The 72,089-nt window shown below is 35.0% G+C and overlaps 4 protein-coding genes and 1 long non-coding RNA gene across 23 annotated transcripts; 2 read left to right on the top strand and 3 right to left on the bottom strand.

Annotated features, from left to right (window-relative positions):
• Positions 1 to 17,074: 17,074 nt before the first annotated feature.
• Positions 17,075 to 18,487, bottom strand: LOC131656013 (uncharacterized; the record flags this gene model as incomplete). Its single annotated transcript, XM_058925797.1, has 2 exons — positions 17,722 to 18,487; positions 17,075 to 17,643 (listed from the first exon to the last, which is right to left on the bottom strand). Coding segments are annotated over exons 1-2 (1,335 nt in total), but the record flags the coding sequence as incomplete, so codon positions are not given.
• An 8,438-nt stretch (positions 18,488 to 26,925) lies between these two features.
• Positions 26,926 to 32,034, bottom strand: LOC131661751 (uncharacterized). Of its 19 annotated transcripts, none has more exons than XR_009301241.1 (12): positions 31,640 to 32,034; positions 31,315 to 31,521; positions 31,083 to 31,187; positions 30,748 to 30,833; positions 30,367 to 30,660; positions 29,695 to 30,170; positions 29,364 to 29,602; positions 29,120 to 29,210; positions 28,639 to 29,001; positions 28,361 to 28,526; positions 27,354 to 28,267; positions 26,926 to 27,259 (listed from the first exon to the last, which is right to left on the bottom strand). It is a non-coding gene; the product is annotated as an uncharacterized LOC131661751 (long non-coding RNA). The 19 variants fall into 19 exon arrangements; XR_009301239.1 differs by having other exon boundaries at positions 28,639 to 29,210; positions 29,695 to 29,890; positions 30,072 to 30,170; positions 31,640 to 32,033; XR_009301240.1 differs by having other exon boundaries at positions 28,639 to 28,865; positions 31,640 to 32,033.
• Positions 32,035 to 32,079: 45 nt separating this feature from the next.
• Positions 32,080 to 33,021, top strand: LOC131658247 (AT-hook motif nuclear-localized protein 16-like). Its single transcript, XM_058927561.1, has one exon. It carries the CDS (start codon positions 32,080 to 32,082, stop codon positions 33,019 to 33,021), a length of 942 nt encoding a protein of 313 aa, XP_058783544.1.
• Positions 33,022 to 57,585: 24,564 nt separating this feature from the next.
• Positions 57,586 to 60,149, top strand: LOC131656014 (probable inactive receptor kinase At2g26730). Its single transcript, XM_058925798.1, has 2 exons — positions 57,586 to 59,048; positions 59,173 to 60,149. The coding sequence occupies exons 1-2, from the start codon at positions 57,680 to 57,682 to the stop codon at positions 59,736 to 59,738; spliced, it is 1,935 nt and encodes a 644-aa protein (XP_058781781.1). The 5' UTR covers positions 57,586 to 57,679; the 3' UTR covers positions 59,739 to 60,149.
• Positions 60,150 to 69,420: 9,271 nt separating this feature from the next.
• LOC131656015 (uncharacterized) lies at positions 69,421 to 70,451 on the bottom strand. The gene has a single exon (XM_058925799.1). It carries the CDS (start codon positions 70,223 to 70,225, stop codon positions 69,767 to 69,769), a length of 459 nt encoding a protein of 152 aa, XP_058781782.1. The 5' UTR covers positions 70,226 to 70,451; the 3' UTR covers positions 69,421 to 69,766.
• Positions 70,452 to 72,089: the final 1,638 nt, after the last annotated feature.

A 72,089-nucleotide genomic window follows, 5' to 3' on the forward strand; every position in this document is an offset into this window, starting at 1 on the left:
TGTAATTCCTTGTGTCGAGGCAGGTTGTTACTCGAACACAAGGTGTATCGAAGTGTGTAACAGTTTGTTACACATAAGTTTGTTTTAAATCTAGATAGATTTGATTTAGATTTAAAATAGATTAGATTTGATTTAGCTCCAAAATAGGTATTTTGGGCTTTTATAGTTTTGGGCTTTGGCTTAGGGAGAAGACTAACCTAAATCTATAAATAGGGAGTAACCCTCATTATTTGTAATCAAGTCATTAATCTTGTATTCACAGAAGTTGCAGTTGCAAGTGAATAACAGAATTTCCACAGTTTGTGGGCAGAGAGAAACTCTGCAGAAAATACTTCCTTCTTCTCTTTTAATTTCCGCAAACCCTAATCCTAGTTTTGTTCCTATTTTCTTCATTGTCATCTTTAACGATAAGGAATTACTCAAAGGTTTGAGAGTCTAATTCCAACATCTGGTATCTAGAGCTCCGGTTAATCGATTCAAGGCAAGAAGAATGGCGATGGCAATGAATCATCCGAATGGGCATTTTCCAGCAACACTACCAATTCTGAAAGGAGATAACTATGAGAATTGGTGCAAGCAGATGAAGGTTGTATTCTGTTGTCAAGATCTTTGGGATCTTGTAAAAGAAGGGGTAGAACCGCTTGCAGAAGGTGCGAAGGAGGAAGAAAAGGCTGCTTATAAAGAATTGAAGAAGAAAGATTATAAAGCTCTCTTTATAATCCATCAATGTCTGAGTCCAGATAATTTTGAAAAGGTTAGTGATATAGAATCTTCAAAAGAAGCTTGGGAGATTCTTGAAAAATCTTTTGGAGGTGCAGAAAAGGTGAAAGAGGTGAGGTTACAAACTCACAAGAGAACATATGAATTGCTTCAGATGGAAGATAGCGAAAGCATAACTGATTTCTTCACTAGGATTACGAAACTAGTGAATCAAATCAAGATATGTGGAGAAGTATTAACAACAAGAGCTGTTGTCTCAAAGATTTTGAGATCTTTGGCTCCTAAGTTCGACCACATCGTGGTAGCCATAGAAGAGTCGAAGGACTTGTCGAAATTGACAAAAGAAGAGCTTCAAGGGACACTTGAATCTCATGAACAAAGAATGGCTGAAAGAGCTGCAGGCAAGTCGAAGAGCGAAGTGGCTCTGCAGGCTCAGTCAGCAAACGAAAAGAAAGGCAAAGGAAGCTGGACTGGAAATAAAGGTAGAGGTGGCTACAACAATTCGACTGGTCGAAATCAGCAAGAAGGAAATTGGTCGAATCAGAGAAAACCTTCTTACCAAGGATACCAAAGAGGTGGTGCTGCAGGTAGAGGAAGAGGTGGTGGTCGAAAGCCTGACAAGAGTCACATTCAATGTTTCAACTGTCAGAAGTATGGTCACTATTCGACAGTTTGTCCAGAAAAGAATAAAAGTCAAGAAAGTGATGCAAAGTTTGCAAAACAAGAAGAAGAAGAGATGTTGTTGATGGTCACAACAAAAGATGAACATAAATTCAAGGACCAATGGTACTTGGATTCAGGATGCTCATCACACATGTCTGGAAGAAAAGATTGGTTTGTCAACATAAGACCCTCGATGAAAAATATGGTGAAATTTGCAAATGACAATACTCTAGCAGCTGAAGGTATTGGTGATGTAATGATTACGAGGAAAGACGGAAAGAGGTCAGTAATTTCCAATGTGTTGTACATACCAGGCATGAAGAGCAACTTACTCAGCATTGGGCAGTTGGTCGAAAAGAATTACAAAGTTTCGATCGAAGACAAGATGATGAGAGTTGTCGATGCAAGTGGGAGGTTAATCTTGAAGGCTCCTATGTCACAGAATAGAACCTTCAAGATCGAACTCAATGTGATGGAGCACGAGTGCCTTGCAACTGCAGCTAGCAGAGATGAATGGATATGGCACTATCGACTAGGGCATCTCAACTTCAATGACATCAGAGACTTGAAAAGAAAGAATATGGTTTCAGGACTGCCAGAAATCGACATTCCAAACGAGGTATGTGAGGAATGTGTGCAGGCGAAGCAGCACAAGAATAGCTTCAGCAAGGATGCAGGAAGTAAGTCGAAGGCTATTCTCGAAATCATATACTCTGATGTATGTGGACCAATCCAGGTGGATTCGAATGGAGGTAACAAATACTTTGTTACATTCATAGATGATTTCAGTCGAAAACTATGGACTTACCTGATCAAGAAGAAAAGTGAAGTGATCGAGGTATTTGTCAAGTTCAAATCTATGGTCGAAAGACAAAGTGGTCGAAAGCTCAAGGTTTTGAGAACTGATGGTGGTGGAGAATATGTGTCGAAAGACTTCGACATGTTATGTGAGAAAGAAGGGATTATGCATGAGGTGGTGCCACCCTACACTCCACAGCAAAATGGAACTGCAGAAAGGAAGAATAGAACCATCATGAATATGGTGAGAAGTATGTTGAAAGGAAAGCATTTACCTAAGGAATTTTGGGGAGAAGCAGTGTCGACTGCAACATACATTCTAAACAGATGTCCGACAAAGAAGCTAGAAGGAATTACTCCAGAAGAATGTTGGTCTGGTGTGAAGCCTAGCTTGAGCCATCTGAAGGTATTTGGATCTATAGCACATAGACATGTGCCAGATCAGTTGAGAAGAAAACTTGATGACAAGTCGAGTCAAATGATACTTATAGGATATCATTCGACTGGAGGATACAAGTTGTTCGACCCAGTGAACAAGCAAGTAGTGATCAGCAGGGACGTGATCATAGATGAGCTTAAAGAATGGGATTGGACTGAAAATGTCAAGAAGGATTCAGTGAGAATTCTTTATGACGAACCAGCTACTGAAGTCGAAAGAGAAGAAGTTCGACAAGAAGAAGTCAGAGGTGATGCAGGCTCAGGCAGACCTCAGAGAACAAGACACATGCCTGCAAGGTTGCAAGAATGTGTGATTACATCAGATGATGTAGTCAATGATGAAGGTGAGCTGGTACATTACGCTTTCTACGCAGATGTCGAACCTGTCAATGCAACTGAGGCATTGAAGGATTCGAAGTGGGTGAAAGCTATGAATGAAGAATTGAAGTCCATCGAAGACAACAATACTTGGTCACTTGTCGAATTGCCTCAAGGCAAGAAGGCAATTGATGTGAAGTGGGTATACAAGGTGAAGTGTAATCCAAAAGGTGAAGTGACTCGATACAAGGCGAGGCTTGTGGCAAAAGGATTTCTTCAGAAGGAAGGAATTGACTTCGATGAGGTCTTTGCACCTGTTGCCAGGATCGAAACGATCAGGTTGGTTGTTGGTCTAGCGAACATGAACAATTGGCACATGTGTCAGATGGACGTTAAATGTGCATTCCTGAATGGACCCTTGGACGAAGAAGTCTATGTTACACAACCAGTTGGGTTTGTGAAACACGGCAAAGAGAGAAAAGTGTACAGACTGCATAAAGCCCTGTATGGACTGAAGCAAGCTCCAAGAGCTTGGAATAAGAAGATCGACAGTTTCCTAAGGGAGAAAGAATTTGTGAAGTGCACAACTGAACATGGGGTATATGTAAGAAGAAGCAAGAGTGAATTGCTTATACTATGTCTCTATGTCGATGACTTGTTGATAACAGGTAGCTGCAAGAAAGAAATCGAAGGCTTTAAAGGTGATCTCAGCAAGGAATTTGAAATGTCAGATTTGGGCGAAATTTCATACTTCCTTGGCATTGAATTCCACAAGAGTAGTAGAGGATTGATGATGCATCAAAGAAGATATGCAAGTGAAATTCTCAAGAGATTTGAGATGGAAGAATGCAATTCGACTTCGACACCTGCTGAAACAAGATTGCAACTGTCGAAGAACCCGGATGAAGAAGATGTCGACCCAACCCAATACAGAAGACTTATTGGGTCATTGAGATACCTTTGTCACACAAGGCCTGACTTAGCATACAGTGTAGGTATGATAAGTAGATTCATGCAGAAGCCAAAGGTATCACACCTAGCAGCGGCGAAGAGGATACTGAGGTATCTGAAAGGAACTCTCGACTATGGCATTCTGTTTCCTGCAGCTGATAAGGGAAAAGAATGCAAATTAGTGGGTTACACCGACTCGAGTTGGTGTAGTGATGCTGAGGATCGAAAATCCACAGCAGGATATGTGTTTATGCTAGGTGGTGCACCAGTTGCTTGGAGTTCGAGAAAGGAACCAGTAGTGGCACTATCATCGTGCGAAGCAGAGTACATAGCTGCTTCTCTTTGTGCATGTCAAGCAACATGGATGGTGAACTTGGTCGAAGAGATAACAGGTAAAGATCATGGAGCAATTACCATGAAGATCGACAGCATGTCAGCTATCAATCTGGCGAAGAACCCGATAGCACATGGTCGAAGCAAGCACATCGAAATGAGGTTCCATTATCTTCGAGAGCAGGTAGCTAAAGGGAAGATGAATTTGGAACACTGCAGAACTGAGAATCAGATTGCAGATATCATGACGAAGGGAGTGCTGGTCGAAATATTCAGAAGACTAAGAGCTATGATGAATGTTGATAGCTTAGACACAATGAATTAGGTGGTGTGTTAATTTGTAATTCCTTGTGTCGAGGCAGGTTGTTACTCGAACACAAGGTGTATCGAAGTGTGTAACAGTTTGTTACACATAAGTTTGTTTTAAATCTAGATAGATTTGATTTAGATTTAAAATAGATTAGATTTGATTTAGCTCCAAAATAGGTATTTTGGGCTTTTATAGTTTTGGGCTTTGGCTTAGGGAGAAGACTAACCTAAATCTATAAATAGGGAGTAACCCTCATTATTTGTAATCAAGTCATTAATCTTGTATTCACAGAAGTTGCAGTTGCAAGTGAATAACAGAATTTCCACAGTTTGTGGGCAGAGAGAAACTCTGCAGAAAATACTTCCTTCTTCTCTTTTAATTTCCGCAAACCCTAATCCTAGTTTTGTTCCTATTTTCTTCATTGTCATCTTTAACGATAAGGAATTACTCAAAGGTTTGAGAGTCTAATTCCAACAAAATCATGTACAAGTAAAAGAACAAATACAGAATAATTGTCTAAAAAACTGTGCAGTGAATTTTGTAAGAGTCAAAATATTATAATATTTAGTGATAAACTTTATTAGTAAATTATTAAAATATAATACTAAATAATTATTTTTTTCAAAATATTTAGTCAAAAAACATAAATACATAAATAGTAATAATTATTACTCAAAACATTATATTACTAAATTAGTAAATTATTATACTTAATGATAAATATTTTAATGTTATATTTACTAAAGTAAACGTCATCTTATAAATCTTTATATAATAATAAATTTGTCATGACATTTTATGAATAATTGGATATTTATTTTTCAATGATTTTATTCCTTATTTATAACCATTTGTATTTATTATATTGTCTAGATATTGTTTTATAAATATGATCAATCTCTTTGTAGAAATACATCGATGAAATAAACATAGAATCATTCTATCTTTCTTTTTTTTTTATTTTTTATCTTATTTCTCTTTATTTTATAAGACGTTATCAACACGAATTAGAAGGTACTATTATTTATTTTATTTTTTCTTTTATATTATATATTTTATGTGTTATATATATATATATATATATATATATATATATATATATATATATATATATATATATATAGATTAGAAAATAAAAAATAAAATCAATGATGATTTTCATGCATCTATGATAGTTTGTCGAGGATAGCAAAAGAAATTATTTATATAATTTCTGAAGAACTTATCAAATATCGATGAAGGAGAGTAATAAGGTTTTATATAGTTTCTGAAGAACTTATTAAATATCCCTAAAGGATAATATTGAGATTTTATATAAAAAAATTGTGATTGAGTTTCCGAATAGAAAAAAAAATTATATTTTAATTGAGATCCTGAAGAATTTCAAAAAAAAAATTTTGTCGTGATATATTGATGAAATTATTTATAGTTTCAAAAGAACTTAAAATTAATATTATTATTAATAAGATATTTTGTCTCAATTGATCAGAAAAATATCAATGATGATTTTTATGCATCCTAAAAGAAGTGCATCAATAATGTTAAATAATTAAAAAATATATCGTTTGTGATATTGTTTCCAAATAATTAAAATAAAAATTTGCATATTTTGCATTTATATTTATTTAAACAATATTTAATCAATGTTTATGAGACAATCGTTTTTATAGTTTTTGAATTATTGATAAATAACTATGATTAAAAACTTATATGTTTTGTTTAAAAGAGATGTGAGAGAAAGGAAATTTTTTAATTAAATAATAATTTTATTATATTTGATAGTATTTAGAATTTAATAATATTTCATTCTCCCAAATACGATAATTTATTCTATTTGATAATTTTATTTTTGGTTTTTATTCTCATATTGGGTATTATATTTTTATGACATGTCCAAGTAAAAAAAATTGATTTTTAATTTATTAAGATTGACAAATACTTATTTTATAATTAAATGTTATTAATTTATCAAGATTGCAAAATTAATGTGATTAATTTAATATTTATTTTATAAAAGAATATTATAATTTTGTGACTAATTTGTTAATATTGACATTTATTTATTTAATAACTAGATATTATCAATTTGTGTTATTATAATTTATGTGTTTTATTTTCTATGTAATTATTAGCAAAATTTAGAAACAGTTGATTTAAATGTCAAAAATGTAATTAAATTTTATGTTATCAATTTATATGAATATATTTTATACAAATAATTTTATTATTTACTATGGATTGACACAAATTAGAAGAATAGAATCATACGATTATAAACCAAAAGTTTACGAATCACACTTTAGATATTAATTGTTTTATCAACTAAAATATCATGACATATGTTTGTTGTCTACTCACAACCAGAAGTTTGTGAAATTGTTTTCCCAACTAAAAGATCATGAATATGTATTATAATGTGAAGAACTAGAAGTTTATTCAATCCAATACATTTTGCGTGTTTTTAAAGGAAAATAAAATTTTAATAAATTGAGTTTTTCATAACATTAATTATTGCATCGACTAAAATATCATGCAAATATTTATTGTCTACTCACAACCAGAAGTTTATGAAGTTGTTTTCTTAGACTAAGATCTCAATTTTTGATTTTTTCAAAATTTTATTGATAAGTATCACATATATTATTAAATTTGATATTGAATATCTTGTAGCATACTTTCATAAAAAGAAAGTGGACCTGAAGATCCATTTTTTAGACGTCTAAAGTTAATTATATGGTTGAAACTTATGAGATCGTCAATTCTAAATTATATATTTGAAATACCCAAATTATGATATTACGATATTTATTCGCATTAAGCCAACAAATTATTATATGTTAATTCTCCCCTTAACTTTTAAATTATTTTAGGTTAATAACCTGATACTTCTCATCTAAGTAAACTTTTGGATGTGTCGTGTATACTTCGATTACTCTAATATATTACACTAAGAAGAGTCTTGAAAGAATATTAGAGAAAATATATTTTTATATGAATCTCACATTTGATGATATATCTTGATCCAATAATTGGATAGTTGATATGAACAATTTAAAATAAATTGTTGTCTTGATCCTCTTACAAACCAATATGAACAAAAAGTTCAAAATATTATTCATTTGTAAAGTTTATGAAATAAATTATCAGCTGTCAATACTCCACTCAAAGTGGATTCTCCTATTGGATAATCTAATATTATAAATGAGTTGTAGCCGCGCCTGAAGCGTGGTATGAAAGTCGGTTCCAATGTTAAAAGTCCTCTACCTAGAAAAGAAACTAAAGTTAAAGATGACCCACGTGAGGATATAAAAATTTTATAAATACTTTGATATAATTTATTTTTAGTTCCAGAAGAACTAATCAAGTACTTGAAATATGAAATAAAGAGATCTCGATAAATTATGTCATGGATGAAATGAAATGGAACCAAAATTAAGATAACCAAATAAAGTCGACATTGACAATGTATTTGTATCAACATAGCGCTAAATATGATAAAATGAAAACGAGGATCATGAAAGAAAGTCTACCAAAGATTATAGACAAAGTGGAAATTGGTCAAAATGAACAAATCATGAATCAAAGTCTATTAAATATTATAAGACAAAGTGAAAATTGGCCAAAATATTATAGACAAAGTCAATTGAATAAGATTTAAATTCACTTTACAAGTGACTTGATTTTGGACCTGTAGTCCGAACACCTCAAGGTGTGAAACCAATTGAATATAAATGAGTTTATATGAAAAAGGAAAATAAGAATGGTATAAAGTTTGATTTGTGTCCTAATGTTTCACACCTCAATTAATTTTTTGATATTTTATTATCCTTGTAGTACATGAAGGGCTTAATATGAACATGATGGATGTTGTAACATCTTATTTATGTAGCTCACTTGATAGTGACATTTACATAAAACTCCCTAAAGGGTTTTATATATCAAAGACACATAGTTCCGAATCTCGAGAAAACTACTCCATAAAATTGAATAAATCTCTATATGAGCTGAAACAATTTGAACGCATGTGGTATAACCGTCTTAGTAAATATTTGCTTAGAGATTAATATACAATTAACTCCATATGTCCTTATATTTTATAAAAAGATCAGGAAAATAATTACCAATAATAGTTATCTATGTGTTTACCCAGAAAAATGGTAAACAAGCGCTAGTTTCCTTTTTAAAGGTTACTTTGCGGAGTCAACTAGAATACTCCAGGACTGATTGCTTTATTTTGTTATGTTATGTGTATCTGATTTGTGTTAAATGTAAAATAGTAACTTTAAACGTAAAAGTAACACTGAAATTAAAGGCTTTAAAGTAAATCAAAGCAATAAAAAAGAAGGCAGTAAATGTGCACTGAAAGATAAAATGTAATGTAAAATGATTGCATTTAATTAAACTGGTACGCATACGTACATTCCAAGGTTGCACTCGTTACTCATTGCGCAGAGATTTGAGTTTTACTTGTGTTTATGTAGAAAATGCGGACCTCTAACTATTCCTATAAAACTTGCTTAAATAGAAAAATAAAATAACTACTACTAACGGTCGACTGTCTATCAGTCAACACGTGTCTTCGACATGCAAGATCTTCAATTGTGAGACTTCCACGCGTCCTGTGAGAACTGCCAGAAAAACTGCCTGGAACTGCCTCTTAACTTCTACTGCCTCTCGACCTCCACTTCAGTTTCTGCAGCCAAAAATCCTTACGTCTTCGCATCCTTTTGGTTTGGTCGAACGCTGGAGCCTCTGATCATCTTTCTAGTCGAACAGCTTCGACTACTAAGTGTTATTTGGTCGAACCACTTCGACCCAAATGGCAATGTAATTATTCAATTGAGGCCCAATTACCAATTTAGGGCCTTCTCACCAAATTGAGGCCCAATTGCCAATTTTGGACCTTAGTTGCCCATTTATTTAGCAAGTCAAAATCCTAGGGTAACAAATTGCCCCTCCAAGCGACTTCTTTCGACTGGCTTTAGGAAAGAGAAAGATGTCGTTTCAATTCTTTCTTGGGTTTCGACTTTTGTTAATTCCCATTACGCCATGATTACGTTTCATTTTCCCAGGCACTAATTATTACCTAAACGCTAGGTAATGGGCTATTAACTGCTCCCACTTTCTGAACCCAGCTTTCAAAGCATTTCCTTGACGTGACTTTTGATTTTACAACTTCCTCTTTACACGATTTCTAATGACGTCATCAACAGCTTGCATATATATATATATATACAGCTTCTTTCTCCTTTTTCTTTCTTCCTCCTCGTTCTATTTCTCCTCTCAAACGTTTCAGAAAGAACCATCTCTTTTCCTCTAACCTTTACCCATTTTCTTTTCCTCCTTTTATACACAACAATGGCAGCTACGACCACCAACACCACTGTGTACGATACGGGTGCGAACCCTTTAGGGTTTATTATGTCTCGTGAGGAAGAAGAACAAGGCTTAGATTTCATTCCTCAACCCAACCTTACTGAGGCCAAAGCCATCATTTGGCAAAACCAGATGTTAATCCCTTTTCAGATTACTGATAAATTAATGGCTTTTTCAAGGCCATTACCAGACCACCGTTACCACCCAGAGCAAACCACTGGTTTCTTTCCTTGCTTCCAAACCACCATGCCTATAGCTTTCGACAAACCACGTGTCCTCAATCTGAAGTTTATGGATCCTTCGCTTAGGGTTTTCCGTTCGACTCCAGCTCCTGGCAACAAGGAATACTTGGCTTGGCTTAACAAAGTTCAAGCGAAAAAACAACAAAGATGGGAGGAATTGGGCATCTTCGACGCCATACAACTATCTCGGACTGGTCATAGAGTTTGTCCCCCCATGCTACTTGCTTCAATCTTCTTCTGGGAAGGTTCGACTAACACCTTCCACCTTCCTTGTGGAATGATGACTCCCACTCTCTTCGACGTGGCTGCCATCACAGGGCTTTCGCCATTGGGTGAAATCTTCGACCCAACTCTCCCCACAGAAATGAATTTCAATTTCACCAACGCTACCATCACCAAGTATATGCAAGATCATTATGACAAGTCGACAGAAGAAGTTTCTGACGAAGAGCATGTTGCTTTCCTCACCTACTGGCTCTCATATTATCTGTTTTGTCCAGGATCAGTTCAGATTGCTAAAGCTTACATACCTCTGGCTATTCAGATTCATGAAGGTCGAAAGATCTCTTTAAGTAAGTTGCTCCTAGCTTATCTTTATCATACCTTAGGTATAGCATCTTTAAGGATCAAACGCCTGCATGAGACTCCAAAACAACTCTCTCTGTTGGGACCTTATTGGCTCTTACAACATTGGTTGAATGCCACCTTCGAGTCATATATAGGTTATACTGTTTCCAGATCCATTTTAGAGGTCATGTATGACCGGAGGGTCGAAGGCATCAAGCTTGCCTTTCAAACTCCTCAAGATGAGTCTAACAAACCCAACCTCCTTAAATATGTGAGGTTATTTTCTGAATGTAAAACATTTATTGCTTCCATGGCCCCTTTCTCCAACCGATGCTTTGGGCCAACTTGGTTCAAAGCTATTTTTCCTGGGAATACTCCTACTCTTCGAGCTCAATTAAATGCTATTTGGGCTGCCTTTCTTACCCCAACATTACTTTCTCATCGTATTGAGTCGACTGGTAAGTGCTATGGGTTTGTGGGTTATCAACCAAACTTGGTCTCTCGACAGTTTGGTTTGAGCCAGATGCTGCCCAAGAGCTTATATTCCCATGATGGTGATATTTGCTACTCTGGTCGACCGTTCACAGCCCGTCAACACCTCGACTGCTTGAAGTTTCACAACAAACAATCCTTGGAACATCCCACGTTCACTTTCCAAAACTCCTATTTTACAACCAAAGAATTCAAGGAATGGTGGTCTGAATATTATCAACTGTTTGATGGGGATTCTTTCGTCAAGAAGCTGAACACTGCATTCAAAGTACTGGAGGATCAGCTTACTACAAGTAAGTTTTTTATGTTTACTTTCGTTTTTTTTATTACCAATGGCACTATTCTAATCTCAATTTTAGACCTTTCAGGACCTGATCCTACCAATCAAAACGAAGCTTCTACTCCTAAACCAGGTCGAAAGCGCCCCAGCACATCGAGCAACACCACCATCAAGAAAAACAAAACTGTTAGAAAGGTACTTAACTTGATCTTTAATCTTGTCAAATCTACCTTAACATTCATTGATTGTTATTCCTTTTCAGTTGGCAATTCCCACTGAATCAGACGAAACCACATCTCCACCAAATCAGGAAAGTGAGATCTTTTCACGACCCCCGCCTCTGACTCCACCAAAAAGACGAAAAGTTGTAAAGGACACTCCCAAAGTGGTTGTCAAACCTCAAACAACTCCAACAATTTCTTCATCCCAAATTCCTACTGAGGTAGCTTAGCATTTTTTCCCACATATCTCTTTCAATATCTCTGTTTTCTAACGTGTTTCTTGAATAGAATGCACCAATTGTCGACCACACTCAGGAGAAAGTTGTCGAAGTTGCTGAGAAAACTGCTGAAGCCACTCTTGACTCCAATCCTTTTAGCCCTCAAAGGACTAACGCTTTTGGAAGCAACACTGATTCGGCTAACACTCCAGGTCGAAGTCGAGCAGATCTTCAGGACAAACCCATCGTTGAACAATCATCTGCCATAAAAAATACTGAAAATGTTCCTCGACCAGAACCCAATGCAGCTTCTCAGTCGAGACCACATTCTATTGCTGATGATACTAATTCCAACAGTTCTCTCAGTCAGGAAGAAATTCTGGACTTGAAGAAGACTAATCCTGTGGAAGCTCTCTTTCGACTTCAAAAGTTGCGACCAAGTTCTTTTGAGATTCCCGCTTAATCGACCAATCCTGATGCTGAGATTGATGCCTCCCTTGTCGAAGCTATATGCCGACTGAAAGCCCATCTGGATGAACCTGAATTTCTCGTTGTTCTTGAGAGTTCTGAACATCTTGGTGGAGAAATTCGCAAAATCCTAGATTTATTGATCAAAGGTTCTCTTCTACCAGTTGTTGTTCAATTTTTCTTTGATTTTGAGGCGTACTTCGACCAACTTTGGAGGGACCTGATGAAGAAGAAGAACATTACCTTTCAGGCAAAGAACAAAGAGCGTGAACTGGAGAGAGAATGGGACGCCAGTGCAGCTTCGACCAAAAAGGTTGAAGAATTTCAGGAGAAAACTTTAAAGTTTTCTGATAAGCAGGGAGAGATCGACAATAAGATTGCTGACTACAAAGCTCAAATTGATGAACTCAACAAAAAGATTCAACATCTTGAGCAAAAGAAAGTCAGTTTGGCTCAAACTAAAGAAGTCCCTTCGCCTGAAACTATTAACCAAGAAGTCTTGAAAGGACTTGGTCATGGTGAGAATGCACTCAAGTTGGAAAGTAACATTCGCCAGCTTAAACAAAACCTGTCTCGACTTGACTCTAAAATTGATTTTGAGTCAACCAAGTTAGCCTATTTTAGGAACAATTTCCCTGCTTTGTAATTTCGTTTTCGACTGACTGGCTATATTTTGTAATGTTTGCCAATGCTTTTTATTAAGAACCTTTTGTAATGATTGGCTCGATTTAGCCATTTTAACATAGTCTCTTGGTCTTTTATTTTCTTATGTGAATTTTCAACAATACACCCTCAGCATTAGTCATATTGTCGATGGCAAAAATTTCCAATGCATACAAATTTTTAATTTCAACATCATCATCTACCCCCTCGAATTTTGACGTCGACAATTGACCCCATTTATTTAATACTTCATGAGTTTCTTTATTCTTGATCTCGACCATATCTTCCAACTTGTCTTTAGAAACTCTATACCCAGAAGCAATTTGTGCCAATTCATTGGCAATGTAATTGTTGGATCTTGGTACATGCAAAATCTCAACATGCTCGAAGCTTTCTAATAAGTGTATCACGATTGCATAATACATTATTAGATTTTCTTTAATGCACTTATACTCTTTTTTGATTTGTCGAATCACTAATTCGGAATCACCTCGAATCTCAACCCGGGTTGCCCCCAAATCTATTAGGGCTTTCAAACCAGTAATCAAGGCTTCATATTCGACTTCATTATTAGAGCATACTTCTTTCATTTTGTAATGGAACTTAGTTGGAAGTCCCTTAGGGGAAATAATTAGGACTCCAATGCCTGAACCATTTTTGTGACTAGAGCCATCGAAAAACAGTTTCCAATTAGTTTGCTCGACTTGATTTACAGGCAATTCGACTAACCCATGGTCGACTATGAAATCAGCCACAACTTGTCCTTTCATAGCTTTTAAAGGAACATATGTTAAGGAGAATTCAGTTAGCGCTAAGGCCCACTTACCAATTCGACTATGCAAAATTGGTTTAGACAACATATGTTTAATAATATCAAAATGAGAGGACACATACACATCAACAGGCTTTATATATTGCTTAAGTTTGTTACATGAGAAATACAAGCATAAGCATAATTTTTCAATATCATTATACCTAGTTTCAGCATCTACTAGGGTTCGACTTAGATAATATATGGCTCTTTCGACGCCATTATCATCTTCTTGGGCCAACATACTCCCAATTGTCGAGCCTGATGCAGCTATGTATAATTTCATACTCTTTGTCCTATTGGGGGGTAACAAAATAGGAGGCTTAGTTAAATAAGCTTTTATTTGGTCGAACGCCTGTTGATGTTCTTGTTCCCATTTGAATTGATCTTGGTTCTTGAGTTTCACAAGTGGTGAAAATATCTTCGTTTTGCCACTTAGATTTGAGATGAATCTCCTCAAGAAATTGATCTTCCCCAACAATGACTGGAGTTGTTTCTTTGTTTCTGGCGCCTTTAGCTCCAAGATGGCTTTCGTCTTATTTTGGTTTATCTCAATGCCTTTCTTGTGAACCACGAAGCCTAGGAAATCTCCTGCATGTACACCAAAAGCACATTTTAAAGGGTTCATTTTGAGTCCATATTTCCTCATACGTTCAAAAGATTGTCGAAGATGGTCTAAGTGACCATTTTCAGAGTTAGATTTTATTACAATATCATCAATATAAACCTGCATAAACTTGTCAATAAAATCATGAAACATGGAATTCATGGCTCGTTGGTATGTAGCTCCAGCATTTTTTAAACCAAAAGGCATTACCACCCATTCATAAAATCCCAAAGCACCTGGGCATCGAAACGCCGTCTTAGGTACATCTTCGTCAGCTATAAAAATTTGGTTATAGCCTGAATATCCATCCAATAAACTGAGATATTCAAATCCGGCTGCAGAGTCGACTAACATTTCAGCAACTGGCATGGGATATTCATCTTTAGGAGTAGCCTTATTTAAATCTCTGAAATCTATGCATACACGAAGGCTACCATTTTTCTTTATGACAGGCACTATATTAGCTAACCATTCGACATACCTCGCAGTTCGAATAAACTTGCTTTTCAGCAATCTTTCAATTTCTATTTTGATTTTTTCCATAACCTCTGGCGCAAATCTTCTAGGAAGCTGCTTGATAGGTTTCTTCCCTGGGTTTAATGGTAGTCGATGCTCCACCACCTGTCGACTTAAACCAGGCATTTCATTGTAATCCCATGCAAAACAATCTTTGTATTCTTTCAAAAGTCGAGTCAACTTGGTCTTTAGGTCACTTGTAAGCCTTGTACTTACATAAGTAGGCCTTTTAATGACTCCATCACCTAAGTCAATTTCCTCAAGAGGATCTTGAGCTCGCATCCTTTTTACCGATCCTGATGGATCCATTTCGAAACCTAAAGGTTCGTCATCGTATATCCCGTCGAGTCGTTCGACTTGGTGATCGACTTCTTGATCGTTTTCATTTTTTACTATCATGGCCTCAATCGTCATATTTTTCTCTAGTTCGGCTTCCAAAGCCGCTTTTTCTTTGTTCTCGGCCAAATAGGCCGTTATTCGAGCCAGGTATTCTGACTCAGTGGTCATCGTCTTTGATTGTCGTCCTCTGCTCTGGAGGACTTTCATGGTTCAATGGCTCATTAGGATCTTCTTTATTCCAAATGAAACCATAATTTGGGTCTAAGTTCAGATACTTAGACACACTTTCATCAGAAGGATATACATCTTCTGCTTTGTAGCAAGGAGCTACATTTGCTAAATGCTGGTCGAAGTGTTTGCGACCACTTTCAGTTTTGTAATAACTTTGGTCAGCTTCAATATTCTCCACTATACCATCTGACCTCCAAATGGCCACACGCTGATGTAAGGTGGAAGGAACTGCCCCAATACCATGGATCCATTCTCGACCCAACAGCAGTTTAAAATTTGCCTGCGATGCAATCACCATGAAGACGGTTGACCTGACAGACGAACCAACAGCTAGTTTTACTTGAATTACTCCAAGTATTCCACTTGTCTTGCCCTCATAATTTGACAGTACCATATTATGGGGTCTTAAGTCCTTATCCGACTTTCCCACTTTCTGAAGTGAAGAATAAGGCATTAAGTTTACAGCAGCCCCACCATCGACAAACACTTTGTTTATTGGAACATCATCCACTTTCGCCCTTATGAATAAAGGCTTCAAATGATACATCATTCCTCGACCTGGCCTCTCAAACACAGCCTTTTGCTCTTCTACCACTCCTTTTCCCATCACGTAGTAACAAACAGGTGTTTCTTCCACATTCTCGTCAGGAAGAAAGTCATCTTCATTTTCAGATACCTCAGAGATTCTGTCGAACTCAGCCGGGAGTACAGAAACAATCCCACAGTCGATTAGCAATTCATCTGACTCTATGTCAAAGTTATCATCGACTTCTTCGTCTGACAATGGAGAATACTCAGGCTCTTTTTCTGTATTTGGGATTGGAGCATCATCGTCGACCAATTCTTTGATCAATTTCTTTCCTAGGATCATCCCAGCAGCTAATCTTTCATTTGCTATTTTAGCCTGCTCCTCAGTCAACTTCCTATGAAAGGGTTTTGCCTGATAGTGAGAAAATCCTGCCTGCACCATTTTTGAACCCTCTTGTCCATTCTTGTGGCTTCTTTGGTAACGCCTCCATTGCGTTCGAGTCATGGGGTTCTTTCCTTTGTAGTTTGGAGATATGTAATCTTTTCTTTTAGATCCACTATCAGTCCAAGAACCTTCAGCATTGGTTCCATCGCCTGCCATTCTGGACGTTTACCTCTGAAGTTATTGGGTTTCACCCATTTGTCTTCAGGGACATCCGTCTTGGGGCGGAAAGTCCTTGGTTTTTCAAACATCTTCCTGTATTCTCCAGCCTTTCGACCACTGTTTTCTCCTGTATGCATGAATTGACGATTCTTGCCTCGACGAGGGTCGAACCTCACTTTGTTTGCAGCATCGACATTAAAAACAGCATCACACCTTGGACATAATCCAACTTGAGAGTTGTTATTGTGGCATCTCTCGAGGAATTTCAAAAGACTCTCTTTTGGTTCAAGATAAACCATGTTCAAAACTTTGCCATCAGTAGCGCCGCTTTGCTTTCTAACGAAACCATCAGTAGTTTCGACCATCATCACATCAGCAAGCTCAGTATAGTGAGCCTCTTCGACTTGCAAAGGATCAGTATCAACTTGCATTGATGACTTTGGCTTTTCTCCAAACTGTAACCTTCCTTCTTTCAAAGCTTTTTGCACTAAATCCCTGAAAAGGACACATTGAGAAGTTTTATGACCCAAGAAATTATGAAATTTACAAAATCCTCTTTTTTTCTTTTGTTCAAGAGGAGGATTTTTAAGTCCCGGGGGTACTATGATTTGCCCATCAGAAACCAACAAATCAAATATTTCATCACATTTCGTTATATCAAATGAATACGTTTTATTAGAGAATTTCTCATTTTTACTTTCAACCAGATTTTTATCTTTTGAAGGTCTAAGCAATTTACAAATATAAGGTGGTCCTAGCTTTAATTCAGCCACGTTAACCTCTCCCTCTTCGTATTCATCGTCGCTATTAGAGTCGAACTCACCTGTAGTAACATAAGCTATTTTCTCTTTCTTATGATACTTATTAGCCCTAGCCTTTTCAGCCTTTAGCCTTTCGACCTGGCGTACTCTATCTGCCAGTTGTGCCATGTCTCTCAAATGTTGGGTGTCTAATTTCTTCCTTATGGAATAATCTAACCCACCTGCAGCCATTTCGACTAACTCATGTTCAGGAATTTGTGTAAAACATCTAGCTTTCAGTAACCTAAAACGGTTTAGATAGTCATCGACTGGTTCTGTACCCTTTCGTCTAACCCCTGCTAATTCTTTCAAGCTAATTTTCGACTGTCCCATATAAAATTGTTCATGAAACAATCGTTCTAATTGGTTCCATGAGAACAAAGATTGGGGAGATAAGGTCGTGAACCAAGTAAATGCATTTTTCGTTAAAGAACTTGGAAAATATTTCATCTTTAGATTTTCATTGTTTGCTATTTCTCCAGCCTCTGTCTGGAACCTAGCAATATGTTCGACCGTCGACTCGCCAGTCTCACCAGCAAATTTGGTGAATTTTGGGACTTTCCACCCCCTAGGCAATTCTGTTTGCCTTACATATTCTGACAACGGGGAAACGAAATTTGGTCTATGCAAACCTACATTTATCCCATTTTGGACTAAAATTTGTTCGACTACATTAGAGATATTATTGTGTCCAACATTGACATCTTGCTGGATGTTCCTAAGAACCTGGTCAGCATCTTGATGCCTTTGTACTATTCTAGGGATCTCTTGCTCAATTTGATCTCCTTGTCCTATAGGTTCGACCCCTCTCACATTCGACCCTTGAGTAGTCGAAAGGTTTGGTTGTGGGGGCGCTCCAAAGAAATCTGCAATTCTGGCCATTTGTCCCGCCAATATTTCATAACTTTGATTCGTGTTATTTATCATGGGAGTAAAAACAGTTCCCATTTGTTGAGTAAGGGCATTCACCATTTCATGATTACTTTCGTCCATTTGTTGTCGAATTGACAACATTGACGTAGTACTTAAAGATGGCAAAACCTGGTGATTATATCCCATACTTATGGGTCGACCCCCCAGACTTGATGTGCTTGTAGCCATCATGCTGTCAGAATATAATGAAGGATTGGTGTGCAAACCTTGCATCATAGACGTGGGCATTCCAAATTGAGGGTTAAAACCTGGTGGAGGCATCATTCCATGAAACGGCAGTCGTAATGGATTTAACGGTGACCGTACATTCGTTGGTGATGATACCATTATTGCTGTCGTCGATCCACCAGTATTTGTTATTCCAACTGGGGACGAATCTGCGGCATTTTGTGGTGTTCCTCCGTTCAGAACACCTCCTTGATTTCCAGAAAGATCAGAATTATTTGTATTAACTTCAGCCATGTTAGTTAATTTCCGACCACTTCTTAATATCATTCATAACTAAAGAAAAATAAAGAACAATCGACGGGTCCCACTGGGCGTGCCAATTTGTTTACCCAGAAAAATGGTAAACAAGCGCTAGTTTCCTTTTTAAAGGTTACTTTGCGGAGTCAACTAGAATACTCCAGGACTGATTGCTTTATTTTGTTATGTTATGTGTATCTGATTTGTGTTAAATGTAAAATAGTAACTTTAAACGTAAAAGTAACACTGAAATTAAAGGCTTTAAAGTAAATCAAAGCAATAAAAAAGAAGGCAGTAAATGTGCACTGAAAGATAAAATGTAATGTAAAATGATTGCATTTAATTAAACTGGTACGCATACGTACATTCCAAGGTTGCACTCGTTACTCATTGCACAGAGATTTGAGTTTTACTTGTGTTTATGTAGAAAATGCGGACCTCTAACTATTCCTATAAAACTTGCTTAAATAGAAAAATAAAATAACTACTACTAACGGTCGACTGTCTTTCAGTCAACACGTGTCTTCGACATGCAAGATCTTCAATTGTGAGACTTCCACGCGTCCTATGAGAACTGCCAGAAAAACTGCCTGGAACTGCCTCTTAACTTCTACTGTCTCTCGACCTCCACTTCAGTTTCTGCAGCCAAAAATCCTTAAGTCTTCGCATCCTTTTGGTTTGGTCGAACGCTGGAGCCTCTGATCATCTTTCTAGTCGAACAGCTTTGACTACTAAGCGTTATTTGGTCGAACCACTTCGACCCAAATGGCAATGTAATTATTCAATTGAGGCCCAATTACCAATTTAGGGCCTTCTCACCAAATTGAGGCCCAATTGCCAATTTTGGACCTTAGTTGCCCATTTATTTAGTAAGTCGAAATCCTAGGGTAACACTATGTTGATGACATAAATATTATTGGAACTCCTGAAGAGATTCCAAAAGCTATAAATTGTTTAAAGAAATTATTCGAGGTGAAAGACTTGGGAAAGAAAAAGTCCTTACTAAATGAACATTTAGAAAATGAAACTTTTATATACCAAGGAGGTTATATAGAAAAAAGTTAAAACATTTCTATATGAGAAAATCTCGTATATAGAAAAATGTTAAAATGTTCTTATATGATGGACAAATCTCGTATGTTGTCTACCTCTATGATGTTAGATCATGGGATTTGAAGACTATTTTTTTTATACCTCGAGAAGAGGATGAAAAAGAAATTGGTCCCGAAGTACCATATCCTAGTGTAATTTAAGCACTAATCTATCTTGCTAATTATTCACGCCCTGATATATCATTTGCGATCAATCTATTAGCAAGACACAATTCTTCACCTACACGGAGATATTGGAACAAAATCAAACATATACTTCATTATCTTAGAGGTACAATAAACATTGGTCTGTTTTATACCAAAGTATCCAAACTCGAATTAACAGGTTATGCAGATGCAATTTACTTGTCAGATCCGCACAATGGTAGATCACAAACAGGTTCTTTATTTATTTACATGTGGTGGTACAACTATTTCATGAAGATCGGTGAAACATACAATCGCAACAAGTTCATCTAATCATGCAGAAACTTTTAGCACTACATGAGACCTTTCAGTGCAAAAGGATTGGTCTTCATCGTCGAAGAAATAATTGTTCAGCTGAGGGGGAGAAATAAACGTTCATCTAAGGGGTAGAAATAAATATTTTTTAAGAGGATATTGTACTCTTTTTCCTTCACTAGATTTTTTTCCACTGGTTTTTTTCTAGTAAATGTTTTAACGAAGCATATCCAAAACAAACATCTAAGGGGGAGTGTTATGAATAATTGGATATTTATTTCCCAATGATTTTATTCCTTGTTTATAACCATTTGTATTTATTACATTGTCTAGATATTGTCCTATAAATATGATCAATCTCTTTGTAGAAATACACGGATGAAATAATACAGAATCATTTTATCTTCCTCTCTTCTCTTTTATCTTATTTCACTTTATTTTATAACAGACATAAATTATTATACTAAATAGTTTATTATTAACAATGACTTTTATTGACCAAATATTTATTATAATCAAACTATTGATTATTGTTATAATATATTAATAATCAAACACATAAAATTTTATATAGATTGGAATTTCTAACTCTTAGAATTTGAAATCACTTAGTTGGTGAAAAAAACGGTTTTGAACATGGAGAGTGAGAGATAAAGGAGAATTAAAGAGAGATAATTGATGATGAGAATGTATTTTTATCAATATTGATGAGAATGTCTCCAAGACATTTATATAAACAATACAAGTTGATTGGAACACAAGCAACATCATCCAAATAATAGAAAAAAAAATTCTCAGACTTGTAACCGGTTACACTAAACTTGTAACCAGTTATAAGTTGTTACAAAAATTAAATTCATTCAGTGGTAATTAGTTACGTTAACCGGTTACACCCATGATAGCTTTCCCAAAAGAGAATTTCACTCAACTGTAACCGGTTACACCTCAGTGTCAACCAATTACAACACTTGAATTATCAAAAAAAAAAAATTAACACACCACTTTAATTCAAGTGCTCTAAGTCTTTCATGCTCATCTTCATCTTCAACCTAATGAACACTTCAATTGTGACTCCCCTTGTCAGCAAACCAGCCACTTGGTCTTCACTTCTACAATATCCAAATCTCAACTTTCATTCACTAACAAGTTCTTTCAAGCCGTGAAATCTCATCTCAATATACTTTCTTCTCCCATGTGCAATTGAGTTCTTAGCAAGATTAATAGCGGAAACTTTATCTACCAAGAGCGTTACAGTGTCATCCTCATTGCTGCCCAGCTCATGTAATAGATTCATCAATCACACGGCTTGACATGCGCATAACAAAGCAGAAATATACTCGACCTCACAAGATGAGTGTGCCATTACCGGTTCCTTCTCCGAGCACCATGGGATTGGTGTTCCACTGAACATAAATATGTATCCAGCTGTCAACTTTCGATCATCTTTATCTCCACACCAATTGGAATCGGTAAAACCGAGTGAATTGCGTTTTCTGCCCATGTCCACTGCGGGAAATAGAATTTCGTAGCCAATAGATCCTTTGACATACCTTAGGATCCTCTTGAATGCTTCCAAGTGAGACACCTTTGGTCTCTCCATGGATCTACTCATAATCTTGACACTAAACGCCAAGTCTGGTCGCGTATTGCACAAGTAACGCAAGGATCCAATCTGCCTCCTATACTGAGTTGGATTCACCTCTTGCTCATCCTCACTCTTAGACAATTGTAAACATTGATTCACCTGGATTAATGAAAGTATTATGCTCCATTTCAAACTTCTTCAATATCTCAAGAGCATATCTAATTCGGTGTATGAGCAATCCCTTTTTGAACTTGTAAACTCAATATCAAGGAAGTATTAATTGATGTTGCTCACTAGGTATTTGGTTGATCAAAACTAGGCTCTTGATGCCAAATGTTAGAACTTGGAATCACTTGGTTGATGAAAATGGAAGGTTTGAATGTGGGGAGAGAGAAAGATAAAGGAGAATTGGAGAGAGATAATTGAGGGTGAGAATTTATTTTCATTAACATTGATGAGGATGCCTCCAAGGCATTTATACAAACAATACAAGTTTATTGGGACACATGCAACATCATCCAAATAACATAAAACTAAATTCTCAAACCTGTAACCAGTTACACTAAACCTGTAATCGATTACAAAAACTAAATTCATTCAGAGGCAACCGATTATATCAACCGGTTACGTTAATAGTTATGTGCCCGATAACTGCCCAGAAGTGAACTTCACTCAATTGTAATTGGTTACACCCCGTATTAACCTGTTACAACACTTGAATTGTAAAAAAACTCTTAACACTAGCTATATAATCTAATCATGGACATTTACTTATATTTTTGATAATTTATTATATGTTTATTTGAAATTATTTTACGTTAATAATGAGTTACTAAACAATGTGAATAATGTAACAGTTATTCGTAGAATTAATATATCCTTACTCTCGTGTGTGTGCGATATGATAAAATTTTACTGCAATGTCAAACTTAATATATGATATATTTGAATATTTTTTAACGTATATTTTAATTATATAATTTACCTTGAATCGAAAACTATTACCATAGACGTTAGGTTTATTCACTATCCCAATATAAAATTTAACTTTAACATTAATTTCAACTCATTTGATATATCAATGAGATATACTTTAATATATCTTTGGTCTTGGCCATTTGTTTAATATATATTAGACTCTCCTCCTTAAATGAACCCATTAACTGTATTTAGAGTGTAATGAACTAGTCATATCTCCTAGGTCGCTGGACTTCTAGGCCAATTTGTTGTTTGAGTCCTGAAACCACCTCTAGTCTGCTTAGAGCCTCCTTTTATGTATTCCTTCAAATAAATCTCTTGGATAATCTTCTTAATCCCCCTTTTAAACTGGAAGCATTTATTAGTGTGATGACCCTTTACCTTGTGGTACTTGCACCATCTATTAAATTCAGGCCCCATTGTATCTGATTTGGGGGCTGCAGAGGTAATATATCAAGAGTGTGGAGCACTCCACTCCATATTTTATCTTGACGTGTGTTGAGGGTTGTGAAGTTGTCATTGGATCTCACACTTTGCTTGAAAGTTGTTTTGTCTCTTACTGGCATGGTATAGTTACTCTTGTGCTGCTTTTTACGATGATTCGAATATGCTAGGGGCGGTCTTCTTGACGTCCTTGACCTTCTTTTAAATGTTTCTCTCATGACCTTTGATCTAATATTTAGCATATGCCATGATTACATTTATGAAGGCAATTGGTTTTTAGGCGACTGACTCGTTAAAATGCCTGGCATAAACCTTTCTGGAATTTTCCCACAAACATTTTCTAGTTTGGATGAATTACCTTGATGGTCGGTTCATTGAAGAGGGAGGGGTAATCTCTCAATGATTTGTAGTGTCATTGAAGGACATTAAACAGACTTGTGGTTGATACGTTCTGGTGTTTACTCGATGAAAATTGGTTGACCAATTTTCTAGAGAAGCCTTGATAACTGGTTATCGAAATGACCGAGAGGTTCATGATCCACCTCAAGATCACGTCTTCTACTTGGAAGTCTTCATGGTATCTCTCATGGAGGGTTAGGACATTCTCCTCTAAATACTAGTTGGAGCGGAATATCTACTTCATGGAAAACCATATATTTTCCAGGGTTTCTTGGTCGATGTTGATAGTTATGGGAGCGCCTTGTCATGTAATCATGTTGAAGAAGGTGGTTGAGACGGTTATAAACTGGATGTGAGTGTGGTCTTGGTTAGTCTTGCCGAGGCCCCTAGAGTGTGTCCCAATTGTACATGTGAAATGCAATAAGAGGGAGTTTGCTCACGTATTTAATTACAAGAGAATATATTCGATTTTGAGGAATTAGTGAATGAATCTACCAAGTCTTGAGCAAGAATACATATAAGAGATCTATCAGGATGGATAATGGAAAGAGAGAAACGACTTTTCTTACTTTTCCTAAAAATTCTTTGGAGTAAAGGTGATCAGTTCTTCCTCCATTATAATGGGAACAATTTCCTCCTGTCATGCTGCATTTGATTGAGTATCAAGTATGCCACATGTTGGCTAAATGGATAGGACAATGAACATGAGTCCGGGTAAGGCATCCTTGAGTGACACGCACCTAGTTCTTCCATGGCCCCTTGGGTTGTTTCTCTCCAAGTCCTTTTGAATACTTCTTCCTAAGCCAGTAAATTATCTCAATGGAATATATCAAAATAATTTTGATGTATGTCAATGGAAGATTTATCTATGTTGTAATTAATCAATATTATTATAAAAACTAAACAAATCTCTAAATCGATGTAGATAAGACTTTAATATTATATTATTGGAGTTGAATCGGTTCTAATGTAATATATTTTAAAATATTTTTTTATATATTTTTAAAATAAATATTATTATTTGTTTTACTATTTTATGTTAATTAATTTGAAATAATTAATTATTCATTTGTCAAATAAGAAAGTAATATTATATATGATATTAAAATTTTAAAACGAAATATAAATTAAAATCACCTTCATCATTTACACAAGACTCTTAAATTCTATAAGATCATAAAACAAATTATTTAAGAAAAGCTTATTATCTCTATTCTAAATTATAAGACGTTTTTGCGAAAAATATTTTTATATTATTAGTCATTTATAAAAAAATAATAATAATAATAATTATTATTATTTTTGTCTAATAAATTATTGGTCAAAATTCTCTCCTTATATTTCATATTCATTTTACACCTCTTCTCATTTCTTTATGACATTACCTCTCTATTTTTTTTGGTATGACATGTTTAAACCATAGGTATACAAAAAAATCAAATTTACTATTATTTAAAAAATACTATGAAGTATTTGTTTATAGAAAATATAAATTATTAGGTAAATATAAGACTTTTTTATTTTAAAACTAATTAAATAGGATTGAAAAATAAGTAATTTGAGGTTTGAAAAAAAAACTCTGATTTTAAATACATATCATCTCTAAAATATCTTCTTTCTCTCTCATTGTTTAATTATGGTATAAAAGTATATGGGCCAATTTGTTTTGGCTTTTTTTAAAAATGATTTTTATAGTGTTACAAAATTTTGTGAATTTTTTTTTTATAAAAAAACTTTTTATAAAAGCTTCGAATGAAAATTTTGTTTGAATAGTTATTCTTAAAATGTTATTTTAGGTATATCATCTATTTGTAGAAAAAAAATTTGGATATCAAAATTTCAAAAAATCACTTAATTTTGAAGCTATTTCAAATAGATTTTCATAAAAATCATTTTTGAAAGACAACTTTTTGAAAAAATTGCAATTTTGACTAAGTTTTGGTCTTCAATAATCTATGTTTATGTTTTAGGATGTCAAAATTAGTGTTTCATTTTAGAAAAAACAAATATAAAAAAACTTGTAATATTTTTAAAAACGGTTTTAAAAAATCTATTTTCAAAAATACAAAGAAAAAATCCATTTTTTTAAAGCTGAAACATACCGGCCCTATTTCTCATTAGAATGAAAAGTACTTTTCTCTCCTTTAAGATTAGTTTGTACACGTCATAGTTAATCTAGAAGGAAAATTACAATCTAATTTGAAGACCTAATTCCTGGAATCTATGTCTCTCAAACTCGAAACAACTATAAATACCCTACCACATTGTTAGTCTCTTACACACCTCTACTAACTAGTAAGTAACCCGTGCGTACGCACGGGTTCTGGTCTGGTATGCGCATTTGCTCACATAATATATTTATTTTAAATTAAAAAAATATTTAAATCAATAATATATTTTTTCCCGTATATAAATATTATTTATGTTTAGGTATCATTTACAAAATATATGGATCAATAGTAAATTTTCGTATATAAAAATATTTAAAGTAATGATAGATTTTTTTCCATATAAAATTTTTGAATCATAAATACCAATTTTCGTATATAAAAATATTTAGATTAATAATAAATTCTTTCCCGTATACAAACAAGGAATTCAAATGCCAGTCAGCCAAATCTTCCACGTCCAGTCAGCCAAACAAGGGATATGGGCTTCTGAAAACAGAATCTTTATTTTATAGGGGACGGTTTACAAAAAAAAAAAACTTCAGGGGCCAAAATCGAAACTCGCCCTAGTGGCAGGGGGCATCGTATATTTAACCCAAAATATTTTGATCATAAATTTCATCGTTTTTATATAAAAATATTTAGATCAATAATAAAATTGTTTCTCATATATAAATATTATTTTTTGTTTAAATATCACTTTTATATTTTTTCGTATGTAAATATTAATTTTGTTTTGACATTATTTATAAAAGTATTTATCCAACCATTTAATTTTATAAACATACAGTAAAACATAATATTTATTAAATATTATTTTAATTTGTAAAATATCATGATTAAATCTATTAAGTCACTTATCATTAACTAAATTTAATTACAATAGGAATAGTTTTTACATCAAAATTCCGAGAGAGAGAAAATATGATAACATGGACAATGTTACAGTTATAGATATGATAACATGGAACTACTTGCAAGTCCATGAGGGTTGAATTTTCAAAGCATCGCATTATGAAAGCCAACTAAAGACACTGAATCAAAGAATTAATTTTTTTCTAGTATGATTCTAAAATAACAGCTTGCTTATATCACCATAGGATAGGTTTCTAGAAGTTGGTTCATCCATGAAGATGATTGAAGGGTTGTTCGTTGACAAACCATTCACACCTGGAAGCCCCACAAGAGCATCTCTAAGGGGTTTAAGCTCTACCAACTCCATAACTTCTTCCACAAACATCTAAATCAACAATAGAAATATAAAACAAAATCAAATTTGTATTGAAAAATAACTTCATCTTAGACTTAAGATGGAAAAGCTTGTACCAACACACCTTTCGAGTTTGTGTCTTTAAATCTGAAGGAAGACGAAGTCACACCAAAAACAGTAGTGATTCATAGATAGTAACATGTGGAGAATGAATATCATTATGTTCACAACTTATTCGAGTGAATGTTGTTTGGTTCTTTTGGTAACATGATATGCTGATATTTCCTTCAATATATATCCACCTGTTTTTTCTTCCAGCTAATACATCCATGAGCGTTGTCTTTTCTAGCACCGCTAAACCTACAAGTGCTGTTAATATTCCTGGTCTAAAAGCACCACTAACATCTTGTAGTACTTGAAGTTTATTCTTATTCACTCCTTGACTCTTCATTTCCTGATGTCATGAAAGTCATAAAATATAACTCGTAAGGTTAAATAATCCAACAACATAGAAAAATGCAATGCTTAGAATTGAGAGACTTACTGCTGGCATGTCTACATAGTAGTTTATATGATTGAATGTTATAGAAAGTGGTTGAAATGGTAGAGCCATTCCTCTTTTTGGTTCATGGTTTGATGAATTCATACCATCAGAAGAATTTCTTATTGCCATGTCGGTACTTGTTTTTAATCAGAAACACATAGCAGTGTTAAATAACATGTTTCCATTGAATTCATGAGAACTATTTGCAACTATTGATAAAAAAAAGATAACTTTGAATAACTAAAATTTCCTGAAAATATTGCTGCAACTAACTAACAAAAACTTGTTATAAAAAAATTAATGCTGCTAAGTATTAAGTTATACACACACTTCTATAAATGATAATGAGATACACTTAGAATCACCAATATATTATTAAGGAGGAAGTATACAAATATGTAGGTTCAAACGTTCAAGTTGATGATGTCTAGCGGATGAACTTTCATTCTTCTTGTGGTTTTCATCCGCAGTGACTGCTTTCAAATCACCGAACGCTGAAATTTCGAGGTAATATTGCAACTGTTTAACAACCGTAAAAAACTGTTGAATAATAGGCGTTAAAAATCAAAAGAATAGTTATAACTTACTACTCAAATAAGTTAATGCGAGAATGAAGAAAAGGTTGAAGAGAAGAAAAAACCCAACCAAGGCTTCAATGGATATCCAATACCAATAATCTTCTGCATACAGGCCTCTGGATTTGAGAAGTACTTCTCCAACTGTTGATGCATCAATTCTTGTGTTCGTATTTGGCTGCAAAAGATAAAAAGAGAGGATATATAATAGCAGTAACAAACACACAATTGTGTTTGTTGCTTGGAAGTATTAAGGAAGTCACAAACAAAATGGGAATAATGATTCTTACCTCACTCCATCTTTTGTCTAAGGTTCATCTCTTCTAGACCAGTATTGTTCTTGATCTTTCTTGGATGTTACTTCTTGTAAGAAATCAACGACACCTTTTCTATCTGGACACCTAAAACCCGTGTTTTCAAAGAACTCTAGCACGTGTTTGCGTGGACCTTGGTAGAAAATTTGACCTTCTGAAAGTAGAATAATATCGTCAAACAATTCAAATGTCTCAGGCGCTGGCTGTAAAAGAGAAATGACTACAGTCAGTTCCACTACTTGTCTCATGAACTTGCATATCTGAAAAGTGGTCGAACTATCCAATTCTGTTGAAATTTCATCCATAAAAATGCTTTTGCTGGTCCTACCAACATTTCCCCTATAAGTTCCAACAAAAGCAATATGTACAGATTCATAAATAGCTACAAAATGCCTGTGAGATAAATGTTTAATAAGCTCAGATTGTTTATTAAGAATGTAATAGAAAAGAATAGAACTTGTTGTTATTGGCTTCTTTTGTCCTCCAGAGATACCCCTTCTCATTTCATCACCAACCATGGTGTCAGCACATATATCCAATCCAAGCATCTGTTAACATGATAAAATTCAGCTTTTACAAAAATTTGACATGTGATAATCTATTTCAATATTTGTCCCAACAATTTGACAATTTCTTATGTAAACAATTAACCTGAAATAAGTCGATCCAAATATGTCCAAGATAGAATTAGAGGCACAAACCTTGAGAACATAATCAGTTACAAAACTGGTTTTTTGGCCATATAATGCAGCAGCCTTCATGAAAGCATCAATCTCGGGGTCTGGTTTGATTCCAGCTTCTCTCTCCCTTCTTGAGAGTTCCATCAAAGTTTCATAGCTATTGCCAACACCTAAACAACGTGATGAAAAATCCAATGTCTCTCTCACAGTAACTTCTCCATGTCATAATGACTAATATAAGCACAAGTTTTCCCAGAAGCCTATTCACACCCAAAAACAACACAGGTTAAAGTACTGAAAAGCCACTATTTAACTAAACTGATTTGGAAAAGTACTAAAAAAAGAAACAAACCCTTAAATTAGGATCAAGTTTTCTAGCAAGTGCAAGAAGCAATGTTGTTTTCCCAGAACCCGGTGGACCCAAAAGGTTCTCTGTTGTTTACAGGAAAATCATAAATTAAATTTCAACTTAGGAATTAAAATTGGAGAAGCAAAATGAGAGTTATCTGAGTTCAAACGCGGATGTTGGAGACTTATCACACTTCAACCTACATCAATGGTCAAGGCACATTAGTGAATATGAATGAGAAAAAGGTTTCTTAATGTACCTTCTCAATGTTCTCCCTTATAACCATTAAAAAAACAGGAAGCTAGACATTTAATCCATAAATAAAATAGAATTTGAATAATGTCAGTAGTAGCAACCATGTTTGAAAGAGTAGTACATACTCGTGTGCACGCATAAGAGGATGCTCGGAGAAAGCATCGGGAGCATAGATTTCAAAATCACGAGCAGTGGAAGTTGATCCATATCCGAAACACCACATACTGGCCAAAACAGAAACACGGAATAAAACAATAAGCTAAAACTGGTGAGTGAATGTAAAGACTGGTTATAAATGGGTCTATTCAAAATATTATTTATGTTGAATCATAAAAAGCTTGAAAAATCATCAATAGACTATTGATTGATGAACTAATTTGTTCAAACAATAAATTGAAAAATAGAAATAAAGTTTCTTACCTCAGAACAATTAACCATTCTCTGTCAGCTTCCAAACCGTTGCCCTCACATGGTCTCTAAGGAATCCCACAGTAGCAACTTTTTAAACTATGTCATCAACAGAAACCCTGTTACCAGTTCCAGCAGAACCTGAGCCACCACTTACTGATGATGCAGTAGGTATTGCTTGTGGGAGAGGGCGGGCAGTTGGGAGACGATGAAGCTTGCTGCACAGGATTTGATACTGCACCAGTTTGAGGTTGTTTCTATGTTTTGGACACTTAGAGTTTTGCATCATAAATCCAAAGCGTCCAGCTACGAAATCGAAACAGGTAATTTTCAGATCTTAGATAGAGTTCATCATTGAAGAAAAGGAACATCGATTTTCAAAAGATTTCATACCTTATTCCTAGAATGCCATGAAATTCGTCTTCCATGCTTTGAACCATATATTTATGAAAATCGTACGATAATGGCAATTTATGTTCCTGCAAAGTGGTATAGAATATCATATCGGCGAGGAAGATTAAATCGAAAGAAGAAAGACTAAACAAATTAAAAAATTAAAGTAATGAAACCGAGACGGAGTGCAAGGTAATCCGATTTTTGTATAGAACTTCTAAACTGACGCAGAAAACATAATTGCGATATCAGATCACACATTGTCATCATTCTAAACATGCATTAGGCCAACTCTAAGAAATTTAAGAAAAGAATTAATATCGATGATACTTCACCATCCAGGTTAGTATTTGATCCCTGCTCCACGGATGAGACGTGTGATGGAAAACAAACGTTGTTTACCGCCTCATCACCTTGTTTTTGTTTCCTGCAGAATAAAACTATGCAAAAAATCATTATTATATTCAAAAGAAATATATTTTCAAACATATCTATAGAATTAAATGTGGAAGAAAAAAATAAAGAAAACAAAAGAGCAGAAGAAATAAAGGATTAGAGATAAAATACCAAGGGTTTCATCCGCTAAAGCAAACACAGAAGCAACCATTACCTGATTCAAAACCACAAAACCAGTCACCAAGGCTTCCATGAGCTAAAGAAAATAAAGTTCAAAACAGTATTCAGAAAAATAGGAAAAAAATCCCAATAACCTCAACATCAACATATGTGTTGTATCTTTGATGGTGGGAAGTTCATACACACGGATTTCATCGGCTACATCACCCATAACCATAACAAAACATATAAGAAAACCCCAATCAATAAAATATATAAACCCTAAATCAAAAAAACATATAAGAATGTTATAGAAAGAAAACTGTTGGATACAAACAGCAGGTTTCCAAAGCTCCTTCGAATCATTAATGTTGGATACCTGTTCTAGGTTTTTTGTGTTGGGTTTGATCCGGACAGAGGAGGTAGATGGGAAATGTGAAGAAAGAGAAGAGGAAAGAAAGAAAGACAAGGAAAGAAAGAAAGAGAACCTGCAAACAGTGCATCTCATTGGGAAGACCATGAGTGAGCAGTTGTTTTGCAGAGAGAACTTTCCAAGTTTTTCTGGTTCGTGTGCAACTGGAACGTTGCAGAAAAATATTAAATAATGGCGGCAACCAATGAATGGCACAAAAGGTACCAATTATGTAACTAATACCATCTAATTGTCTGACAAATGGTTACTTTGGACCTAATTTGCCCCCATAAGTGATATTTGTCACCTAATAAAGCTAGGGTTAACTTGTCTTAACCAGAACAGTTTTCTTTCTTATATTATAGATGGTGGATAATAACCTCTCCCCCTCGTCTTTCTCTTCAAACTTCAAAAATGAGTACTTAGAAAACATAGTCTCTCATACCACCACCACCAACAACAATGAAACATTGTTGATGCCACCGACATCATCTGCACAAACCTTCTCTAATGGGTATACGGATCTCCCTCAAGATCCAAGGGAGGAAACTACCAAATCCTCTTCCAAAAAACGTAAGGGTAGACCCCAGGGTTCTAGGAATAAACCTAAATCACGCATCATTATCAAGGAAAACAGAGAAGCTCTCACAGAAGTGGTTACGATTAAGATCTCTGTCGGAGAAGATATTATGGAGGCTCTAATTAACTATGCTATACGTCGTCAAACTGACATAGTAGTGTCGAGGGGTTTCGGTCTTGTCTGTAATGTTACACTTCTTGACCCGGTATCTTGTGTCCCATTATTACCCATCGAAGGACCATTACATATGACATCTTTATTTGGAACATATGTAAATCCTAATTTTGATTGCATTCCTCCTCAATTCATAGCTAATCCACCATGTTCATCTTTTACCATATATTTCTCTGGTATTAATGGACATGTGTTTGGCGGAGTTGTTGGTGGAAAAATTATTGCTGCTGGGGTTATTTTTATTAATGCCACTCTTGTCAAGAAAACTGCATTCCATAGAGCGGTTTCCATCAAGAGAAATGATCGAGAAATCGAAGAGGGTGGATCAATATTTGAAGATGGTGTCATCATGAATGTGGACCATGTAGCACACGAGTCTCACAACAACAACAACAATAACAATAACAACAATATTGTTTTTCACATGTTTACGAGCTTCAATAATGAGAGCGCTAATTCAACTCAACCAAATCATCAAATGTCCCATAACTATCTTCATACAGAAGAGAGTTCCATGCCGTGGAACCACTCCGCTCACAGTGAAAATTTCTAGATAGGCAAAAACTCTCGTGTGCCCTTATGTTGTTTTTAAAGTCATTTCAAAATTAGAATAAAATATGCTTAATTTCTTGTTTTTATGTTTTTTCTTTCAGGAGTATGTTGTAGTAATTCATTTAGAGTATTAAATTATTAAATATTAATCAATTAAAGTGTGTGAGAGAGAGATAAAAATATTGAAAAAAGAGAAATATTTATCAATTAAAATAATAATAATAATAATAATAATAATAATAATAATAATAATAATAATAATAATAATAATAATAATGATCATTTAAAAAAAATTCACAAGGATATGTTTTTTTTTTGTGTAAGCAAGATGGAATATATAGGAGAACAAAGGGTTCTCAAACCTGATTACACAGAAGACGAAAACAAAACAAAAATCCGCCTAAAAGAAATTACAAACCAAAATAGCTATGAGAGAAAAAACAATGGGTCTTTAGTAAACTCATAGAAACTATATATTGGATGCGTAATTTCTCCAAAAAACGACCACTTCCAAAACAAAGACTTGATTTTCCACACCGTATTATCGACATCCCAACCTTCATTGCGGAAGCAAAAGCCGTTTCTAGATAACCACAAAATCCACACAATGGCTAACCATAGCACCCCACATTTACCTTCCTTAATTTTCTTTTGTTTACAAAAGAGGAACCAATCCATAAAGCTTTGATGGCAATCTTCTTCCAAACCACCAATCGGTTTTCCAACCCAAACCGCTATCTCTCTCCACACCACCCCCACCTCTTTACACTTGAAAAAAGAATGCTCACAACTTTCCGGTATGGAGCCACAAAAAGCACACAAAGAATTCTCTATTGACAAAAGAATACCCCTTCCCATCAATAAGTCCTTTGTTGGTAATCTATTAATTAAAATTCTCCAACCAAAGGCCTTAATATTAAACGGCACATGCACCTTCCAAATTAAATCCTTCACACCATCAAGTCTATTCGGAGGACCGAAAGGATAAGTTAAGCCGGCCAAAAACTCATAACAAGAAGCAACCGAAAAAGAATCACCACCCGAACCGCTCCACTCAACCTTATCTCTCCCCTCCGTACGGATAGAATGTAAACTATATATCTTGAGATTGCATGACTAATTTTTTGTACGAAAGAATTAAAATTTTAAGACTTATATACAACCTTAATTTATAATTTATTTATATTTATGTATTGTTGTAATATGCTAGTTTAGGTTGACAACAACATTTATTTATATTTATGTATTATTGTAAATTTCTTGATATTTATAAATCAACAATTAAAAAAATTATATTAGTCATACAAAGATTTCTTTTATTTAGACAGACAAGTCCAACATTTATTTTTTAGTAAAAATAATAAAGGATAATACTATAATTTAATGACTTATTTTTTTAAAGACAATTTGCTAAAAAAACTATGCACCCTTCTTCTTATCCTAATTCAAGCGTGTTTGTCCTTATCTCCTTTTACCATGTTATTTTAGATGATCGGTGAAATGATAAGGTAATGTCTTGTTACGACGGATTTGTGCTTCTGGTGCGGTGGAGAGAGGCTGACCTGTAAGGTTAACACTTCAATACTCAAGTCATTGAGAGAATAAGGAGTAATGTGAGAGTGTTAATGCATGTGAACCATACCTATTTCTTCATGTGGGGTACCTTATATATGAAATTTGGATGAGGCGTCCAAGGCTTGGATCAAACGTGGGGCCTTTTCTTATTGGGCCTTTAGCCGACCCATAGCATTTTTCCCCAAACCTTCTCGTGTTATAGCAGTGAGAAACCTTTCAAATAAATGTGCCAAGTTCCACGTATCAGGGTCGTGGCTTGGAAAACTGGAAGAGGTTTGGAAGCCGTATCAAATAATCTAGGGAACAATTGTATTAAATTCTAGTCTCATCATTGATACGTTTCACATGATCTTTTTGACGTGCGGCCTTAGGTTTCTAGACTAGGGTGTGACACATCTTCCTAGGATGCTCAAGTGCATTCAAATACCATTGTATTCCCTAGGTGATATCCAACCTTTGTTTTTTGCCTCCCCATTTTTTATTTTGGGTCACTGATTAGCCTGTCTTATTCCCCTATATTAAGGACATTTAGCTTTTCAAACACTTTTTAACCCTTTTGTGCAAACAATTTCTTCTCTGATCTCCGGCGACACCCATTCATCAACCTCTTCCCTATTTTGGGTCTTTCATTTCTCGGTTCATTACAACCTATGAGTCACCTTTCTTTAACAGTTAGCTCTATTTTGGACTCATTCAGGTACCATCTTTCTCTTGTTTATAATTCATTATTCTCCTTTCATCATTTTAGATATAAACAACATAGGAGATGTACTTGAAAATATAAAAAATATACCTAGTAGCAATGATTCTTCTTCCGATACTAGGATAGTGATCTTAGGAATGCCAAACATTGACCCTCTAAAGGTTAACAAAACAACTACAAACCTCGTCGTGCCTAGTGATAGTTCCGGGTCTGGAGGGAGTTTTGTTTAAGATGGCAGTGAACCTTTTAGTTCTTATCCTATCAGATGTACAAAAGTTTCCTTCGAAGGAGATAAAGGGATGAATTATGGTGGTTTCTTTGTTATGGTGTGGAAGTCTATCCCTTCCCTCCTATATGGTCTTATGTAGATCTGGAACTTACAAAGGGTTCCCAGAATGGACGAATGACTCATTATTTTATTAATTATTTTAGGAATGTGAATGATTAGGATCCCAATGATATGGAGGTTTTAGATAACATTGACTTCTAAGGCAATTCCCGAATTTATGACCAACATTATATTTTTCATGATAGCTGGGAAGACATGGTCTGAAAGGAGTGCAAAGGTTTGGTGTCGCCTGTTAATGTTGCTCGGTACCATTGGGTGGAGGTAGAGTCGATGGGGATGGTATTATATTTCAATAGTGATGCCTATCTGGAAGGCCCCTACACAAATGTGGGACCATCTTATGATTGGTTGGTCTCACACGTTGATACGTCCAAGAGAATCTAGAGCTTCTTTGACATGTGTCCATTCCATTCAATGAATTCTTATTCTTCAGGTTGAAGTTTAGGTTACTCTTCAATGATTTTGAAGAGGGGTGTTAAAGCATCTCTGAATCATCCAGTCTCAAATACACCCAATTACTTGGGACTTTTTCAATATGTTCCAGTACTGGTGCAAGCATTGGGAAAATAGTCTTCCTTGAATTTATTTTTCAAGATTTTCACCGTGACGTATAACTTTTCCAACAAGGATCATGGGCTGAGGCTGCTCTCACTTCATCATCCGATCAAAGTGTTTGATGTTTACCTTGAGATTTGAAAAAACTTAAGGGTTGTTATTTTTTTTTATGACCTTTATAACCCCGAAGGCAAATCTCCATCTTCTGCAAAGTCCTAGAAGGTGACACTTTATTTTTAGACCCCTCGGGCTTAGAGTGAGTCAAATGCAAGGATAAGATCTTTAAATGCTAGGTCTAGAACCATTGAAACCGGGGATCTAGGACTTATGCTAATCATCAGACTCTTTGACCTCTGTGGAAGAGTCACTAAAGGTTGAAGTTAAAGTTTCCTTTCAATGATTTTGAATATGGGTGTTGAAGTATCTCCTAATCATTCAATCTCAACTACACCTTGAGCCTTTGTCAATATTTTTCAGTACTAGTGCGAGTGTTGGGAAAAACAATCTTCCTTGAATCTATTTTTCAATATTTTCACAGTGATGCAGACCTCTTTGAATGGGGACCAAGAAGAGGGGTTATTCTCACTTCATTAGTCAATCAGAATGTATGATTTTTACTTTGAAGTTGGAAAAACTTAAAGGAACATTATTTTTGGATGACCCATCTAACCCCGAAGGCTCACTCCATCTTCTACAAAGTCTTAGAAGGTGGCGCTTCCTTGTCAGTACCCTCAGGCTTGAAGCTGGTAAAATGAAAGGATAAGATATTTAAAAGTTAGGTTCGGAAACATTTCAATCGGGGATCGAGGACTTACGCCTATTCATCTAAATATTTGAACCCTGAGAAAGGGTCACTGAAGGTTGAAGTTCAAGTTGCCTTTCAATGATTTTAAATAGGGGGTGTTGAAAGATCTCTAACTAGTTTAGTAGAAACAACACCTAGTAGCTTGGGCCTTTGCCAATATGTTCCATTACTAGTGTGAGTACTGAGAAAATAGTCTTCCTTGAATCTATTTTTCAACATTTTCATTTTGACGTAGTCCTCTTCCATCGAGGATTAAGGATAGGGGCTGTTATCATTTCATCATTTGATTAACGTGTTTGATTTTTACCTGAAAGTTGGAAAAGCTTCAAGGATCGTTATTTTTTGATAGCCCCTATAACCTTAAAGGCTCACTCCATCTTCTGCAAAGTCCTAGAAGGTGGCACATCCTTGTTAGTCCCCTCAGGCATGGAGCCAGTGAAATGCAAGGATAAGATCTTTAAATGTTGTGTCCATAACCATTTCAATTGGTAACCGAGAGTTCTTACACCTACTCATCCGACTCTTTGACCCTTGAGGAAGAGTCATTGAAGGAAGATTTTTGGTGAAATTTTCGAAATATTGATTTGATGAATGATATTGATTTATTTCATTTAATAAAACTTTTGGAACATAAATGTTTGTGTTGGTCTAGTGGTTGTCATTTTGAACAAAGATTCAAATGTCATAAGTTTTAAACTTGGTGTGGATATTTTTTGGAATTTATTTATTACTTTAAAAATAAGTGGTAAAAGTAAAAACCAAATATTGTACCTATCCTGAATCACTAAGGACTTGTTGGCTGAAAGGGCGTGCAAAACCAATAAGTGTGTCACTGAACCATTGCATTATTTGATAAAAAATTTGAACGAAAACATATATAATAGTTGTAAATGACCAATTATTCAAAGGATATTCTCTCCACCAAGTGGCACAAATTTCTCTATAAATAGAGATATTGTGTAGACTGAAAATACACAAAAATTAACATTTTGGAATCGATAAAAATTATAAATAGTCATTCTTTTATTTTTCTAGTGCACAAGAAGAAATGAGGTAAATTTATTTTATAAATTATCATTGATCAATATGTTTGATGTGAATGCATGATTTATGTTAAGCTTTCTAAAGTGTCTTGAAAAGGATTCGTCAAATTACCCACTTGCATCCAATTTTCCAAAATTGATGGGGACGAATCAAAGATAAAGCTTATCATATACACACGCTTTAAAATTTATTTTATTCAACTTTCATCATACCTTTTTTAACTTCTTTTAAGTATCCCCAGGTCTTCTTATCCCAGGGGACTCACACTTCCCAAGAGGTACGGTCTTTCATCTTTTAGGGAGATTGTGTCTATGTTCAAAATCCTCGCCGACATGACTAAGTTGGAGTTAATGACGGAAATGGCTTATCACATGCACCAGGGTGTTACCCTGATGTCTCTAGCGTCGAGCGGCCGTGGTGAGGTAATGACTTCTGATAACCCTTTAAAGGAGAAGGATCATTGTAAGGGTCAATATGACCATATTTCCTATGAGTTCAACCAACTCTTGGAAAGGCTAATTGTCTTCCAAAAGGATGTGGATGCGAATGGTGCTCTTTATGAGCTAATTCATAGGTTCCTGCTTTGAAGGCATCTCTGGATGAGAAGGAGAAATCCCTCAAATACGTGATGATTTTATTGAGCAACTACAAAACAAAAAAGGTAACACTAACTTCTCAAGTAACATAAGTTGAGGGTGCTTTGAAAGAGTAGAAGGAGAAGGTTTAGGAATAAAATGAGAAGGTGAAGGTAAGAAAGGACAACTTGGAGGTGGTGAGGAAGGAATTTAAATATTCTATTGATAGTAATGTCCAAACTGATTTTTAAGCTTTCCAAAACAGCTTTAACTAGGTGGAGGTACTTTGCTTGAGAAATCAGATTCCCCAGGGATAAATGGATCCTAAGAAAGAAGTAGTGGGGGGAAGATAGTTTTTGTTTATGAGTATGCTTCGTCAATTTTGTAATGAATGTTTGTAATTTATTGTAGATTATGGCACTTGTAATAGATTTGTACTAAACTAATTATGACTTTTATGATAATTTATCCTTTCCCTTTCTTAAGTGCTTTGACATGCCTCTTAATATTGTTATATTGTCTTGCGTGATGTTGTTTCAACATTTGGTTACCTACAATTTTTTTTGTCGTATCAATCTTCATGATTTTATTTCATCATTTAGTCTTCCACGATTTTGTTCCACTGTATCATCCTTCATGATTTTATTTAATCGTCGATATTTTTTTTCGTCATTTCATCTTTCAAGATTTTATTTAATCATTTAGTCGCCACAATTTTGTTTCATCGTTTTGTCTTTCATGATTTTATTTCATCATTTAGCTGACAATAATTTTATTTCATTGTTTTGTCCTTTATGATTTTATTTCATCATTTGGTAGTCTTGGATTATGGACTAGAGTTTACTTAGAGGTCTCTGAGAATCGTGCTTCGCCAAAGGTTGGTTCCCCTTTCTTTCCCCCAAGTGAAGACCCGGTTTATGGTCTATCGACTTCATTGACTGTGCTCTAGAAGTGCTAACTACCAAGAAGGGGTGTACCAGTTGTAACTTTGTGTGCCTAATTTGTCTTTGATAATATTTTATTCGGGGAGAAAATCATATAAATTTTAACAAAAAAGGAATTGTATTATTTATCTCAAAAGCGTTACATCAAACAATGATTAGTCACTCGTGTTTAGGCATCATGGGAAGTATTCAACTAAAGTATCATTTGAGCTTGGTTGCATTCCACATCTTAGGGATTGGTTCCTCGACCAGGTTTTCTAGAGTGTACGCTCCAATAATGTGCATCACCCACTTTCGTAGCGTGCGCGACTAAACATTTTATAGGCATGTCTAATTTGCAATCAAGAGTATACGCCTTGTCATGTGACACCGTATTCTTGATTGTTTCTCAATTGAGATCAATTTGTCTTGTTAGTGGTGCCTCGAACTCAATTGTTTAGCAACTCACTTTTGAATGCCAATTCATTACCTTTCGATACATGAACAACATCCCTATTGATCTTGCGTTTGCAACAATCATAAGCATGCAATTAGAACTCGAGTTCTAAAATAAAACATTTCCTTTAAACATTCTCATTATTACAAAAACATCAACTAGTAGAAGTTCATCATAAGATGAACTTACATAACCCCATACTCCCTATTAGTTTACTCACTCATGGTAAGGTAAATTACAACAAAATTATAAAGGATTATAAGTAACATAGATTAGAAAAATAACAAGGTAGTAACAAAATGAAAGTAGTACACTTGCAATATATAGAACAAAAGCTTTGACAAGAGCTTAAGAAATCACAAGGTACGAATTATTCTAGTAAGAAGTGATATTGATATTTCAATCTTGATTGGATTGCAGCTGTTTGAAATCACTTTCCAAGTTATTGATACCAGGCCAGCCTACAATTTTCTCTTTGGGTTGAACAAAACCTAGCATATAACCATATAGCATACAAAAACTGAAGAAGCGGAAATGACATAAAGAAGGAGTAGAATTCGATGTATAAAGGAATACATTAAAGTAGATAGAAAAAGAGTTTCACCCGAGGGGATCCGTCACTCCGGTAACTTCCAGACGGTAACCTCATTTTCCTTTTATTTCCAATTGTAGTGTACCGTGCTTATCGTTATGTTTGTCTTGCTTGAGCTTGAATCGGACTGAGGATTTCATTTTTGACTTAGGGTTTATGTTTAATCTCCGTGTATAGGCTTGAATATGTGTTATCTGTGGATTATTGTTTGTATTTTTTGTTGATTGTTAACTTAATTGAGGTTTTAAGGCCGAATTTGGCTTGTTTCTAAGGGTATAGAAATTAGGGTTTCAATTTGGGATTGAGTTCTTTTAGTGGGTTTTTGAAGATTTAGATTTTATATTAGGGCTTAGGGAAGAAATTGAGTGAGGGTTTGTGTTGGGGAGTTTAGGGTTTTAAGTGTTTTGATCGGAGCTTAGGCGAAGGTTTTTTTTTGTTTGGATTCGATTCGGTAAGGTGAAGAAGTTTTTGGTTGCTATGGTTAGCTATTTAAGTTTAGAAGTTGATTTCGAGTGGGTTTTGTAAGAACAAGAATGATTCTGCATCTGGCCTTAGGTTTTGATGATAACTTTACATGTTATCTTAAGGAACAATTATATACACTAATGGTTTTCTTTCTAGTGTGTGGCTTTTTCCTTGCAGGTTGTGACTTTTGTAAGAAGGCGCGTGATGTCATCAGGTTCTGAACTCAACACTCTGGAATAACACTAATGTTGTGTTACAATGGAAGTCAAGATTCTGAAATGCTACTTATGTAACGGTTCCAAGGAATGTTAGTACAAGAGCATCTCATCGTGACTTTGTAAGGAAGCTTTGGAGGCCTTGTAAAGCTTTACTTTTGTGCCCTATGTTTTAAAGATGCTGAAGACGAGGTTCTACTGAACAAGTTCTAAAGATCAAAAGACATCGCTTCTGAAGACCAAGTGCTGAAGACTCTGAAGACAAAGTTTTGTTGAACAAGCTCTAAAGACTCAAAGACTTAAGGACTGAAGATTCTAGTTCTGATCATCTACAACATGCTTCAATAAACATACAATCAGAAGCCTATGAAGATTTAGAAGATCAAGGACGGCTTGCGTATGATGGTGAGAATAAAATTACTAACGTCAACTATGATCTCTAATCTTATAGGGTGGTGTAAGGATAGTCTAACCTATACTTGTTATGTACCATTCCCACCATGACCGTTTGGGAATTTACAACTGTACTTTAAATTTCCTATTTTACTCTCCAAGAGATCTATCCTTCTCTATAAAGTAAGCCATTGGCAGAATTTGAAATCAACGAATCAGTTCTACAAAACTATACCAAAGCGCTGCACAAATTCTGTTTGAGAAATCTTTGTATAGTTTTGTATTTTAAGCAAGGAGCTTTTATTCGTATCTTGCTTATCAACACTTTTATGTTGTTGTTCTTAAACATTGTGTAATCTTCTTATTAGAAGCATCTTGTAATACGCACTTGTAATCAACTTGGTTGATTGTTTCCTTGGGGGACTAGGTGCTAGTCAGAAGCCCTGAGAATACAACTTTGGCTAATATGCATAAGGATTTTACTTATGCACCATGCTTAAGCCTACATAAGCCATTGGATCATGTTTTTAATCTAGTATTGAGTATTGAATATTGAGTATTGAATGGTGAGTATTGAGTAATAACAATTGATGTCTAGAATTTGATCCAATAATCCAAGGGTCCATAATAATCTATGCATGGTGCATAGATTTTTATCTATGCACGGAAACTGCACCCCTGAGAATACTATAGTTGCAGTCATAGTGGTTTGATGATAAGGATCAGCTGAACTTGTTGAGATTGTCAGCAAGGTTGATCATTAGCTTATTATGGAGGTTTCCTTGAAAAGACTAGGTGCTAGTCAGGAGTCTCAAGAAGGCAATGGTTGCGGTCAATGTGCTTGTCTGTAATAAGTTTGGTTATAGTGGATCAAGTCCTTATTGAGAGGGAGAAATCACCTTGGCGGGTGGGCTGAAGTAGCTTCGTTAAAAGTGAACCAGGATAAAAATAATTGTGTTCATATATTTTTATTCACTTGTTAACCTTGTGTTTTGAGTTACAAAAAGATTATATTTTGTGCAACCCAATTCAAACACCTATTTCTTGTGTTTCTCGCAGCTTCAATTGGAATCAGAGCTCCGGTTCTGGTTCTATACACTTAACCGTGTCAGATAAAGATCCAGTCGAGGTTCAAAAACACTATGGTTGATCCCACTCCACCACCTTCTGCTCCAGTTTCATATGAAAGTTACAATTCTAAACCTCTCATATTTAATGGTGAAAAAGTTGAATATTGGAAAGACAGACTAGAAAGTTTCTTTCTAGGTATTGATTCTGATATTTGGGATATGGTAGTAGAAGGTGTAACACCCTTCTAAACCCCCGCGGAAAATAGAATAATATTCAGAGTAAACATGAAATACAAGGATGTCACAACTTCTTTAACATAAAAATACCATAGTCATTTGTCATGCTACACGAGGAACCACTTAACATAATTACAATTCATGTTCAACACAGCGGACAATAATCCATAACATTGCATATTCATTATCCATGCAAGTTATTCTAAAACGATCATAAAACAACAAGACCGACATAATAATTCGTCTCTAAACTATCGTTCCCCAGTGTTACAATCAGAGCATGACTCGACACGAACTACGGGCTAGCTTACAAGTTATCTTCACCCAATCAAGACGCCGCTACATCCTTAATCTGAAATCATCAAAGTAAGGGTGAGTTTCATTCGAATTAATAAGCATTATGCAATCATAAGCAATAAAATCTCATAGTAATTATCATCCACTCAATCATACATATAATCGGAATTATTACAACAAGCAAGCATCATCCAACAATATTGGCCATCGGCCCACAACTCATCAATTTCATCAAGGATCAAGTCATATTAACAACATCTTCTCAACACATCAATCAAGTAAACACACCAAGGCATAACACTGGATCTCATCCAATCATGTTATCACCAATGCATATGATGCAACTGACACTATGCATGTGGTACCAAAATTCGTGAATCATATCACAGGACTTCTCTCTTTGATACTGCCCTCTAGTCGCTCACACCCCACATGGGCACACGACTACTGCCTCATCGCTCACACCCCACATGGGCACACGATGACTTCCCGCTAATCTCCACACAATGGGAATTAGCCTTCCAATGCAAATGATTTATGAATAATGCACACATGACACATACTTACATCTTCATACATCATCATCATTCCGATGCTTAACATCGCTTAACACCTCTTACCAATAAGGTCACAACAAGTATGTACATGTATAAGCATCATTCAATCATTCACATTCATACATCACATCATCACAATTAACATACACATCATATTAATGTTAATTGCCACCATAGCCAACATATTAATATTAACAACTTATTAATATTCACAATCATCAATCATCATCATCATACATATACAATCATTCACATATGTACACTACATCCTCACAATTAACATACACATCATATTTATGTTAATTGCTACCATAACCAACATATTAATATTAACAATATATTAATATTCACAATCACCAATCATCACCACGATCAAACATCGTTATATCCATCATCATTGCACACAATGTAACAAATTGTCAAAGCAACCCAACAACATAATCACAAAACATATATCATCTACGACATGTTATATACTAACATCACTCAATGGATATCACAATCTCATCACCAACACAAATACATGCATCAATAGTCATATATATAAGCACATATACATATACTATCTTTCAATTCATTAATAATTAAATCGAGTTTAAAAAGTAAAGTTGGCTATTGCCCATTTTATCAATTCATCAGATAAAGCATCTCATTAGCTTCGCAACGCCCAGAACGGCACATAAATCGGATACTCAGATCAAAAGTTATGAGTTTTCAAAGATAAAACATTTTTAGAAAAATGCTGCAGGAACGGGGTTGTCCCTACGTGGGAACCGGTTCCTGGCTGTATCCAAAATCACGTCTCTGATTTTTACTATGGGGAACCGGGTTGTCCCTACATGGGAACCGGTTCCCAGCTGCCCAGAATCCATACTTCTCTGTTTTTACAAGGGGGAACCGGTTCGTCCCACATGGGAACCGGTTCCTACGTACCTGCACAGCCAAATTCACCATTTTGACAGCATTTACCTTATCCCATTCCCCCAATTTCAGGTACATACGAACATAGCACACAAATACCATCAATTTGCACATCATCACATAATTCAGACAAGTTTTATACAAGTATTAACAACATATAACATGAGTATTAACAGAACCATGTAATTCACACAATTTCATCAAAACCTAACAAAATCCCAAACCCGACACGTACGATTGAACTAGACAACAATCCTAATCAATCATACTACCTACAATCACATAAGGAATACTAACCCGAAGAATCCCCCCTTACCTCAGAGTCGAAACTTCGAAGGTTCTCTTCCCCTTTGGCTCCTCTCACTTTCACGTGTTCTCCTTTCTTCAGACTCAGTTCCTGCTTCTGCTTCCTCTTTTTCCCAAATTCCTTATTTTATGAAAAATAAAATAAAATATTATAATGGGCTTGCTTAGTCAACACCCCCTCTTCTGCTAATCACCACTCTAGGCCCAAATGCCAATATCTCATCATTTTCCATATAATTCAACCAAATACCAAAATAATTCTAATTAATAATTTAATTTACGATTAAATTAAACTTAGAAAATATGGGGTGTTACAGAAGGCTACGAACATCCCATAGATGTAAATAGAAATCATCTTGAAGTAAAAGCTATGACTGATCAACAAAAGAAGGATCGTAAGAATCATCATAAGGCAATAACCATCTTGCTGAATGCTATCTCTTACACAGAGTACGATAAGATCTTAAATAAAGACTCAACTAAGTCTATATTTGATTTTCTTAGAATGACTCATGAAGGAAATGATCAAGTCAAGTAAACCAAGGCGCATGCCTTGATACACAAATATGAAGCCTTCAAAATGGAGGACGATGAAACAGTTGAGACGATGTTCTCAAGGTTTCAAACCTTAGTTGTAAGACAGAGAGTTTTCAACAAAGAATATTTAACTTCAGATAATGTGAATAAAATTATCAGAAGCTTGCCATCTAAATGGAGGGTTATGGTAACTGCACTCAAGCTTGCAAAGGATCTAAACAACACTTCTCCAGAGGAACTGGCGAGTTCTTTAAGAAGTCATGATATTGAGCTAGAATAAGATGAACATCAGAAGAAAGGAAAATATATTGCGCTCAAATGTGTCAGAAGTTCTGAGAAGTCAAATCTCTTCAATTCGAAGAGATCAAGGATTCAGAAGAAGATTCTGACAGAATCGAAGATGAGTTATCTCTGCTGTCCAGAAGGGTTAACCATCTCTGGAAGAGAAATCAAGGAAACAAGTTCAGAGGTACTAGAAGGACTGATGGTCGCTTCGAGTCTACTTCTGGCCAAAGGAAGTCTAGTGGCAAAGAAGTCATTTGTTATGAATTCAAAGAGCCAGGACACCTCAAGTACGACTATCCTGAACTACAAAAGGAAAAGCCCAAGAAGAAAGCTCTCAAAAGCAAGAAGAAAGGGCTGATGGCAACTTGAGAAAATTCTGACTCCTCAGAAGATGAGTCTCAAGAAGTACAGGCCAATGTAGCTCTAATGGCTTGCGTAGAGATTTCAGAAGTAGAGGTATCCTTAGAAAGAAAAGCAGGCTCAGAATCAGGAGAAAAAGAGGTAATCTTCAAGGAGGTATTTTATGAATTTTCTCATTTAGAATTATCTACTTCCTCAACTGAAATTCTAGAAAGACATGAGTTACTCAAGATTGAATTCAAGGAACTTAAAAAATCCCATGAATTTGTATCTTATGAAAACAACATGCTCAAGGAAGATCTCCTCATTCTAAATGAATATATTTTCTTTTTAAAAGATGAGAACCCTGGCCTCAAAAGCCCAAGTGCTCTTCCAAAAGCTTCTGAGAGTACTGATGATGTCATTAAGAAATATGTCAAAGCTTTTCAGAAGTTCCTATCTAGAAGCATAGGGAGAAGCTCAATGGCTTCTATGATCTATGGGGTAAGTAGAAATGGGAAAGATAGTATTGGCTATAACTCCTATGACAAATCTAATTCTGATAAGGAAAACAAACCTAATATTCTTCATTCTTATTTTGTCTTTGCACGATCAGTGCCAAAAGACAAAGGAAAAGAAAAAGAGAAATCTGATTCTAGTCCTAAGGCAAAACCTTTGGTTAAACCTTTTTGTTTTAAATCCTGTAAATATGATTATTCTGGTGTTAAATCCAAGATTGTTAAAAACTCTGGGAAGTCTAACGTAAAAGGACCCAAGAAACTATGGGTACCCAAGAAACAAATAATTTATGTTGTAGACATTCTAAGTAGAGAAATTGAGACACCTGTCATTGCTCAGGGACTCTGGCTGCTTGCATCACATGGAGGGAAAAAAGTATATGTTCCAAATCCTGGAACTTAAGCCTGAAACATAATCTTCATGTGTTCCAGCTGGTTCTAAGCATATATAAAAATCACCATATATTGGAGATCTTTGGCCAACGCATACACTTCAACATGAATAAGTTGGGCAGAAATCTAGAGCACTTAAATGGTAATCTCTATTTGTTTCCACAACAACCAGATTTTTCCATTGTCATGATCCCTGTAGTTATCCTCATATCTCCAACTCCCCAATTTACTTCTAATTCTATATGCATTTATTATTTTGACTCTTGTCTTCAATAAAGCAATAATAGGAACTTTAAAATCATATAGTGAGGAGCTGATATCTCTATGTCTTGCCTCCTTACATTATATGTAACAATTATGGGACATGAGAGGGGTCCCCTAATAGTCAGGTTCTAATCTTTAGGGGTTTGAAGCTATTCATGAAAAGCAAGTCTTGAACACTTGGTGTGTTATTTTCCTCCACCATTTTCCTTTTCCCTCTATCTCTTTTACCTGTTGATACCAAAGTTCATGTTTCAGCAGGTTTCTCGTTAGTATCTTGATCTTTAGTTTCCATCCTCCAAGGTATCTTGTTTTCAACTATGGCCTCTAGTTCAGAGATAGTAGGTTCGGGTTTCCATACCTATTCCTTGTTCACTTTCTGTATATGCCCTGCTTCTTTTAAGGTATAATTATGCCCAACCTTCAAACATTATTGGCAACAACTAGGTTTCCATCCATATTCAACTCGTTGCTCCAACCTTCTTCCATTACGTTCCTAAATCCATATATGGTCTCTGGTTTTCTGTGTTATATCAAATTTCATAAGAATTCGAGCATAAGAATCAATTTCTTTGTTGTGCATTCATTAGTTATAATAGGTTACCTACAACACTAGCTGTTTTTGAAATGATTTTCTCTCCCCATAGGTGCAGTGGTAATTGTGGTAGTGTAATCCATAGAGGGACAACACACAGGAGATCCCCTCTAATTTCAAATTCAGCAGCCCAATTTCTAAGAAATAGGGGAACTCCATAAATGAAGTAAGGCCTCTGGATCATCACTCTATCCCTATCCTCAGTAGACTTAAATCTAACTATGAAGTAGCCAGTTTCATTATAGTAGAGATCAGGTAGTGAAACAAAATTATATACCTTCTCCATGAATTTTTTAACATCATTCATGGATAGAGTCTCTCCAAGCGCGAAGAGGATCAAAGCAGGTTCCCAGTAGTGCAATTCATCTTCAACATATGTCTCCTCAATTGTAACTTCAACTTCTCCATTAACCACTTTTGGACCAACAAATTTCACAACCATGCCTCTGTTGAGATCTCTATTACCTTGAATTACATTCACCCATGGCTTTTCCTTTGTTTCCACCTTATTTCCCGCAGCCAAGTTCTCCTAATTATCCCCTATTTTTGGAGATGAAACCCTAGTCGGAGTTGTAATCTTCATCACCTTAGGGCTTTTGCTTGGAGTAATAGTGTCATTTGCGTCATGGCAATCATTTTCGATTACCTTTGACGTATCCACCATCATCTCTATCAGAATAAGATGTCGATTATCATTTTCCTCTAACATGTTTTTGCCTCCTCGCTCTGGTTTTACCACCGCCTGAGTAATAATCATCCTCTCCACAGTCTTCTGGTGTGTCGCTGCCTGTTTCTTCGGCCGACCGACATCCCTCTTGCCCATGTTAAGGGGTACAATGAAAGTCACACCGGAATCGCCTCAGAGAAGAGAATGGAAGTCATTAATCACCCGATTTTCTCAACAATTAAAATCTTTGCTGCAAATATGGGGTAAGGATCCTCTCTATTTTCTATAAGAAATTGAGAACTTCATTATTATAGTTTTATGTGTATAAAATCAAATAAATATTAATTATATGTCACATATCTTAGATATGCATGTTTTTTACACACAAAACTAGGGATGTCAGTTTGCATCTGTTAATGGGGATCCCTGTGGGGATTATCTGATCGGAGCATCGAAATTGGGGATTTTTCTCCCGCGGGGATGGAATGGAGGGAAAAGTTCCCATGATGACACTTTAGGGCGGGGATTGAGAAAGTATCATCCGCCTCGTGGATTTCCCGACTCTGCCCATATTATTTAACTTTTAACTTTTATATATTATATAATATATATAATATATATAATTATATGATTTTACATAAAAAATATTAATATATTAGAAAATGAAGAGTCATTAATTGATCATTTTATTTTTATATTTTATTGTGTAATATATGGTTTCACTACCCAAGTACTCAGCTCTAAAAAATGCACCAAATACATAGAATGTACACACCGTCTACTCCTTTTCTTTTCTCAACTATCTTTGTCTCCTCCATTCACCATCTCCTCTGTTCTCATCATCATCACAACAACCACTCTCCTTTGTTCATTGTGCTTATGGTAATTACTCTTCAAATTCAATTTACTTCCATTAGTAACATGTTTTTCATTCAATTAGTAAATTAGTAGTTATGGATTTGTCACACACACATAATCAACCACTTGCGTTGGACAATAGCGGTACTGTGGTAGTAAATTAGCGGAAGCATGGTAGCAACACGTTCTATTAATATTTATTATTTTTTTACTAAAAAAATATTAGCAACAGCTAGGGATGACAATTTGGCCCATCTCCTGTGGGTATCCACAAAAATACCCACATCAGGTAGGATAAAAACCCGCAAAAATGGGTACGGACACGATTAACTACATATTAAAATATACGAAATAGGTGCGTGCTACATATTTCATTAACGTCATTTATATTATTATATAAAAAATGCATGTTTCTAAGTTTTTTTAAAAATATATCGCTATTAAATCATTACACATTTTAATAAAAGTGTTTATTTGTTTCTTAACTCAATAATAACAAGCATATTTTTTTTAATATTGTTAAAAAGACTAAAATTATATGATATTTTGTAATTAAATGATTTAATTTTACTGTAAATGTGAGTAAACGGGTACGAGTATGAACAATGAGGTACCCATAGGGTACAAGTACATGTATGAATATTGATACCCACGTGGGTTTGGACTCGGATGTGAGGATTTTTTTAAACTGCGGGTAAGAGCAAGTGCTTTTGCTTTTTTTTTTATTGATGCAATATGTAATTGTATTTAAAAAAAAGAAAGATGCAAAATATATGTGTTTGATCGAAAAGTATAAAAAAAATTTAAGATTCGATCTCCATAGATCCCCGTGGATATCTGTGGGGATGAGACTGGGAGAATATTCCCCGTGGCGGAGATTAGGAATAAATTTGAGGGCGGGGTGGAGAACGGAGAAGTATCCTGATAGGAAGATTTTCCTACCAAGATCTATTGAACTAGGGTTTCTAAAATAAAAGGAGAAGAACAATAAAATTTACTAAATAAAATAAAGGAAACTAAAAGACTTTTTCATTTCATTTCCTACTCTTCAAAGTCTCAAGGGATTACATATATAGTACTCATAGTGATAACAATAGTGGGTAGTAAAATAAAGGCCCAATAACTAAAAGACCAACTAAATAATATCTAAGACAAGCCCAACTAACATAAATTATTTTAAATAACTTAAACTCAAGGTTGTAATAATAAAGCCTGCTAATAAGTTTTTTTTCCTCCTGGATCCCACTGTTTGAAAGAAGAAATAGTTAACATATTCATATTCAGTTGTCCACCGAAATCCCACTCTTGATGGCTTTGGATTCTATAAAACAACACAAATTGCTTTTCCTTTGTTGCAACTTAGATTTCCTCAACATTCTCAGCATTAGCGACGTGAGGAACATGTAATGATTGCCCATGCTCTAAAATAGCATCAGTATGCATGGAGGATAGTAGACAAATCAACACAACTCCAAGTCTAGAACCATATATATAGATAATTCCAACCAAATAAAGAAAACTTAACATATTAGCAATTTCAGCTTGTGTTATAATATGCAAGTGAACGGTGGTAGTTGAAAATTGCACATGAAGGACTTCATCAATAGTCTCACTCCCATGTAGAAATAGAATTTCACATTTCCTTGGAAAAGTGCAGCTATAGAAGGACATCAAAAAATTATTTTGTAAACTCGTGACAAGCTTGTTCTCATTCCAAAATTGTGCAATTCTCATGAAGTTGTTCTCATATGGTGAGAAAAAAATACCCATGGCTATTGACACCACTAATAACAATGCTATGTTCTGAATTAAAGCTCAATTTCTTGAAGGAATAAGCAAAGTGTGATTTAATTGACACATTGAGTTGAAACAAATGGAGGTTACTGCATTCTTTTTCGGTTGATAACAATATAGATAGAATAACATGAGATGTCCCAGTAGCCAAAATGGTTGAGCATACCTTAACTACAACAAGAATTCTTCTATTCATATTCGACTGGAGGAAGATAGCTAAAGAATTCACTGTCACTGCAATAAAATGATAAAGCTGCAAGATATGTTTAATAGAAATTAGCTTCATTAACAGATAATCATTAGCAAAGGGACCTTGTAACATATCATCCCATTCTACTGACTTTGCACCATTAGTTGTGACCATTTTAAGAATAGTTTTGGCAGACAGTGTTGTTGGATCCGTAGTTCCATTGGCGAAAACTTCACGTCCTTTGTTAATTAGAGATGCAGGGTACATTTCTTCAACAATGCTCATGCGATTGTTAGATGGAGCCCCATCCATTCCCAAGGAGACGCAGATGCCAGCACCAAGCATCTCCCTTACAGGTGCAAATCCAAGAAATCTCATAGAAGCAGCTGGACAGTGAGACACTTTGACCCCTTCCCTTGAAAGAAGATATATCTCATTATCATCCACCCAAACTGAGTGAGCTTCTAACAAATTATTTTGAAGGAAGTCGATCTTGTCCAAGTATGTAACAGTTCCATGATTAACTTTGTGAACATCCACAACTAGTTCATTCTCATAAGGTATTTTTGCAACATGCATACGTATCTCGGTGTTGAGTTGTGCAGCAGCATCTCGTGTTTGAAGAAGCAAGTTCTTTGTAGAGTTCATGATTTGTCTGATTCCAAACCAGGTTCTAATGCAACCTTGAGCAATATTATTGAATTTGTGATAATTATCCTTTTGAGATTGAATACAATCCTGAGTAGTACGAGCGGCCCTAGAAGAAGGCAAACCGTGACCAAAATCCATTGTTGACTGAGTCAAACAAGCACTCAAGCCAAGTAATTGAACAACCTTGGCCATTCTAGAAACATTTTGACCACCAGCTTCAACAAAACAGGTAACATCGGAAGCAATTCTTGTTTGAGGTGACACTGAAGGTTTGGTTGCAGAACATTGATGTAGGTCTAATTCAAAAAAGAACAGTATCATATTTCTGTAGTCTTGACTCAATGTGCTATGAGGAACAATTCTTTCCGACTTGTGTGGGCTATTCATAAACTTAATTTTCTTAGTCGCAAGTGGTCCTGGATCGTAGGTCATGGAAATGATGCGCAACACCTCTGCAGCGAAGAATCTGGTAGCGTCTCGTTTCGGCATTTCATCAAACAGATGGTGAGTTGGTTCAAGTCGCAACAACGATACTGGTACCGTGATTGAATCAGGTGGCTCTGGCAATTGAGACGGCCCTGATTGAATCGATTCAGCACCATCATCTCCATCAAGCACCGAAGCCCGACTTCCAATGACAACGGTCAAAACATCAAGATCATCCTTAAGAGCTTCTTTCCTTGTCTGTTCAGCTTGATGGGCAACTAAAATATCTTTCTTTTCATGCTTTTTCAACTCCTGTTCCTCAATAGACACCTCAAGTGGTTTCACATCAGGTCTATGCTTTTGCTCTAACTCCTGTTCGGATTCATCATCAGACCGTGGTCGGGTTGCATCCTGGGATTTTAGTGCCGTCTTTGAAAAGCTTCGATCTGGAGGTTTGGGTAGGATTGAAAATTCGGAATCATCCCGAAATGCATTTACCTTGAAGGGATCCTTGGCCACGAACGTTGATGAAGAATCAAGGGCTGATGCGACTTGAGTTGTGTGATCGAAACTTGATGGTTTCTCCGGTGGTGTGTTCTCTTCCAGGGACGCTATGTCTTCATCCTCTTTTGCCATCAGATTTGTTTGCGACACCTGTTTTGTGTACAAAGATGATGCTTCTTCTACATCCTCCTCAACAGGTTCTGAAATTGGATCTATAGACTCTGTTGATTCCTGTATTGGTTCCTTTTCTTCCTCATATGAAATTGGTAAAATGGGTCTCCACTCCGGCTTGAAACGCCATAATAGTGCTGTTGTAAATGTGTCCCAATTATATCTCGGATGAACACGACACCACCATATCCACCATGTGAAAGCAGAACCTCTCAATGCTCCAACAGCTTTTAAAACCTTCAATGATTTGGGTGTTTCGTGCTCCTTGAAAAATTTCTCCAAACATAGAATCCACCAATAGGCATCTTCTTCTCCATCAAACAATAAAATCGGCATGATTTTAAGCAGAAGTGAGATCGAAAATGAAAGCACCAATTGATAGGAAGATTTTCCTACCAAAATCTATTGAACTAGGGTTTCTAAAATAAAAGGAGAAGAACAATAAAATTTACTAAATAAAATAAAGGAAACTAAAAGACTTTTTCATTTCATTTCCTACTCTTCAAAGTCTCAAGGGATTACATATATAGTACTCATAGTGATAACAATAGTGGGTAGTAAAATAAAGGCCCAATAACTAAAAGACCAACTAAATAATATCTAAGACAAGCCCAACTAACATAAATTATTTTAAATAACTTAAACTCAAGGTTGTAATAATAAAGTCTGCTAATAAGTTTTTTTTCCTCCTGGATCCCACTGTTTGAAAGAAGAAATAGTTAACATATTCATATTCAGTTGTCCACCGAAATCCCACTCTTGATGGCTTTGGATTCTATAAAACAACACAAATTGCTTTTCCTTTGTTGCAACTTAGATTTCCTCAACATTCTCAGCATTAGCGACGTGAGGAACATGTAATGATTGCCCATGCTCTAAAATAGCATCAGTATGCATGGAGGATAGTAGACAAATCAACACAACTCCAAGTCTAGAACCATATATATAGATAATTCCAACCAAATAAAGAAAACTTAACATATTAGCAATTTCAGCTTGTGTTATAATATGCAAGTGAACGGTGGTAGTTGAAAATTGCACATGAAGGACTTCATCAATAGTCTCACTCCCATGTAGAAATAGAATTTCACATTTCCTTGGAAAAGTGCAGCTATAGAAGGACATCAAAAAATTATTTTGTAAACTCGTGACAAGCTTGTTCTCATTCCAAAATTGTGCAATTCTCATGAAGTTGTTCTCATATGGTGAGAAAAAAATACCCATGGCTATTGACACCACTAATAACAATGCTATGTTCTGAATTAAAGCTCAATTTCTTGAAGGAATAAGCAAAGTGTGATTTAATTGACACATTGAGTTGAAACAAATGGAGGTTACTGCATTCTTTTTCGGTTGATAACAATATAGATAGAATAACATGAGATGTCCCAGTAGCCAAAATGGTTGAGCATACCTTAACTACAACAAGAATTCTTCTATTCATATTCGACTGGAGGAAGATAGCTAAAGAATTCACTGTCACTGCAATAAAATGATAAAGCTGCAAGATATGTTTAATAGAAATTAGCTTCATTAACAGATAATCATTAGCAAAGGGACCTTGTAACATATCATCCCATTCTACTGACTTTGCACCATTAGTTGTGACCATTTTAAGAATAGTTTTGGCAGACAGTGTTGTTGGATCCGTAGTTCCATTGGCGAAAACTTCCCGTCCTTTGTTAATTAGAGATGCAGGGTACATTTCTTCAACAATGCTCATGCGATTGTTAGATGGAGCCCCATCCATTCCCAAGGAGACGCAGATGCCAGCACCAAGCATCTCCCTTACAGGTGCAAATCCAAGAAATCTCATAGAAGCAGCTGGACAGTGAGACACTTTGACCCCTTCCCTTGAAAGAAGATATATCTCATTATCATCCACCCAAACTGAGTGAGCTTCTAACAAATTATTTTGAAGGAAGTCGATCTTGTCCAAGTATGTAACAGTTCCATGATTAACTTTGTGAACATCCACAACTAGTTCATTCTCATAAGGTATTTTTGCAACATGCATACGTATCTCGGTGTTGAGTTGTGCAGCAGCATCTCGTGTTTGAAGAAGCAAGTTCTTTGTAGAGTTCATGATTTGTCTGATTCCAAACCAGGTTCTAATGCAACCTTGAGCAATATTATTGAATTTGTGATAATTATCCTTTTGAGATTGAATACAATCCTGAGTAGTACGAGCGGCCCTAGAAGAAGGCAAACCGTGACCAAAATCCATTGTTGACTGAGTCAAACAAGCACTCAAGCCAAGTAATTGAACAACCTTGGCCATTCTAGAAACATTTTGACCACCAGCTTCAACAAAACAGGTAACATCGGAAGCAATTCTTGTTTGAGGTGACACTGAAGGTTTGGTTGCAGAACATTGATGTAGGTCTAATTCAAAAAAGAACAGTATCATATTTCTGTAGTCTTGACTCAATGTGCTATGAGGAACAATTCTTTCCGACTTGTGTGGGCTATTCATAAACTTAATTTTCTTAGTCGCAAGTGGTCCTGGATCGTAGGTCATGGAAATGATGCGCAACACCTCTGCAGCGAAGAATCTGGTAGCGTCTCGTTTCGGCATTTCATCAAACAGATGGTGAGTTGGTTCAAGTCGCAACAACGATACTGGTACCGTGATTGAATCAGGTGGCTCTGGCAATTGAGACGGCCCTGATTGAATCGATTCAGCACCATCATCTCCATCAAGCACCGAAGCCCGACTTCCAATGACAACGGTCAAAACATCAAGATCATCCTTAAGAGCTTCTTTCCTTGTCTGTTCAGCTTGATGGGCAACTAAAATATCTTTCTTTTCATGCTTTTTCAACTCCTGTTCCTCAATAGACACCTCAAGTGGTTTCACATCAGGTCTATGCTTTTGCTCTAACTCCTGTTCGGATTCATCATCAGACCGTGGTCGGGTTGCATCCTGGGATTTTAGTGCCGTCTTTGAAAAGCTTCGATCTGGAGGTTTGGGTAGGATTGAAAATTCGGAATCATCCCGAAATGCATTTACCTTGAAGGGATCCTTGGCCACGAACGTTGATGAAGAATCAAGGGCTGATGCGACTTGAGTTGTGTGATCGAAACTTGATGGTTTCTCCGGTGGTGTGTTCTCTTCCAGGGACGCTATGTCTTCATCCTCTTTTGCCATCAGATTTGTTTGCGACACCTGTTTTGTGTACAAAGATGATGCTTCTTCTACATCCTCCTCAACAGGTTCTGAAATTGGATCTATAGACTCTGTTGATTCCTGTATTGGTTCCTTTTCTTCCTCATATGAAATTGGTAAAATGGGTCTCCACTCCGGCTTGAAACGCCATAATAGTGCTGTTGTAAATGTGTCCCAATTATATCTCGGATGAACACGACACCACCATATCCACCATGTGAAAGCAGAACCTCTCAATGCTCCAACAGCTTTTAAAACCTTCAATGATTTGGGTGTTTCGTGCTCCTTGAAAAATTTCTCCAAACATAGAATCCACCAATAGGCATCTTCTTCTCCATCAAACAATAAAATCGGCATGATTTTAAGCAGAAGTGAGATCGAAAATGAAAGCACCAATTGATAGGAAGATTTTCCTACCAAAATCTATTGAACTAGGGTTTCTAAAATAAAAGGAGAAGAACAATAAAATTTACTAAATAAAATAAAGGAAACTAAAAGACTTTTTCATTTCATTTCCTACTCTTCAAAGTCTCAAGGGATTACATATATAGTACTCATAGTGATAACAATAGTGGGTAGTAAAATAAAGGCCCAATAACTAAAAGACCAACTAAATAATATCTAAGACAAGCCCAACTAACATAAATTATTTTAAATAACTTAAACTCAATTTCATACTCTATCATATCCTCCAAATATTTTTTTTCCCGTTGACATCCCTACGCAAAATTACTATAATAAATGAAGAAAAAAAAAAACTATCTTAACCCACAAACTAGACTACATTTTTTCCATCCACAATAACTCGAGTAGTTTGAGCTTTACTTGAAGTAATTAAAGGACTAGTTAATGTTTGTAAAAAAAAAAAAATTGCTCAAAAAAATCATTGATAAAAGGCTCACGAATGTGTTAACGAAAAGGCCATTTAGTAGCGTGACACAATGACCATTTCAAAATGCCGGCAGCTTCTAAAACTCCTATCATAATTTTCTGCCCTTTGGCTCATTTCCACAGTTCCTCATTCATGTCAATGCCATTCACAAATCACAACATTTTTTATTGCAAACCATTGCATCATCCATTTGGGTACAATGGCTTTATGTTAACATTGACCTTCATTCATCACTTAATATTATACTCATTATTAATAAAATCATTACTCTTTCGAATTCAGTTTTAGTCATCTATTTTTCATTTCACTATTATCAAACTCACCAACATAGAGAGATTCACTTCACTTCTAGCTCAAGAACAAAACAACAATGCAAAAAATGAGTCTAAACCTCGTCTGGTTCTGGACAGTACTCACCTTTCTGTTTCTGTTTTTGCTTATGACCAATTCAGAATCAGAACATGTCAGACAAGCCCTTGTCACCTTCATGCATAAACTCGAACCACCTCATCAGAATTCCATATCGGGTTGGAACCTCACATCAGATCCTTGCACTCATAACTGGCACGGAGTAACTTGCTACACAAGCAACCAGTACATTAAGAGCATAGTTCTTGAAAACCTCAACTTCACTGGTGTTCTAGACGCGACTTCTCTTTGCATTGCTAGCAATCTTCAATTCCTCAGCCTCAACAACAATTACTTACACGGTTTTATGTCAGAGGATATAAGAAACTGCAAGTTCTTGACGCACTTGCTTCTTAGTGGTAACAAATTCTTTGGCAATCTTCCTCTTGCCATTCCTCAACTACGGAACCTGAAGCGCCTTCATGTTTCGGACAATCACTTCACCGGAAACCTTCCGAATATGGTTAATGTTACAAGCTTGATATCCTTTCTAGCTCAAAACAATGCCTTCACTGGTCAGATTCCTGATTTTGATTTCTCAAATTTTGAAGCTTTTAATGTCTCTAACAACAATTTACGCGGTCCTATTCCTGATGTTGAAGGCATTTTTAAAGCAAATAGTTTTTATGGTAATCCTAATTTATGTGGAAAACCAATTTCAAACTCTTCATGTCCACCACCACCTTTTCGTCGTCCTCCTCCAATTGTTAAGAAAGACAGAAATAAAAATGCATTTATCGATGATTTGCTAATCTATTCAGGTTATATAGCTCTTGGTTTAATTTTCATTATTTTCTTGATCTTCAAGTTGTTAAAAAAATGCAAGACCAAAGATAAAGAAAAAGTATTAAATCATGTTGAAAAGAAGGAAATGTCACAGGACCCTAGTTTTGTTGTTGGTGGTGAAAAGCTTAGTGAGATATTAAATTCCAATGGATCGAAGAGTTGGTTTAATGGCCTCGGGATAAAATCGGAGTATTCTATGACATCCATGGAAAGTGGAGTGACTACATCAGGTCTTGTTCTTCTTTCAAGTAGAAAGCTTAGAGGTTTACAATTTGAGGATTTGTTAAGTGCTCCTGCCGAATTGATTAGGCGAGGAAAACACGGAAGCCTATACAAGGTTATGCTAGATTATGGAGTACTTTTAGCTGTTAAGAGGATCAAGGATTGGGGAATTTCAAAGCATGAGTTTGAGAGAAGGATGAACTTGATAGCTCAAGTGAAGCATCCTCTTGTAATGTCACCGGTCGCGTACTATTGCTCTCAGCAAGAGAAGCTTCTGGCTTATGAATATCTTCCAAATGGTAGCCTCTTCATGTTGCTCTATGGTAAGTTGCTCTATCTATAAGCCACTTAGTTAAAATTTTGGCCTAAATATGCATGCTTGAATTGAAATTTAGCCTCAACAAATAATTGTAACTGAATATTCGAATTCGCCTTTGATTACTTCAGGATCTCACAGTGGACACTCTCTTGACTGGAGGAGCAGACTAGATGTTGCTGTAAAGATAGCGGAATCTTTGGCCTATATGCATGCGGAGCTTGGTGATAGTGGAATAGCACATGGTAACTTAAAATCAAGTAACATTCTGTTTGACAAGAATATGAATCCGCAAATAAGCGAATATGGACTAATGATGGCTGAAAACCGAGGAGTTATTTCCCATAGAAAAAGCCTCGGAAACAGAAATATGTCTCCAGCAGCCACCTTCAGAGCTGATATATATGCATTTGGAGTCATACTTCTCGAACTCCTGACGGGGAAAGTAGTTAAAAATGATGGATTTGATTTGGTTAAATGGGTGAATTCGGTGATCAGTGAGGAATGGACGGCAGAAGTTTTTGACAGGTCCTTAATCTCACAAGGTGCTTCTGAAGAGAGGATGGTGAACTTGTTGCAGGTGGCACTGAAATGCATAAATCCTTCTCCAAATGATAGGCTAAGTATGAGTCAAGTGGCAGTCATCACAAACGCGTTGAAAGACGAAGACGACAAATCCATATCTTTTGACACATGATTGAGAGTTTAATCATCGTATCATGGTTTATTAGTATTAGGTTTCTACAGTTTAAACATGAATAATGCCGCCATAAATTGTTGAGTAAGTATCAAACGAATTGAGGAAATTATAGCGCTTAAGCAGAAAGGAGCAGTTTATAAGAATTAAGAGCAGGATTAGTTCTGTAATAAGAATTTTCAATCCACATTACAAATCCAAGTTTAATTTCTATTTTAAAGTCCATTTGAATAACCAATATTTTCATTCAAGAGTTGAAAAGAATGATACAAACATTGAAGTTAATATTTTCCCAAGCATAAAGGATGCCCAAATAGCGAATGGTTCTTGTATGAAATCAAGACCTTTATATAAATTAGATTTACCTAATGTATTGCTTATTTTGAAGGATGGGAGGCAAAGTGATCTAAAATAAAGACCTTTCTATAAAACTAGTAATAAACCCGTGCTTTCGCACGGATTCTCGTATGGGACGCGCATTTGTTTTAGATATATATTTTTTAATAGAAAAATGTCTGATATCCATAAAAAAAATGTATAGAAAAATGTCTGGTACCCGTAAAAAAATAATAATTAAATGATAGAAAAATGACTGGTACCATTGAAAAAAATTGAATGAAAAATAATAATTAAATGATAAAAAAATGACTGGTATCATTGAAAAAAATTGAATGTATAGAAAAATATCTGGTACCCATGAAAAAATAATAATTAAATATTTTAATCAATAACTTCATGTTCCCATTAATGTTCAATATTTTGATCAGTAATTTGACAATTCCGTTAGTATTCAATATTTTAAACAGTCACTTCATGTTCCCGTTATAATTATTTTAATTTGGTGTTAGAAAAAATTAAAAATTATCATCTTAGTAAAATACTATTTTCAACATCAAAATCACCATTTTTAAATATATGTAATTTTAGGTAAACAAATAATTATTTCATATTTTCTTCATGATAATAATTTTTGTCAAAAGTCTCATTTTTGTTTATCAACATTAAAATAAATATAGACAAGCACCGTGGAATTTTATTTCTAAATCAATGAGAACCCTATCTTTCTTTCATAACATATTAGCTTTTATGCTTTTATGATTCATTCATTTAAGATTATAAACAACAACACTAACAACCTAAAAATATAGTAAGAATGTCATATCTTATGATCTAAATAAGAAAAGCAAAATATTTTTCCCAAAGTAGTTATTATATCTAAAAGATATTTTTAAAAAAAAAATTGTATCGAAAATTTTTAATTTTTAAAAGAAAGACATCAATAAAATTAGGGTTAAATATGTTTTTAGTCCTATAAAATTATCTAAAATGGCTTTTAGTCCCTATAAAAAAAATATTGACTTTTAGTCCCTATAAAATTACTTTTGCACTCAGTTTTAGTCTCTGTAGTAGGACCAAAAGTGAGTGCAAAAGTAATTTTATAGGGACTAAAAGTCAATATATTTTTTATAGGGACTAAAAGCCAAAATTGAGATATTTATAGGGACCAAAAACATATTTAACCCATAAAATTATATGACCAGAAATAATAGGAAATAGGTAAAAATAAAAGAAGTTGAAAAAAGTTAAATAAAACACTAAATTACTTAAATAATTCGATTTTATATTTGTTTAAATGTATTAATATTCTACACAATAATCAATTTAGTTAAATCAATGTGGTTTCCAAAACCAATGTTTTTAATCAAGACTACTAATTAACTTTATGCAACTCCTGCTGCATTATAGTATTTGTCCAACAACTCCATTGTTGATTTAGGACAAGATGTCTCACACGTACGGTCTCGAGCCAGCTCTGTCTACTAAAAGTACCGCGTTTGCCTATCACACTGCACACGATTTCTAATATATTCTAGTATAATGTAACTGTTTCCCACAGCTGTTCACCATTATAGCATATGTTTAAATTTACTGTATTCTTGCTTCATTGGTGCAATGTTTTATTGAAGTAGTAGGTTCCTTGCTCAAATATATATAAAATATTATTCTCTTTTGCAGATGTTCTGGTCTAGATATATAAGGTTATTTGGTTAAAAACATTTACAAATATTATGTATCTAATATTTTTATTTTGAAATTATTTTTAATTTAAAATACAGTAATTTTATTGATGTCTTTCTTTAAAAATTAAAAATTTGATACAATTTTATTTTTATTTTAAAAATGTCTTTCATTTAAATATTTATCTTTAATTAACCTATATATTTATCTTTGACTATTTTTTTCCTGTTTTACAATTAAATAAAAAATATTTATATTTTATTTGAATTTCAAAACCAATTTGCTGACATATCAACGGTCCACACCATAATCAATTAAGATTCTTTATAATGACAAAATAATTTTCTAAGAAAGAAAATAATTGGATAAATTTGAAACTAATTTAAAAAGATTGTATTATTATTATTATTATTATTATTTATGTGCTTTATTACTATTGATCAACATCATTAAAAATAGTAATATCGATAAAAATCTTAACTTACTAAAATGTTTATGGTAGCAAAATTTTTAATTGGAAAATTCCATATTTCCAAAAAAAAAAATTATTTGGAAAATCCTAAGTTAAGAGGATACAATGCAATAATAAACTCTATATATATATATATATATATATATATATATATATATATATATATATATATATATATATATATATATATATATATATATATATACTATTTTAACATGATACGATGACATTTAGTAAAATTCATATTTTCTTATTAAAACATATTTTAACAACTACTAATTTTGATTTGTTTTATTATAATGATGATGGCAATAATATTAATAATAATTAAAATAATAATAATAATAAAGGACATTAAATTAAAATAAATAATAGATTTTTTTCAATCTCAATATTTAAAAAAATTACAAAAATAGTCACATTACTTCATAACTATAAAATTTAAAAAATATATAACAAATTCCAAAAAAGAAGAGAGAACAACTAATAAAAATAAAAAAAATGAAAATAATGTTAAGAAATTGTCTATGTTATTTAACCTTTTTCGTTTTCTTATCAGTAACCTGAAAAACCAAAACAAATGAAAAAGATATTAAAACAATTTTAAAAAAAAAAGTGGCATGAATATCAAAAATAGAAAAAGAAGATTTATAATTTATGGAAGAAATAGATAAGAGATTTCCTTTGATATTACCATTGATGCTGATATTTCCTACCACTACATAAATATCATTATCATTGTCATTTTGGTGTGACATTTTTGACTTAATGTAAACTTGCACACATATTTCAATCCCTTTTCAAATTGATACATCGATTATGTAAAACAAAATAAATAATTATTATTCAATCTAAATAAAGCATAAATAAAGTATCAGTAACAAATAACAATCAGTCTTAAAATAGAAAAAAATTGCACATAATTTTTTTAAAAACAATATAAACACAATAAAGAATATTGATCAGACTTTATTTTCATAAAAAATAACCAAATAAAGAGATCTGCAGAATTTTTTTCTAAGATTGTGATCCTCAAATATGTAAAACACAAAACTAACAAAAAAGTAAAATAAAAAGAAGTATAAAAAATTACCTAAGGAGATGGAAATAGAATCCAGATCCAAAATGTAATAAGCTATTTTTTTAGATCTGAGTCAAAAAAAATATAAGACAAACAAAAACATGAGTTTCAATCTATGATACAACAAATAACTTTTAAATTTGGAAACAAAGAAAAAACACAATCAAATGATTCAAGTAGTGAAACACTCTTTGTCTTTCTGCTTCAGAACTGATTGGAGGATCACGCCTTGTTCCTGAAAGAGAAATATTACATTATTTCCCAAGCATAAAGGATGCCCAAATAGCGAAGGGTTCTTGTATGAAATCAAGACCTTTAGATAAATTAGATTTACCCAATGTATTGCTTATTTTGAAGGATGGGAGGCAAAGTGATCTAAAATAAAGACCTTTCTATAAATAAAGACCATTCAGCATATTAATCGGTTGATATAAATTACTTGCAGATTATGCAGTAAGCTCAATTCTTCACAAAAAGTAACATCTCAAAATCTAAAGTATACTTTCCGAATTATTCAGGAAGTACATTTCTAGACTTTTTTTTTTTATAAAATGAGGGTGTAACTCGCTTACACATGAATTTGGTCTATTTCAAGTGCGTCGGAGATGCATTTTCGAATTTTAGAAGTAGTTTTGATTTTTCACTATGATGGAGAAGCAATGCTTATGGTGAGAAAACAACTCCCTTATCTTGAGGGTCATCTTTAAGGATGAGCAAGATGGGCTGCAGCACAAAGCCTCAAGTTTTTGAAGATAAAATTGGGGTTTACCCTTTTCACCCTTACATGTGCTCTTCCACCACGATGAAAAATCACAACTACTCATACCATGCATCTTGGGACTCCTAAAATCACACCAACAAAAACGTCGCAAGTGAGACACCTCTATTTTTGCTAAAGAAAATGTCCGAAGATGCGTCTCCTAAAATAGATAGATCTTATAAAAGTAGAAAGAGTATTTCCCTAAAATTGTAATTTAATAAAGCCTCGTAATAGACCTCTTAAACAAAGACTAAATAAGATACTTTTGTTTTATTTTACCTGAACTATAATTAACCAACACATTGTCTGTAAAAAAGAATTATAATAGTCTTGATTATCCGAATTTATCCATCCAATTCAATCTTTGCAATAGCACCACTTCATAAGAATGTTTATATTTGGCAAAAAAAAAACTTATCTACATATCGTTACCCGTTGGATTTACAGTTAAAGAATATGTCTAAATAAACTAGTTTTTAAAAGTTGATTTATTCAATTTTGTTATAATTTATTTTTCTTAATTTTCTCTATTTCAGTTATATTTAAATTGTAAGGCTTTATAAAATTCACTGCAGTCTTTTGAATAAAGGATCAAGTATTCTATCTTTTAATTTATGTTCTATTTCCTTTATTTGGTATCAGAGCTCGAAAGGGCATGATAAGAGTGATATATAAATTGAGTGTTTCATAGGAAAAACACTGAGGGGGAGTAAGGAAAGTATGCAATAGTGTTTGAGAGGAAAAACACAAAAGAAAGGAAAAATGGCGGCATAAAGTTTCTCAACACCATGCATTCTGACGTTCGATGGTGACTACGATTACTGGAGCTTACTTATGGAAAATATCCTCCACTTCAAGGAGTACGGGAGCGCCATTAAATCTGGGCTCGAAGAGTTGAAGGGAACCAAAGCCGTAAGCGTGAAGGCACTCGACGAAGCACAACTCAAATCTCAAAGCAAAGAACTATCTTTTTCAATCCATAGACAGAAGCATCTTGAAAACCATCACCTAAAAGGAAACAACCAAACAATTGTGGGATTCAATGAAAGTCAAGTATCAGGGAAGTGCTAGAGTGAAGTGCGTGCAACTGCAACGACTTCGTAGAACATTCGAAACCCTTTAAATGAAATTGGGATAAGGTGTGTCTGAGCACTTCACAAGAATCGTGTCTACTGCCAATGACACGAGGAATTGTGGAGAAGAAATGAACGATGTCATAATTGTTGAAAAAAAATACTTCGAAGTCTCACATACAACTTCAACTTTGTAGTATGCTCCATCGAAGAGTACAAGGGCACTGATGATCTCACAGTAGATGAATTTCAAGCATCCTAGCTTGTACAAGGACAAAAGGTGATTGAGAAAAGGAGTGAAGAGAAAGTTCTACAGGTGGAGAACGAGGAAATGAATGTACAAGGAAGAGTTGGAGGCATATACTAGAGAGGAAACAACAACTTTAGAGACAACAACTGTAGAGGTCGGGGAAGAGGTAGATCTTTCATCAACAGGTCAGCCATTAACTGCTTTCGATGTGGAAAGCAAGGACATTATGAATTTGAATGATCAAGTCTAGAAAAAGGATTCAACAATACTGAATTCGACGAGGAAGAAGAACTCCTCCTAATGGCACACACATAATTCAGTAAATCTGAAGGAAAAGGTATTTGATTTCTCGACTGTGGGTGTTCAAACCATATGACAGGAGACAAAACTTGGTTTGTTGAGTTCGACGAAAGCTTCAAGCATTCTGCCTTATTGGGTAACAGCTTAAGGATAACGATTCAAGGAAAAGGCAACGTAAGGACATCTACATGAGAAACTTTTTGTGATGATAATTAAAGAGGGTGCTTGCAGAATCTATAATCGTCAAAGAGGTTTGATATTATACACTCCAATGACTATGAAACGTATGTTCCTAGTCTATGCAAAGATGAAACTACTGCCTGGTAGTTGTTTAATATGGAGGAAGAAGACTTGGAGAATCTCTAGCTCTAGAGACATGAATATTTAAATAACAATTCTATCCAAATAATGCAACAAAAACAAATGGTAAAAAGGTTACCAAAGTTGAAGGAAGCAACCAAGGTTTGTAAGGTATGCAACATGGGAAAACAAGAGCATGGAAATTTCCAAAGAAAGGTGACTGGAGGGCTTAGAGAAATTGGAGTTAATTCATGGAGATCTATGTGGACCAATCATTCCAACCTCTCACAGTGATAAGAGGTATTTGTTAGTGTTTATAGACGACTTCTCTCAAAACAAATTGGATATATTTTCTTGCAGATAAAGCATAATCCTTTTAGGCATTTAAAACTTTCAAAAGTTTTGTTGAAAAGGAAGCTAAGACATCCATATGCGGACTAAAAATTGACAGGGGAGGATAATTTACATCAAATAAATTCAACCAGTTATGCAAGGATTATGGCATAAGGCGTTAGTTGACAGCAGCATAGACTCCACGACAAAACATAGTGGCGGAAAGAAGGAATTGAACAATCATGAACATGGTGTGTTGCTTGTTGTCTAAGAAGGAGATGCCAAGATCCATATGGCCAGATGTAGCGAGATGAACAACTCCCGTCTTGAATCAAAGTTTTACAAAGGCGGTAAAAGACATGGTACCTGAAGAAAGGTGGTCAGGAATAAAACCAAAGGTTGACTACTTCAGAGTATTCAGCTCCATTGCACATGTACATGTCCCTGAACAGAAGGTAGTTAAACTCGACGATCTAAGTCACAAGTGCATCTTGCTTGGAGTCAATGACAAATCTAAAGCTTATCGGATGTATGATTCGATAACAAAAAATTATTATAAGCAGAGATGTCATATTCGAAGAAAGTGGTAAATGAAATTGAACTTGAGCGTAACAGAGTTAAAGCAGAATGTTCTTGCATGGGGAGATGATGAAGTTATTATAGAAGAATCAGAAGCAGAATATATATAGATGGGGATTTTGGGGAAATTGAATACGATAGTACAAAGGAGTTTCCAGAAACGGGAGAGTCAGCACTTGAAGAACAAACAAGAAGATAGGGAGAGAAGGAAGCCTAGTTGGATGAGTAACCATGAAAGCGGCGAAGGATTGTCTGAAGAAAAGGTACTAGAATAAAACTTAGCCTTGTATATCCCTCATGATGATCCAGTATAGTAAGCTTTAATGAAGTTGTGAAGGAAAAAAATGGCAAGAGGCCATGAAGCTTGAAATTCAACCAGTTATGCAAGGATTATGGCATAAGGCGTTAGTTGACAGCAACATAGACTCCACGGCAAAACATAGTGGCAGAAAGAAGGAATTGAACAATCATGAACATTGTGTGTTACTTGTTGTCTAAGAAGGAGATGCCAAGATCCATATGGCCAGATGTAGCGAGATGAACAACTCCCGTCTTGAATCAAAGTTTTACAAAGGCATTAAAAGACATGGTACCTGAAGAAAGGTGGTAAGGAATAAAACCAAAGGTTGACTACTTCAGAGTATTCAGCTCCATTGCACATGTACATGTCCCTGAACAGAAGGTAGTTAAACTCGATGATCTAAGTCACAAGTTCATCTTGCTTGGAGTCAATGACGAATCTAAAGCTTATCGGTTGTATGATTCGATAACAAAAAATTATTATAAGCAGAGATGTCATATTCGAAGAAAGTGGTAAATGAAATTGGAACTTGAGCGCAACAGAGTTAAAGCAAAATGTTCTTGCATGGGGAGATGATAAAGTTGTTATAGAAGAATCAAAAGCAGAATATATTGATGGGGATGTTGGGGAAATTGAATACGATAGTACAAAGGAGTTTCCAAAAACTGGAGAGTCAGCACTTGAAAAACAGACAAGAAGAGGGGGAGAGAAGGAAGCCTAGTTGGATGGGTAACAATGAAAGCGGCGAAGGATTGTCTGAAGAAAAGGTACTAGAATAAAACTTAGCCTTGTATATCCCTCATGATGATCCAGTACAGTAAGCTTTGATGAAGTTGTGAAGGAAAAAAAATGGCAAGAGGCCATGAAGCTTGAAATTGAAGCTATATAGATAAATCATACTTGGGAGCTTGTGTCATTGCCACATCAAGAAAAGAAAATTGGTGTTAAGTGGGTATACAAAATAAAATTGAACGAAGAAGGCAAGGTGGATAAGTGCAAAGCTAGACTCATCGTCAAAGGGTATTGGCTAGTTGGGAAACTATTAAAATTCTCTTGGCAGTATCAGCTCAGCATGATTGGTGGTGCATCTACCAACTTAATGTTAAAATTTCTTTTTTGTACGACAAATTAAAGTAGGAGGTATACATCAATCAACTGGAAGGGTCCATCAAAACAGATGAGGAAGATAAGGTGTATCAGTTGAAGAATGTGTTTTATGGTTTAAAGCAAGTTCCAAGAGCTTGGTTTAGCAGAATTGAGAGTCACTTTAAGAATGAAACAAAGGTGTTGATGTAATGCTATACAAACAACAAGTAGGGTGTTTAATGTTTCTAACGGTAACGCGTCCGAATTTAGTGTTTGTGGTATGCTTAATCTCTCGTTATATGGTTGAACGTAAAGAACACATGATGATTGCTAAAAGGGTACTGAGGCTCTTGAAAGGAACACTAGAGCTAGGCATTTCTTACGAGAAAAGCATGAAGATGAATCGATTGAGATACACAGACAACAACTATGCACGAGATGTGGATGATAAAAAAAGTACTCCGGACTATGTCTTTCAACTAAGTGGAGCAACAATTTATTGGAGTTCAAGATAACAAGGGATCGTGCCTCTCTCATCCATAGAGGCTGAGTATGTAGTTGTCAATGCATGTGCGTGTCATTGTGTTTGGCTAAAAGGAATTTTGAATGAGTTAAGCATCAAAGACCGTAATTGCATTCACATAATGTGTGACAACAATTCAACCATTAAACTATCGAAGAATTCAATTATGCATTGAAGGACAAAACACATTGATGTTAGATATCATTATCTACTCAATTTATCAAGTGAAGGAACCGTGACATTGGCATTTTGTGGAACTGATAATCAAGTGGCATATATAATGACTAAAGCCATCAAATTGTACTGATGTTGGTTAAGCATGTGTAAATTTAAGCGGGAGTTATTTTTTTCTTTCTATTTCAGTTATATTTAAATTGTAAGGCTTAAAAAATGAGTATTTTAACTTTCAATTCCTGCTCAATTTCCTTTTAATACTCCGCCATTATAAAGAAGGTAAGGTAGTGATGCAAGTTGCGCCATCGTGTTCCCAAGTAAAGCTTATCTACTTGTCCCAAGTCACAATCTAAAAATTTGTTAACATCCAACATTTTTTAACTAGTGAAAATGACATAAAATATTTTAAAAGAAAAAGATTAGAAAGAAAAGAAAAAAAGCCCAATAAATTTGGTTGATGATGTAATAAAGAAAAACAGAATAACATACAGTATCTCCTAGTGGTTATCAAGAGTCAATACACTGTGACGTACACGCCACATTCCATAAGTATGATAGTGATTATGATTTATGAAATTTTATATGGTATTCACATAAATGAAAATAAACAAGCTGAAAATTACATTCTGGAAACCCAAACCGAACACAAAAAATATTCTCTATTAAAGATATACATGTGAAAAAAATAAAACTATACTCAATTCTTGAATTAAAAAAATTAAAAAATGAAGTCATGCTTTCACGCCTCTTGTAATCAACGAATTCGTACCCTAATTTCTATACTTGCAATTGTTCTTCATTTCTGCTCGAAACGACGACGTTCTGTTCCGAATCCGTGGAACCAGGCTTGTAAAGTGGCGCCGTTGCATAACGATCGGAAAATTTCGGAAACTCATCAGGACATTCATCTTCTAAATCCCCGTTATGTCCTTCATCGAAGTTCAACGCGTAGCTCAAAGGATCGTACTGGTATTTCCCGGCCTGACGGTAACCTCCAGCTCCGGTCTTGTTCCGGTTGAACCGCCGAATAAACGTCTTCCAGCGCGGTCCGGCTACGATCTCGGACCACTCGCGGATCTTCATGAATCCACGGGAGAGAGAAGTGTTTCGCACGCGCTCCCACCATGGTAAGTCGTCGGTGGTGGAGCAGTGGTAGGTGAAGCAGCAAGGGAAGCAGGAGGAGCGGCGCGTGGTTGTGGTGGTCTCTTCGCCGATGGAAGAGGAATCGAGCTCCATTCGGTTGCGGCGCTTTCGGTGGTGTTAATAATCGGAGTTATGCAATAGGGTATGGGTATATATATGGAACGTAACGGCTATAACGTTGCCATTAACAGTTATAGTGACTTGGTCAGCGTGATATTTTAGAATTGTGACGTGTCTAAGATGGTAATGATAGGAGCCGTTGTGGTTTTGGTTTTAGGTCACAAAGGAGTATATATTGATAGCGATGCAGTGGTTGGGTGACAGAATATGCTGCACTGTCTTGCCCTCATTACTGTATATCACAGCTGTCAAATCGGATTGAGTAGGTCGATCTATCATGCTAGCAGTTTCTTATCTTTAAAAAGAGTTTTGTTTGTTACTAATATGTTTATTAAGGAGTTTGTAATAATCTATTTTTTTCCCATTTATAGCGTTTTTTAATAATTTAATTCAAATAGTTTATCATTAAATTTTATTTTATTTTTTTCAATTTTATTCTTATTATTCCTTAAACGACATTTTTTTCAAATAGTTAATCTGTTTTTTTCAATTTTTTTTCTATTTTATACCTTAAATAACATTTATTTTAAAATGAAAGAAATAGTAATCACTCTTAATCTAGATTCATAGACATCACATCAAACATGTTACAGTACAAATTAAAGTTTCTCTTAATAAATTAAAGTAGGGGTGGACATAGTTTTTTGATCGAGACCAAACCGACCTACTGTTTATGGTGATTTCCGGTAAACAACCGCTAGTCTTCCAAACTATAATAAATATGATTTCGTTACTCGCAGGATCGACTAGATTGATCCTAGGACATAGTCAAAAAGGTTGTTATTCATGATAGTTCGAATTATGTCTATGGTTGGCTTGTCTCGAAATAAGAAATACTTAATCAAAGAAATAAAGATTAGCAATCACCTTGTTATACACGTAAATATAACATCAGCGAAGGGCAAGATAAAGATAAAATATAAGACAAAAACTGTAAAGTGCAAGAATCTTAAAGTGCAGAAACTTAAATGCTTCGAAACTAAATAGAATGAAAGTAAAGAGTGCAGGAACGTAAATGACAGAAAGTAAACGAAATGCAGTAATATCAAAAGATACTTGAATAAAGACAGATACAAATGTATTTAAAATGGTGTTGGTGTCATACGTACATTTCTCAGCGAAACTCGTTCTCTTAACACTTGATACTTGAGCAATATGTGAGTGATTTGTACAAAATGAACACACAGAATCCTAATACTAAGACCCTTATTTATACTAAATTTGACCCTAACGGTCCTACACTAATCTGATGCCACGTTACTCACGAGAATCCTTGGGATGCCATCTGTCTTTGTGCAGTTATATAAACTCCTTCGAAATTCAAATCCTCCCGCCTGAATCCTCTTTTCGACGTGTGGCAACGTAATCAGAATCGAGAATGCCACGAAAATACGCTAAGCTTCAGTACTTTACATATTTCGTAAAAACGTTTAAGTCCCCAAAGATGATTCTTTTCGAATTTAGCTTCAGTGCTAACTGTCTTCGTTCCAACTTAAACCATCATTCTCGAACATGGCCATCAGTAGCCATTTTGATCTCAAAGATGGTCATCAGTAACCATCTTCCTTCGAATTTCAAGCCTTCGAAGGATATTCTTCCCAAACGAAATCTTCAGCTAACAAATTGCCCCCAATAAATGCCTGTTTCGAAAACAAGAGAAATAGGCGTTTCTTGTTATAACAAGATTTCGTTTTACTTACTTCTTAGAGTTCCAAGACTATTGACTGACGTCATAATCATTTATGACTCCGTTTCCAAAATGTCTTGTCATTTTCAAAGATGTCTTCTCATAACTTACATTCCCACGTTCTGGTCTTACTTCATGATCATTACTCCT

This window comes from Vicia villosa, linkage group LG3 (assembly GCF_029867415.1).
Source record: "Vicia villosa cultivar HV-30 ecotype Madison, WI linkage group LG3, Vvil1.0, whole genome shotgun sequence".
Classification (NCBI taxonomy): Eukaryota; Viridiplantae; Streptophyta; class Magnoliopsida; order Fabales; family Fabaceae; genus Vicia; species Vicia villosa.

Excerpts from the sequence above, each read along its gene's own strand:
- LOC131658247 (XM_058927561.1), top strand. The coding sequence starts at position 32,080 with ATGGTGGATAATAACCTCTCCCCCTCGTCTTTCTCTTCAAACTTCAAA.
- LOC131656014 (XM_058925798.1), top strand. The coding sequence starts at position 57,680 with ATGCAAAAAATGAGTCTAAACCTCGTCTGGTTCTGGACAGTACTCACC. Across the intron at positions 59,049-59,172 it reads CCTCTTCATGTTGCTCTATG|GATCTCACAGTGGACACTCT; the intron begins GTAAGTTGCTCT and ends TGATTACTTCAG.
- LOC131656015 (XM_058925799.1), bottom strand. The coding sequence starts at position 70,225 with ATGGAGCTCGATTCCTCTTCCATCGGCGAAGAGACCACCACAACCACG.